This window comes from Prionailurus viverrinus, chromosome E1, assembly GCF_022837055.1.
Source record: "Prionailurus viverrinus isolate Anna chromosome E1, UM_Priviv_1.0, whole genome shotgun sequence".
Taxonomy (NCBI): domain Eukaryota; kingdom Metazoa; phylum Chordata; class Mammalia; order Carnivora; family Felidae; genus Prionailurus; species Prionailurus viverrinus.
The window spans coordinates 16,515,794-16,570,740 of NC_062574.1; the positions used below are offsets into that span (position 1 = coordinate 16,515,794).

General features: G+C 45.2%; 1 protein-coding gene and 1 long non-coding RNA gene across 2 annotated transcripts; one reads left to right on the forward strand and one right to left on the reverse strand.

The window, feature by feature from the left end:
• Window positions 1-383: 383 nt before the first annotated feature.
• Window positions 384-46,727, forward strand: SLC6A4 (solute carrier family 6 member 4). Its single transcript, XM_047831965.1, has 15 exons — window positions 384-2,149; window positions 4,124-4,247; window positions 22,359-22,813; window positions 25,182-25,316; window positions 26,727-26,946; window positions 28,227-28,365; window positions 28,921-29,055; window positions 29,378-29,481; window positions 30,999-31,126; window positions 32,360-32,472; window positions 33,204-33,335; window positions 34,604-34,703; window positions 36,360-36,460; window positions 40,569-40,736; window positions 44,471-46,727. Exons 3-15 carry the CDS (start codon window positions 22,471-22,473, stop codon window positions 44,543-44,545), a joined length of 1,893 nt encoding a protein of 630 aa, XP_047687921.1. The 5' UTR covers window positions 384-2,149; window positions 4,124-4,247; window positions 22,359-22,470; the 3' UTR covers window positions 44,546-46,727.
• Window positions 37,188-42,715, reverse strand: LOC125151275 (uncharacterized). The gene is made up of 3 exons (XR_007146713.1): window positions 41,443-42,715; window positions 39,383-39,598; window positions 37,188-37,716 (listed from the first exon to the last, which is right to left on the reverse strand). It is a non-coding gene; the product is annotated as an uncharacterized LOC125151275 (long non-coding RNA).
• Window positions 46,728-54,947: the final 8,220 nt, after the last annotated feature.

The window sequence follows — 54,947 nt, forward strand, 5'->3', positions numbered from 1 at the left end:
AAAATGACAGATACAGCTAAAACAGTACTTAAATTTTATAGTATTAAAATTTTATTAGAATGGAAGAAAGACTGAGAATTGAGCTAAGCATCTATGTCAAGAAATTAGAACTGCAAAATAAATCTAAAAATAGAAGGAAATAAAATGTATGTGCAGAAATTGGGGAACCTGGGTTGCTCAGTCACTTGAGCGTCCGACTTCAGCTCAGGTCATCTCACGGTTTGTGGGTTTGAGCCCCACTTCGGGCTTGCTGCTGTCATTACAGAGCCCACTTCAGATCCTCTGTCCCGCCTCTCTCTATCCCTCCCCAACTTGTGCTGTCTCAAAAAGTAAACATTAAAAAAATGTGCAGAAATTAAAGATAGGATCAACAAAGCTGTAAGTTAAGTCTTAACAACAACAACAAAAAAATTAACAGATCTTGGCAAGACTAATTAAAACACATACACAAGAAATCAAAAGGAAGATACCATGATAGATACTGCAGATATTTAAAAATTAGAAGATACACTTAACTTTGTTAAATGTGACAGTAGAGGGATTTGTTTAGAAGACCTAAATCCACAACTTGGGAGCAACAGAAGAGGAGAAACAATAAGCTGGAAAGCCCACAGAGGCACTGAACAATTTAGCAGAGCTGAAAAAGTTGAATCCTGAGCCAATGGTGGAGACAGCCAGTGCTAAGCAAACCAATTTACATTGTGTAATTCCCCAATATGGTAGTTCCAGATGACCATTAAGGGAATTGGGAGTGAAAGAAGGGTTACTGAAGGTTGGGTGTGTCTGTTAGATCCCCTCCCTACTTTGGGCAGCTGGTGACTGTCCCTCCCTTGCTCTCTCAGCCCATTCAAGATTTATTCTCAAGAGAGAAAAACGGTTTATGCTCTGGAAGTCAGAAACATAACTGAGGATGAAAGTACCATAAGGGGATTAACTGAGTAGTTACATTCTGAATGTTCCCTGCCATCTTGGGCTCCTAGAACTCTAGCACCCAGGAGATTGGAAATCTTCTCTGGGGAATCTTGATTAGCCCAAAAGGAAAGACATAAAGAAGTATTTTATGACATAAAGCATCATTTTATGAGACTGGCATAACTCTGTCAAGGATAGTAAGAGAAAAAATTACATGTGAATCACACCCATAAGCATAGATGTGAAAGTCCTAAACAAATTATAAACCAAATCTGCAATATATGAAAGAATAATCTTCATAACAACATATTTAATAAAAGCGATTTCCCAAATAAAATCAGGATCAAGTGGGGTGAAACAAACAGCATTGCATATGTCTTCTCTGCTGAAGATAAAGGGAAATGAGCCAAAGGTTTAACCAGAGACCTGAATTGGAGGAACTTGCTAATGTTTGGGTGACCACTGAGCACAGAAATAGGAAGGTGTGACTGGGAACTCTTTAACTGATACTCTGACCTCTGGAAAGTCTTTGCCAGCCAGGATGACTCTGGAGACATGTAGAGTCATGCTGACCCTACACTTCCAAGAAGCCAAGACCTGATAATGAGACATGCCTTCAGGATGTGGTTGTGAACCCATCTGCTTGATCCAGCTTGTCCTTAAAGAGCAGCTTAATTTTAATTTGCTGCTGGCAGAGCCAGGGCCCTTGTGCTCTAATTCCTTCAGTCACATGGTGTGTGTGAGCATTGCTGCTGACTCCAGCCGTAGGCCTCGGTCAAGTGGGACTTCTTTAAGTAATTCCAGATGAGCATTCCCATGTTTAAGACAACTTGTCTGAACCATTGTTGCTGCTCTTGACGCTGACTCTTCCTCCCTGTGGCCTGTGATACAATTTGATTGAAACCTAGGAATAAACCAGCCAGAGTTGTTTTTGTTTCCCTTTTCAAACTCCTAGCCTTCTCCGCATTACCACAAAGGGAAAAGAAGAAAGGGAGGGAGCAAATGTTCAATTCCTACCAGCTGCAGTTATTTGGGAACAGGACTGTGGAGGTGGTGAGCCCATCTGTGCTCCTCTCTCTCAGTGCAGTTTGAATACTAATTGCTCTTTTTCACTTTGCTTACTCCTCTAGAACAACTCTAGTTCCAAGAAAAAAGAAAAAGAAAACCTCTAGTTCCATAACTCCTCTTGATGTGACGGAGCACTCTCTGGAACCACTTCTGAGGCTGCCCCATGACGGTATTTTTGTTTTTTCAAAGTTATTTTTTTGTTTGTTTGTTTGTTTTGAGAGACAGAGAAACAATGTGAGCAGGGGCGGGGCAGAGAGAGAGAATCTCAAACACGTTCTGCACTGTCAACGCAGAGCCCAACACGGGGCTCAGTCTCACAAAGTGCAAGATCATGACCTGAACCGAAATCAAGAGTCAGATGCTTAACCAATTGAGCCACCCATGTGCCCCATTTTTATTTTATTTTTTAAAATCAGCTGCAGTTCAGCAGAACAGGGAGCTGAGGCAGGGTAGGCATATGGTGGGAACTACCAGCATGTGTTTGACTTACAGCTTAGCCTCCCTGCATCTCACCCGGCCGGGGACCATAGACGTTAACTCATCCAAACTTGTCCAAAACAGTTAAGAAATCTTTGGAGTTTTACTTGGAACATTCAGTGACAGGAGTCTTGTGGCCTATGCCTACCTCCGCAGTCTCAACTTCCTCCCTTTCCTTCTTGTTTGCTCTGCTCCTGCTAACTGCTCTCTTCTTCCTTTGTCCCTCCAACACACCAAGTTCACTCCTGCCTCTTTGCTGTTCCCTCTTCCTAAAGCTCTTCCCGCAGGTCTTTGCATGGCTGGCTTCTCATGACTCAGGTCATGGCTGAGCACCTCACCTAGGTAGCCAGCTTCCCCCCACCCCACCCCCTGACTGCCTCTACCTTTTCCACACCCATCCCTCTCTACTGTGACCGGGGTCTATTTTCTTCACCGCACTTATCACTTTCTGAAATTATCCTATTTATTTACATGTATTTGTCTGTTTTCCCCAAAGTCAATACTCACTGTCAGCTCCCCAAGGGCAGGGGCTTTGTCTTGCTCACCGCAGTGTTCACAAGCCTGGGTCACAGTAAATACTGATTGGCTGGCTGATTGAAAGTGCCCTACATTCCGACAGCAATGCTCAATTAAAAGTTTATACATAGATCTGAAGTCTCCTTTCCTGTAACTTGCTCAATAGGGACGAGTAGCAGGAGAACAAAGCCTCTGTGACCCTCATTTTAGTGCTTAACAGAAAGGTCCAGACTTCATGAAGGTGACTTACTTAAGGGGAGTCGAAAAAAGAAGGAAAACCCACACAGTTTAGTTTGCTTTTCTCACTGCTTGTACCTTCCTCATTTCAAACCAGCCCAGCACAGCGGGATGTGCAGGGCTTTTGGACTCAGACAGGCAGGCTGGTTTTGCTGCTTGGAGTCTGCATAACCATGGACAAGTTACTGAGCCTCTTTGAGCCTCAGTATCCATAGCACTTTTATTGAAAAATCATTTTTAAGTGTATTAAATATGAAGGGCACCTGGGCAGCTCAGTCAGTTAAGTGTCCGACTCTTGGTTTCAGCTCAGGTCATGATCTCACAGTTCGTGGGTTTGAGCCCTGCATAGGGCTCTGTGCTGACAGTGCAGAGGCTGCTTGGGATTCTCTCTCACCCTCTCTCTCTACCCTTCCCCCTCCTCTGTCACTCTCTCAAAAAAATACACTTTAAAAATTTTAATTAAAAAGTTTTAAAAATGTATTAAATATGCAGACTCACAACTTGAAAAGGAGGGAGTCTGTCATTTATTTTTAAAACCATTTACAGCAAAATACAGCCAAAGAGTTTTGCTGTGTATTACCTACAGTAGGAGAAGGATGAAAGACAATGTGTAGAATGACTCTGGCAGATGATAGATGTTCCATAAATGGTAGCTTTTATTAATAACTACTTCTGACAGAGCCTCTCCATGTCCAGTATTGTGCCTGGCCGTCTGGGGTCCAAACAGTTCCCTCCCCTCTAGGAGTGTATCATTTTGCTGGGACAGTAAGATGGATATACATGAGCCAGTGGAAAAAGAAGGTGACTTTCTATGAAGGAGGTCTTTCTTTTGGTAAGTGCCAGAACAGTTATAAAAGGGCTTGAAGTTGGAGAAAGAAAAGAAATACTGACTGGTTTTAAATTAAAACCACAGTGACCACAGACCTCAAGGATGAGGGTGATGAGCACAGCAAGAGGAGACTGAGGGGAAACCTCCCACTACAAAGAGGCACACGTTATCTTGAAGCTCCTGGAAGGGAAGAAAAGCCAAAGGAAGGGTGAGTGTTTCATAATCTTGATCTGGCAAAGGGGCACTGACAGTAGGACTCCAGACGAGAGGACTGACCTCATGGGCTTGATGCACAGGACAGGAGTTCTAAAAACAATTCTGTCCCTCTTCATCTGATCCTGAGAGAAGCCCTAAACTTCACTTCTCGGCTCACCGCATCCTTGCTAGTAAATTAGTGCAAATAGATGCCCCCTTCCTGAGGGAACAGACTAAAGTACAATGGCGCTGAGTAACTTGGCCTGGAAGTTACCATCTATACCCGGTGAGGTGCAGCCGGGCCCCTGAGAAAGCCTTCTGGTTCTGCCCTGCTCTGTGATAAGGCTTGGGGCTTCTAGAATGTCTTCCTGTGTTCCTTCTGTCTTTTTTCTTCCTTCCTTCTCTCTTTTCTCCCCCTCCTCTTGTTCTTCTTTTTCACTGGTATATACTTAGATTTCAATGTACCTCATCAGCCTCCCCCTGCTCGGCAAACTAACACCTGTTCGGTGGTTTGCTTTTTTTCTCATTGAACAATAAATCTTGTGAACCTCCCCAAACAGCCCAGACGAATCTGCCTCACCCTTTCCACCAGCTGGGGGGCACTCTGTTGTTGGGTGTGTCAGGATTTCCTTGCCAGCTGCCAGGGCCCTGGTTTTAATGGAACTTCCGAGTCTGTCAAGAGTAAAAAGCATTTCCTTGTCATTCACTGGCAGTACCTGTGCTCGCGGGGCCTCCTGTGTGCTGAGACATGGAGAGAGGTAGAAAGGCCCTTCCCTTGGGAACTCAGAGCCTCGCGGAGGAGGTGGGCATGTCGGAGAGGTCAAAGGGCTATATCCCAGGTGCACACAGAGCCCTCCCTTGGGACTCTGCCCTTCTCCCGGCTGACACTTCTCTGCCAGGGTAGAAGGCGAAAAAACAGCTGTCCTCCAGAATGTGGCCCCGGCTAAGGGTGTCCCCAGTCAGAGGAGGAAATTCTGTAGGAAGGAAGTAAACATCAAAACCCTGCTTCAAAGATATTACAGATAGAGCATGGGGTAGTCACCATCACTGTAAACTGTGGGGGAAGAGGGTTGTTTAGCAAAGGCAGGAGGCTCAAAAGGAATGAAAGAGAATGGGGCCAGGAGAGGTGACCAAAGCATCTTTATCAGGACTGAACCTGACACAGCCTTCCATTCCTGCCCGAGCCCTGGCGAGGTCACCCTCCTGGCACTCCGGATGGGGCTGCCCCTCCCATCCTCTTTCCTTGTTTCATCTGGATCCAGGAGGCCCTGGCGCAGGGGAATGCCTGCCCAGCCCTCTGGGGGTTCACAGTAGCAGCAAATCCTGCCCTGCAGGTGCTGTCTTCTGCACATGCTTGAACATGAACAGAGTCTCCAAAACTGTGTCACCTCCCTGGAAAATCAAGGGGTGGGGTGCTTTGGAAGGGATGGAGCAGATAGACACCATAAGGGCTAGAAAGGCTGGGGAAAGGCCCACAAGAAGGGGCGGGCCTCATCTTCCGTTACTGTGTTAACCAGAACAGAGCAGGGCACACAGAGGGCACTTGGCGTTCTGGAGGGAGAGGATTGGACTTACAGGATTTCTTCTGGTCTGGCTCCACAGGGGAACGGTTTGCTGAGCCTTGAGACACCCAGAAAGTGGGTCTTCTTGGTAGCAGTGTTTATGTGTGGGGAGGGAGAGAGGGCTGTGTTTATTCTGTGGAGGCCCCGCTATCTCTAGGCTAGTGCTAGCGGAAGTAAGAGAAATTCTTGCTGAACCACAATTGTCTGGCAGGGCTCCTCACCCAGTCACCCAAGTTCACCCAGGTTCACAGAGTCTCTGACAGCCCCATCGCTTTCGCAACAGGGCAACCAGTGGCTGGGCTTCACAGGTTCTCCTGATTTCTCACTTCCACCTCCTCCCGACAGGTACTAGTGCCTCCCGGCCTCACTCCTTACTTGCTAAGGAACCTGTCTGCCTCCAGCACCCCCATTGCCCCGCTGGTCCTCTAGCCCAGGTTGGAGGAGCCATGGGATCCTTCCCTGAAACACCGCTTTCCTCATGCCTCTCCCATTCCAGGCTCCCTGCTGCCTACTGTGTTCAGCACAGACCTCCTGCCTGACTCCGAAGGGCACAGCTCCTGTCTTCCTCTGCCTGGCACGGAGCAGGTGCCCAGGTCAGGAAGGTGCTGTGTGATGGAGATGGACGATGGGGAAGGGTACAGGCTGCCCTGGCTTGGCAATAGACCATGACATCTGTCCACTCACCCTGATATGGATGGAGGATGGGCAGTGGAGTGGAGCTCCACAGGCAGAGGGAATAGGGTGCCAGAACTGGGAGATCTTCACAGGAGAGAGTCAGCTTCTGGGGATGACTGGGCAGTTGTGGCAGTGAGGGTGAGAAGCAGGACAGGGAAGAGTTCGCTTTAGGGAAGAGAGAGGGGCTGGATTCAGATTCGTTGAGGTGAAGGTGGGGCAGCTGAGGCTAAGTGATGTTTCATTGGTGGCACCCACAGAGACAAGAGGAAGAGAAAGCACGTGTTTAGAGAGAAGATGGACCATCTGGGACATTTTGTATAGACTCTGCCAGGGAGGCAGTGAAGGAACGAGGAAAGGGTGCAGTCTGTGTAAGTCTAATAGCTTTTTCTGGTAGCACCCTCAGGCAGGGAGCAAGAGGAGAGACGTCATGCCTGGGTGGTCCAAGGTGGTCCAAGGCCAGAGAGGAGATGGGGGAAGTCTCTCTGGGGAGGAGAAGTGCACAGTGGGAGGGATCCTTCCCCCCTTTACACCCCCCTGTGGGCGGTGCCCACCACTCACAGAATCCCTATTTTACAGACCAGGGACTCAAAGGCCAGAAGGTTGAGGTAAAGGAACTTACCCTGCATGGGAACAAACCCACACAGGCAGTAGAGGGTCAGAGCCGAGATTTAACCCAGATCCATGGGATTCCCACTCTCTAGGCCAGCATAGCACCAAAGAAGGCAGTACCAAGAGGGGCCTGGAGTGGCTGAGCAGAAATGGGTATTAGGATCTAGAAAAAAGGCCAGGAGCGGTGGGGTCAACAGGATCGCGAGACTATCAAGTGGTCTTAAAAAGCCACGTTGGAACCAAGGTGGAGGACAGATCGGGTAGAGCCTTAGCCAAGGGCTGAAGTCACCCCCACTGCTTCCTACAGCCTGTGGTCCCACTCTTGGTCTCCTCCTTCCTTAGCTCTGCCCCTCCCCTTCCTCAGACGGGCGCCCTACTTTTGTGTAGCCCCTTGTTCATACTGCGCTTACACATGAGTTTAAGAAGGCCAAGCAGAGCCCTGGGTGCATCAACTTGTTCATCTGAAAGGGGCAGGTGCCCACATGGGCCCCTGCCTCCTGGGGATTTGGCCTGAGGTGAAATTCCCAATCTTGCTCAGGAATCACCAGCCTGGCTCTGCCGCCCTGAATGCCAGCTGGCTCACCAGAGCAGCCCCGGCCCCTTGCAATCGCCACCCTGACGTCTAGGTGGCACCAAAGCCTCACACTGATTCCTCCCAGGTTGGGGACCCCGCCTGCTCCCGCTGACACTGGCTCCACTCAGCTCAGTGCGCACTCTGCTTTGTGGGTTCAGTCCCTCCATGCACATAGGGGCTGCAAGCTTGTAATTCCTTTCTTCCTTCTACTCTGCCTCATCCCTGGCCCCCTTTGGGAGGAGGGAGGTGGTTTCCCCTCCCCTCTCATCTCTTCCTCAGGGACATCCCAAAGCAAGTACTCTATCTATTCTTTTCAAATGTAAAATATAATTTTGCTGAAAAGACAATACAGTCAATAACATGAAATTCATTTTAAAATATTTTTTTTGTTTTATTTATTTTTGAGAGGGGGATGAGGAGCAGAGAGAGAGGGAGACACAGAAACTGAAGCAGGCTCTAGTCTCTGTCTGAGCTGTTAGCACAGAGCCTGATGTAGGGCTCAAACCCACAAAGTGAGATCATGACCAGAGCTGAAGTTGGAGGCTTAACCAACTGAGCCACCCATCACCCCTGAAATTCATTTTTAAACTTAAAAAAAAAAAGTTATCAAAGTAGTATATTCATATGATTCAAAACAATAAGCTCCTGTTGAACCTCTTGAGATAATTAAGATACTGTAGTAATTTATCCACCCCAGCAACACCACAGGCATATCCACTTCTGCAGATCACCACCCATACTATCTGTTCTGAGACAGCTCTGATGTGTGGCGGGTTAGCAAAACGAGAAAGAATTCATTCATTCTGTCTGCCAGGATTTAGTGTGAGCCACCAGGCTGGGCACTGCTGGGGTTCTTGGAGATAGCCAGAAATTAGACAAGGGCCTTTCTGGCCAAGCGCACATCCCACAGTGGAGCCAGATAAACTCGGGAATGCCAGGTGCCAAGTCCTAGGAAAGAAAAACAGAGCAGGATTCGGGACGTGGGTGATGGGGAGGTGTCCGTGGTCTAGAAAGATTGCTCTGAATAAGTGACTTTAAGCAGAAACCTAAACCCAGTTCGGGGAGAAGTTGGTGGGGAAGGAAATACACCTGTCGGTTGTGGAGCAGCCCCCTCCCCCGAAATGTTAGAGCCAGCAAGTTGGGAATCTCTGCTCTGCTCCGCCTTCTGCCAGCCCCCCACCACCCCAGGGTTTCCCCGCCTCCTAGAGCACCGTCCCCCTAGGAAGCGTGTCCCCCTCACGTCCCCCGGGGCCCCGCCCCCTGCTGCCCCCCCCCCCCCCCCGTACGGCGCAGCCCCCCACCCTCGGCGAGCCCCCGGGCGGCCACCCCTACCCCAGGTGGGAGGCCGAGGCACGACAGGGGACACCCGTAAAGTTTCTGCGGCTCAAAGTGACGCAAAAATTCTTAAAGAGCTCTTTGGCGGCGGATATCTAGAGATCAGACCATGTGAGGGAACGAGAGTACAAATACGGCCGCTTGGGCGCCAGCTCCGGTACAGGCAGCGGCGCCCCTGGTGCCTCGAGGGCGCGAGGGTTGCCCCGCCTTGGAGAGCCCCGGACCAGCCTCCCCACGGTCTCCCGGCAGGTGGGTTCGCCTTTCCTCTCTGCGAACTCGCACGCCAGCCCGCGGTGCCTCCCGGGGCGAGGGTGAGGGCGTGCGCCGCGGGGTGGGCTCCTTGCCCTGCGGCTGCCCTTGCGGGGAGGACGGGTGGGAATAGCCGGCGCACCCGGGACTAGCGAGCGCCGAGCGGACGAGGGGACCTGGAGGGCTCCTTTGTCTACGGACGCAGGCGGCTTTTTTGATGTCCTGAGCACCAGAGCAAGATCCTGTAAAGACCGTATTAAGCTAAGTGCTGTCCTGCGCGTTGGGAAAAGTTGCTTTAGTTTGAACCCACGGCTTCTGTTTGATCCTTACTTACCGCTGTGGTGTGCAGGTGGCTTTGTGCAAAGGCATTTCGACAGGGTGAGTTCTGGTTGACATAAATGCCCAAACATCTAGAGAAATCTCTGAATGACTCTTAAGTGGGATGAGTCTCCCTGCGCTTGGGTTGTTTAACTGGCAGAGCTGATGCACGCTCAGACAGCTCACAGGCCATTCAGAATTTATGGGAAACTCAACCGCCAACGAGCTGTTTTACATGGTTGAAAGGTGTAACCATCAATTGCTTTAAAAAAAAATAACTGTACATTTAACTAAGTGAAAACACTCTCTGGAGCTAAAGAACCCCGAGGAGCAGTTTCCTTTTTGGGTCTTTTGCATAAAGAATTCCTTTTTCCGCTGGGGTTCTGAAGAACTTGAGAGGGGTAGAATTTCTAAGAGTCAGACTTGACAAACGCTTGTGTGTATGTATTTTTTGTGATCAGTTTTGCTCAGAAAAATGAACCAGGTCAATGGATTATTTATGAGCCTGCTAGCTCTCATCATGGTAAGACTAGATCAAATATTTAATGTGTTTTGCCTTCAGTTACATAGGAAAAATGTCTCAGAAAGCAACGTTGGGATTTGTGTTTAATTAAACGGAGGGGCACTATGGCAGCATTCATGTTAGGGTTTTTAGGAGTGGAGGGAAACACACAGCTTTGACTCTGTCGCATTCCTTGCTTTTGTGTGGCCACTGATGCCCAAAGGTGGTTTTCCTACCTGGGGTGGGGGTGGCTGCTTCCGGGTGCCTATGAGAGTCTGGTTCTTAAGGGGCTTTTGCAAATTAAGCAAGCCTTTTCGTGCATGGTTTTTTGTTTTGTTTGGTTTGGTTTTTTCACAAAAGCTGAATAAGAGCGGATTGAGACTGCTTCGCAATTAATCAGAAGTCCCCTCAGCACTTTGGTGATCCATGTGGGACATTTCAGGAATGTAACAGCAGCACAGATACTCAAACCTGTTTCTTTCAGCCTCTTGCTTAAGAAACATACACTGAGGGTGGGCGGAGGGGTGAGGATGAAGACAGAATAATGTTGCAGTTTTAACGGACTTAGCAAAACCTCAGAAATTCCTCTTTGGGGGCTTTTTAGAGTCGTCTGAGCATTTTGATGAAACCCAGAGAGGCATGTCAAAGAGTTCACTAATGGGCAATGTGGCCTCGGAAGAGGGGTGCTTGGCTGGAGGCGGTTGCCTCCAATGGCAGGCTTGCAGAAACATCCCTGATGTCCCCTTCCAAAGAGAAACACAGGTAATTCCAGAAATTCAGCCACTAAGTGGCCGGTCCTTCTCCTTCATAGTCATCAAATGGTTTTATTTGAGAGAACAAAGGCAGGGCTGCCTGAAGACGTTTAATTTTCGTTTGGCTTTAATGAATCAGTGGGATATGGTCATGATTTGACTTTTTAAAGAAAGATGTCTGTGTAGCCAAAGGGAAAATTATGCGGTAATTTTTCTGTCCAAGGAGGTACCTCAGACTTCGTGCTTCCTGACGAAGATCAGCCCTTCTGGGTGTCACAGTCCTCAGCTCTAAGTGAGGGGCTGGAGGGGGCGCCCTGCCTAACATGAGGTCCGAGTCCCCTCCAACTCATTCTGTGACTGTGACCCTAATGTCTCTGCTTTAAGCAAACATGACTTGAAACGATAGTGGGAAATGCCCGGAGTGCTGGGACTCTACCCAGATGTTGCAGTCAAATCGGGGGCCACTGGGGACACCTCAGGTTTCACTCTAAGGCACATGCTGCCATGCACGAGCCAAGTCCCAGACCTCAATGACAAACAAGCCACAGTTTCCCAGCTCCCCACCTCCCTTTTGCAGTACGCCCAGGGCGCGGTGTGGTGGAGACAGCTTCTCGGCAGTACAGATTTGGGCTGTGCCGATTTTCTTTCCAGTCACGGAGCTGTGGACAGTCGGCTGTACGCCTCTGAGGTTTGCGGTATCCCATGTAACAGTAACAGGCTTGGGTGTGGAGTCAAAGATACAATAAGTCACCCCATGTCTCCATTCCTGGGGCAAGTGAAACTGACTCACCCCACTCCTGTGGTGAATCCGTTTCTGGGCTTAACCTTAACGGGCACGCTGAGGAAAGAAAACTCATCCTAGGAGGGACCCAGTTGGAAAATAGATGAAACCAGCCTTGAGAAGAAACCTAGGCAGAGGGTGAACTGCTTTTCTGGGGTGGGCACAAGACCCACCACAGGCTGACACGGCCCCCTTATTTCTAGGCAGAGCTCATGGTACTGACTTGGGCCCGCTTGCAGAAACCATCTCTGAGGAATGTCTCTGTGCAGGGACATTCCCTCAAGCTTGACCTCCGTTGGCTGTTGGTGAATGGGAGGATGAATGCTCATTTACTGATGTCAATAGCATGTTTTTAAGGCAAGCGAGTGATTCCTCAGCCCTGTATCTATGTGGTGACAGAATGAGTAGAGAGACGGCCAGTGTGGGGCAGTCTGCCTCATTTTCTCCTTCCTTTTGGCGCCCCTGGCACCTGGCAGCAGCTTCCTTGCTGCCACCCCAACCTTGGGCCTAGGGTACTTGTTAGTGGGTATTTAATCATAGGGCTTTTTTAAAAATTAATTTATTTGATTTTTATCTTTAAGATTTTATTTATTTTTTAAATGTTTATTTTTGAGAGAGTGCAAGCGGGGGAGGGGCAGAGAGAGGGGGACAGAGGATCTGAGGCTGGCTGTGGGCTGACAGGATGACCATAGCAGCAAGCCTGATGTGGGGCTCGAACTCACAAACCGAGAAATCATGACCTGAGCTAAAGTCGGATGCTCAACCAACTGAGCCACCCAGGCGCCCCTAAGAGCGAATGTTTAAATAATCCCTACGCCCATTGCGGGGCTCGAACTCACAACCCCAAGATCAAGAGTCACACACCCCACCGACTGAGCCAGCCACGTGCCCCTAAGCCATAGGCATTTTAAAAGCTAGGAGTGGATATCCTTTCATTAACCCTGGAGCCCCCTAGCCTGCAGAACAGAGATGAACCCCAGCAATGTGGAGACAAGGAGGCTATGTCCCAGGGCCAGCCCAGTGGCCTGGGCCCCAGGCACTGCCAGGTGGTTGATGGCATGGGGAAGGTCTCCTGGGACCTGAGGTCCAGTTCTTTATGTCCTTTTTTGAGATATGGAGGGAAGAGGTGAGGTGGGTGCCTGGGGGGGGGGGGGGGTTGTGACAAGGCCAAGTGGCAAATCTGGAAAAGTCAGTTGTGTGCTGTGCCAGAGGGGGGTGGGGTGGGGGGTGGCTGGTAGGTGGGCTGGATAGGAGGGAGCAAGTCAGCAGACCTTTGCCTTCTTGCAGTTTTGTGTGATTTTTCTGGGCCTATTCAAAGAAAAAGAACATTTTATTTCCGTTACTACTAAGCTGCTGAATAAAATAAACTAAACAGACTTTTTCCCTCTAACTAAGGGACTCCCTCAAATTTAGGGAGGGGCAGAGCTGGAGGTGCTCCAGGTCCCCCGTGGCTTATTCAAGCCCATCCAGGAACTTGAGTCTCCTGTACTTCTGTTCTCTCCTTTCCCCCTGGGTGTGTTGTTTTTAAACACTAATCAAATTAGCTGGCTCTTTTCCTCCCTTCAGAGGAAAGGAGCTGGGCCGGAGGAAAGGGGCGGGTAGGCACTGCCGGGAGAGTGGAGATAAGCTATTCTGGGTGCTCCAGCCCGGCCCGCAGGGAGGTTTGACTGACCAGAGGTTCCCCAGCCCTCCCAGGGCTAGAACTTCTTTCCTCCCCCCAGTTGAAAAATTTCAACTGAAAAGTCAGGGAAATGGTCCAGTGAAACTTCACCCAGAGTCACCGGCTATTAACATATTGTCACATTTGTGCATGCACGCTCTCTAATTTTTGCGTGTGTAATATAGTTCAGTACACTTTCTGTAATATGTGATATAATTCATGTAATAATTATACAATCTGTATATTATATAATTTTTTGGTTGAATCTCTGAGAATTTGCAGACATCTAAATATGTCCTCTCTTGTCTGCTAAGGACAAGGACATTCTCCTACATAAGCAGAGCCCCATTATTATCACATTTGGGAAACAACGTTGATAAAATATTTTTATCAAATATATAGCCTTTCTTTATTTATTTTAATTTCAGTTTATTTTTTTCCTCTTTTTTTTCAAGTTTTTACTTAAATTCTAGGTAGTTAACATATAGAGTAATATTGGTTTCAGGTGTAGGATTTAGTGATTCATCACTTACATACAACACCCAGTGCTCCTCACAAGTGCCCTCCTTAATGCCCATCCCCCATTTAGTCCATCCCCTACCCAACACCCCTCCAGCAACGCTCAGTTTGTTCTCTGTATTTGGGTCTCTTCTGTTTTGCTTCCCTCTCTTTTCTTTCTCCGCCTTTGCATATGTTCATCTGTTGTGTTTCTTCAGTTCCACAGAGGAGTGAAATCATATTGCTTATCAAATACACTCTAGCTCCATAGATGTCGTTGCAAATTATACAGCCCATATTTAAGTTTCCCTTACTATCTCAATAGTAAGGGAAGTGCAGAGGGTTACGTCTTGAAACCACAAACTCCTAGGGTTTGGAACCTCTTGCCCTCATCTCAGTGCATCTGAGGACTGGATCAGTGCTGTGTAATGCTGAACGGATTTTCATGAATGCAAACTGTGTGTGACACATTGTAAAGCGCATTTCAGAACTTCTTGACCTAAGAGTAAAGGCCCCTTCAAGCAGTGTTACCTGAGTCACAAACATCTTGTGGCCTCTACGGCCCCCTCCACTCTGCTGCTTGACCCCATCTCTCTCCCCTGTGTGTCCCCCCCACTGCCGCTCCCTGCCCCACCCAAAGAAATGGGCCCAGCTCTTCCTTCCCTCTTGCCTCCATCACTCACACTGTACTTAATTCCACTTCAGATCCCTTTCTCCTGCCTTCTCTCTCTACTTCGTTCAGCTGCCACAGGTAAATCCACCCTCCTTTCATAATACCCCCTCCCTGGGGCTGGTTTTCTCTCTCTCCCGCCAGTCTCTCTCTTGGCTCTCTTTGTGGGTCTAATCATGTCTGTTTTACATGAAAGTAGTTTTAACGCAAGACTTCATATCAAGGAAGAGAAAACCTGCGTTTGGAAATGTGTTTTTAATCTTGATTTCTACTTATTGCATAAATTGCATTATGACAACAATAAAGGTGTCAGCAACACTCCTAATCCCTCCTAATCACATCACCTGTTTGAGTTTCCCAACTCCTTTCCCAGCCTAGGTCACACTGCAACACAGTGGCAGCAATTTTGTTTTTCCACAAGAAGTTGTAAATTGTGAAGTTAAATGTAATAACAAATTTGTGTCATCACCTTCCACAGCTCTAATAATGGAGCCTGAAAGACACCTCCACAGAATCTGCATGGGAGTCTCTGTACTTCCTTGTCCTGTCCTTACATTTAGAGTTTCTTAAGAATCAGAAACAATGTTAAGAAAGATGATCGGGGCGCCTGGGTGGTTCAGTCGACTGAGCATCTGACTTGATTTCGGCTCAGGTAGTGATCCCAGAGTTGTGGGATCAAGCCCCGCATCAGGCTCTGCAGTGAGTGTGGATTCTCTCTCCCTGTCCCCTGTCCCTTTCCATGGCTCTCTCTCTCTCTCTCTCAAAATTTAAAAAAAAAAAAAAAAAAAAAAAAAAAAGTTAAGCATCTGACTTCAGCTTAGGTCATGATCTTGAGGTTTGTGGGTTCAAGCCCCACATTGGGCTCTGTGCTGACAGCTCAGAGCCTGGAGCCTACTTCGGATTCTGTCTGCTGTCTGTCTGTCTGTCTCTCTCTCTCTCTGCCCCTTCCCCACTCATGCCCTGTCTCTCTCTCCCTCAAAAATAAACATTAAAAAATTGTTTTTATTAAATTTTAAAATAGATAGGTGATAGATGACCAGTAATTCATAATCACTTTCACTGTCCCCCCACCCCATTCTGTAAGACTTGACAGGGCTGTGTTCCATAGCTTACATTTTAGGTGTTTCAGTATTTGACAGTTAAACTAGGATTTTGTAAGCTAGTTCAGGAGGCTAACCACCACTTAACAAGATTTATTTCTGTAGGTAGAAAATACATTGCAAGTTCCAAACAAGCAAGGCACAAGTGAGTGTTTGGAACACAGACTGTTGACGGGCGTGCCTGCTGGTACTTGTTTCAAAGTCTAAAAGCACAACCCAGGCTCTTCTTTAATCCCAGACATGTCAGTCTTTTCTAGTCCATAGTCCATTAAAACGATTGTCGTGACAGTCTTCCTTCTGCCCCCAAGATGCACAGCATATCTTCCTGACGGGTGAGGAGGGGCAAGGCCCCTGAGAATGGGCCCCAGAGGGGCAAGAAAGAGGAGTGTCTCGCCTGAGGCTCAAAACTGCTGGCATGGCGGCTGTGGCTTCCTAGGGCCTGCGCCCAGGAAACCCGAAATAGCGCCTCCTCGCTGGGAGCTGCGCAATGCGCACACCAGTCAGCGAGTATTTGAGCACAGAGATGTGTAAGCCATGGCCCTGGTTCCAGGGCATGCAAAGCAAATAGACATAGAAGGATAACTAATGGTCCATAATAACCATTGATAAACGACACATTGGTAATTGTGCAGTAATTGGGCTGGGGTGGTGAGCAAAGCTTCATGGAGAGTGTAGATAGAAACTTAAGCCAGGCCTCAAGGGATGCAGCATAATTGGGGGGGGGGGGAGCAAGGGTGCAGGGTAGGGATGCACTGGGCATGCTCGGTGGCCCACCTGCCCCCGATAACCTGGGTGCTTGTAAAGCATGCAGCACCCACATGGATCTCTTGAATTATAATCTCTGGGACAGCAGCCTAAGAATCTGCTGTTTGCCAGTTTCCCAGAGACCCCAAGGAGAGTAACTGATGGAGAGGAGCAAGCACAAACCAGGGAGGCGTGGAAGGGGCCGGAAGCCTTTCCTTCCATTGTGCTGTGGGCTAGGAGTCACTTAGCCTTTGGGCCTCAGTTCCCTTGACTGGGGTGTGAAGCTGGAAAGTAAAATGGGTTGCATATATGTGGTGGCATTGTGACCATCAATTCACTCTCATTTATTAATGCTTTCCATGCACTGGACACTGAGTTAAACATTTGTCATACCTCATTTCCCACAACAGCCTTTAGGAAGTGAGAATTTTAATAGCCTGCTTTTACACATAAGGACATGAAAGCTCAGAGAGGTTAAGTGACCTGCCCCAAGTCACATTGCCAGTAAGTGGTGGATCTGGGATTCCACTGCAGATTCCACAGGAGAGCCATGAGGTGTGGACACAAGAAATGTTATGTGATGCCTCATGATGGTGGTTAGTCTAGGCTCAGCCACTCATGTTCACTAAAGGAGGGCTATTTATGCCTACCTATGCCAAATCCATTTCTTTTATTAAAGAGAAGTTCACAGCTACTCTGTCCCAGGCAGGGAAAGTTCTGGACAGAGGCCCTTGTCCTTTCTCATGGTAACTGGCCCAAACAGCCCTAAGGATTTTAGACTATTTATTAAATGTTTATTTATTTTTGAGAGAGAGAGAGAGAGAGAGAGCCAGCAGGGTAGGGGCAGAGAGAGAGACACACACACACAGAATCTGAAGCAGGTTCCAGGCTCTGCTCTGAGAGCAGACGGCCTGATGTGGGGCTTGAACTCATGAACTGCAAGATCATGACCTGAGCCAAAGTCGGAGGCTTAACCAACTGAGCCACCCAGGCACCCTGGTTTTAGACTATTTAATTCCTCTCCAGAAAATTAAACTGTCCGACTGTCTCACATAAGGAATTCTTTGGTTGGGATAGTGGAGTTCATGTCTACCCCCTTTGTCCAGAAACAAGCAGGTTTTCCCTGCTGTCTCCATTCACATCCTAAAGTCTGTTTTGTTTGTAAGGTGAGCCAGGAGTCCCTGCAGATACAAATACAAACCACCGTCTTACACTGTGGAGAGTGTGAGCCAGAACTGACTACAGTCTGGGGTTCTGGGACAGAAGCACAAAGGAACAAAAGAAGGGCTTTGAAAATCTGAGGGCACCTTGGAGCTGGCAGTGTGAGGCATCTCAACATGCTGCATCAGGTCGGCAGAAACCTCCGTTTACAGAAGGGTGCACAGCAGCACTGTGGAGCAGCGCCCGCCTCTCCCTCCTTAGACAGAAGTACCGTTTCTCCCACAGTCAGATTTTGGCCTTGTGCCGCGAGCTCCGTGAAGGCAGGACAGTGGCTGCCTTGCCTCCAAGAGCCTAGCATGTACTAGGCACACAGTGTGTCTTTGTAGAATTAGTGTTGCTGTGTGGCAGAGGGCCCGGCTCCATGCTCACTGTGTAAGTAGACACCAGAGCTTTCTTGTCACCCTCGGGAGGTGTCTTGGGAACTTCAGACTCTCTCTCTGAATAGTGAATGCAAATTGCCACTTGGCTATATGACCTATAATTAATCTTATCTCAGTGGTAAACCCATAATTCACGTTGGGTTTTGTTTTGTTTTGTTTTTGGAAATGAAAACTGAGCGTCCTGAGAAATGAACTCACTTTGATCTTCACAAGTGAAGTCAAAGTACAACATTTCTGTAGTGTTTCTGCTTAGAATGTGCTGATGTGTGTCAAACAGACAAGTAGGGTCATGGACATTTCCAAAGGTCTGGGTGGTTTCATGACTAATCACTATAATTACACACTTGTTCACATACTGGTTCCCCTGGCTACAGAGACAGAGTTTGTGAAAAGAGGAATAGAGATTTGATCAGAAGAAGTTTAAATGGAAACAATCCCTTTTACTGGGGTAGAGTTGGGGAGGTGGAGTGAATTAGCACCCCCTCTAGGCTGGGAGGAAGCAGGGTGTGAGCAGAAAGTTCACTGCCAGCCTGTCAATGACACTGCTGTGCTGCCCGTGTGCAGAGATGTGGGGGATGAGAGTCCTGCATGTGAGGTTGTCATCCCACTGAGGACCGGGGTTATGTGGCACCACCCACAGCCTGTCACCTGCTCAGCCTGGCACAAGGGCACACATTCGAGGTGCAGAGGAAGGGCTTCGGGGGCTTTTTCTGGCCACGGAGAAACTCAAAGGCTACTGAGTGGAGGTCACAGCTGTCATATTGACCTCGTTTGCAATCTCTACCCAGCAGGATAAAAATATCTTGTAAAAAGAAAGCTTTTAAGGGAACATTCTTAGAAACCAATATTCTTAACTCTTACTTCTGTGTTCCCGGGTGGCTTGCTCTCAACTGTTACCTGCTGATCTCAGTACAAAAGGGTGGCCAGTGCTCTGTCGAATCAGAAAAGTAGGAAGGGAGAGTGGGACCCACAAGTAGGAGCATCCTGTAGGCAGAAGGGGGTCCAGGCCAGGCCATCTTCTCCTGGCCAACTGGGTGAGTAACTGGGAGGAGCTTCTTCCAATTGGGAGAGGCAGAGGAATGAATTGAAGAAAAGGAGATGTGCATCTCCCACCTGTCTGGTGGCTTTGGGTGGCTGTAACTTATGTTTGCACATAAGTGATTGGGGGTGCAAGCACAATAGAAGAACCCTAGAAAGCAGAGCTGGGTGGACAGAGAGACCACCTGAAGTCATGGGTCGCTCTTAACAGGCTTTCTTACAACTTGAACCATTTCAGGCTGTTGATGCAATTAAAAAAAAGTGCTGGGGGATATTTCAGGAAACAAGATCTTTGTAATGCTCAGAACAAAAATAGAGAGCACGTTATTTGTCTAGAAGCTGCTCATGACAGATGCCAAGAAATCAAGATTGGTTGCCTTAGGGGAAGGTACTGAAGAACATACATTGTCCAATAAAGTTCACTAACACACACACATCTTCCAGCTTCCCTGCAGAATGCCCCAAGGGAGAGGTTACATGAAATCTAGAACAAATCACTTGACTCTCCCATCAGAAAGGCGACAGAGTTGCTAGGATGGCAAAGTGTGTATTCCCTCTGCCACTGTATTCTTCGGAGATGGGTGATGTTTCCGTCCCATAGACCGTGGTGGATGCGTCAGAGGAAGATCTTTGAGCTGCAGTTTTTTGTTTTGTTTTGTTTTGTTTTAAGTAATCTCTACACCCAACGGTAGGGCTCAAATTCATGACCCCAAGATCAAGAGTCACACTCCACCGACTGAGCCGGCCAGGTGCCATGAGTGGCAGTTTAAACTAGAGGAGCATTGAAACTAGAGGAGTATTAAAGATAGGAAGAAGTTCCTGCATAAAATTTGGGGTACGATTTTGAAGTTGGGGAAAAAGGAATCTCAATGATGGGCTGGCTTTGTTTGTTGAGTATCATCTGGGTGCACATGGTAAAGTTCTTTATCTCTGTCATCTGATCTTCAAGTTCTTCAGTGTTTAATGTGGAGAACACATCATTGATATAGGCCAAAGGGAAGTACAGAGACCTTCTTCAAACAACACAGCCAGGGACCACAAAGTTCAGGTTTAATTTATCTGTGTGTTTAAATACACTGACACCTCATCATCTTTCTCTTGAAAAAAAAAAAAAAAAAAGAACTTTATTTTTTTATTAAAAAAAATTTTTTTTAATGTTTATTTATTTTTGAGACAGAGATAGAGCATGAGTGGGGGAAGAGCAGAGAGAGAGGGAGACACAGAATCCAAAGCAGTCTCCATGCTCTAAGCTGTCAGCACAAAGCCCAACGCGGGGCTTGAACCCACAGACCATGAGATCATGACCTGAGCCAAAGTTAGACACTTAACCGACTGAGCCACCCAGGTGCCCCAAGAACTTAATTTTTTTAAATAAGTTTATTATTTATTTTTGAGAGAGAGAGGGGTGGGGGGACGGAAGTGGGGAAGGGCAGAAAGAGAGGTAGAGAGAAAATCTCAAGCAGGCTCCACATTGTCAGTGCAGAGCCTGATGTGGGGCTTGATCCGATGAACTCTAAGATCATGACCTGAGCCAAAACCAAGAGTTGGACACTTAAATAACTGAGCCAACCAGGCGACCTGGGGAAAAAAATGAACCTTAAAAAAATCCCTCAGCCTGGTACATGGTTACTTATGGTGGATGAGAGAATGTGTGGTTAATTTTAAAAGTCCAGAGAAGCGGACAGGGAGAGGCTGGAGAACAGCGTCAAGATGAGCCAAATGGGGTTTTACCTAGAACACTCTTGGTCAGAAATTCCTGTTCTTCGGTGAGTGGTGTTTGCATCCGTGAGCCCCGGATAGGGTCAGGGGGTGGGGACCAAGTAGCTGGATAGGGGAGAACTCAAGACACCCATCCCCATCCACACACACACACACACACACACACACACACACACACACCCTAGATCTATGGAGCTGGTTTCTCTCTTGTTGCTGTAATATTTTTGGCAACAATCAGTCCCTTTAAAATTTTCTACTTTACAGAAAAAAGAACCCAATGAACACAAAACGCTAATTACTTGCATCCTCTCGTGTTCATTTCTAATCCTTGCCAGTATTTAGGTATGTTGTCATCAGTGTGAATCTACTACTTTGTGTTCTAATTTTTCACTACATTTTCGTCTTCATGTTCCCACATGTGGATAGTTAAGTTCTAGTCCCTGAAAGCCCCAAGTAGGTAGGAGACATACTCAGCCATTTTTATTAGTTACCAATTTCTAGCCATCCTCCAACTGTTGGCTCTGAAGGGGTAATATCAGATCTTTTCAGTTGTGAATAGTGATACCAGGCATCTAGAAAGGTAGAAAGTGACCTGAGCTAAGCAGAAATGTGTTTCAAGTCCCAGACCATTTCAAGAGCTTGAAAAGTTCAGGCCCAGATGAAATGAAGTTAGATGGAAGGTCTTGGCTCCATACTACTTTATAACAGGTCATAGGTTTAAAGTCCAAAAGGGCTCAGATTTCTACCCCATGTTTGACGTGTGAGGCCTCGATCTGGATTGCCGAGCTGACTTCTCTGCATCTCAGCCCCCGGCAGGGATATGGCGGTGCCGAGTCCCCGGCCAGCCCTCTCCACCGAGGCGCTTACGGACAGAGACACCAGTCATGCTGGCATCTCTACCCTGCATGCTCTTCTCCCTGGCTCTTCCGGCCTAGGGGAGAAGTGATCCCACCTGCCCACTGCTGCGAAGTAACAGGTGGACTCACCTTAGGAGAGGCAGGCAGAATAAATAGTGAGCAGTGGCGCCGCTTCAAGCCTGTCGGACTTGTAGAGGCACAACGTGAACAGCGGAGCGCTGATGGACTGGACACAGCCAGAAGCAGCTGGCATCTCTAAGAGCTGGGTTGCAGGAAGAGTGAACAAGCCCAGAGCTAAGGAGCTAGTGGTGCCTCCCACAGGGTGGCCTTTTCACCTCGTGCCTTTGCTCTTTTCCTTTCAAAGTCATACTTACAATTTATATAAAACATGTGCCATGTTCAGCTTAAAAGACAGGATTGTCCTAACCTATTTGCAGGCAAAAACCGCTTCTTTCTTTTTTATTCTTTTCCCAGCGCAGCGTCCAGGACAAGGTAAGTGCTCTGCGAAGCTTTGTTGAAGCAAGCCCTCTTCTTACATTCTTCTGAGTTACTGGTAAACCCCAGGATGCAATTCCAGCCCCTCAGAGTGATGTCAGTACTTTGTCTTAAATAGAGCCTGTGCAAGACCTTGGTGACTTGCTGTCTATTTTGTTTGTTGTTTTGATTTTTCCTTCCCAAATTACTTGATTGTGCTTTGATACCTCATGTAGGTTGAAAACTGTAGTTGATTTTATTGAGTATCATACAGCAGACAGAACGTTTCATGCTTGACAGAGGCATTTGTAATCCCATTGATTAATGTGGTTTAAGATGTTTGTTGATGTTAATACCAAAGATGAGTGAAATGCATAATTCTGTGCTGTCTGTGCCTTTCCAACAGAGCTCTCAATCCCATTGGTATAAAGCTCTGAGGAGACCCACGCATCTGAGCACTGAGGATTCGGTTCGGGTCCTCGGCAGATGGGTGTCAGTATCATATCCTAGCCAGCAGGATGGATACCACGCCCTTAAATTCCCAGAAGGAGCTGTCAGCCTGTAAGGATAAAGACGATTGTCAGGAAAATGGAGTTCTACAGAAGGGTGTGCCTGTCCCCGAGGATAAGGTGGAGTCTGGCCAAATCTCCAATGGGTACTCAGCAGTTCCAAGCCCTGGTGCAGAAGATGACACTCAGCACTCCATTCCGGCTGCCACCACCTCCCTAGTGGCTGAGGCTCATCGAGGGGAACGGGAGACCTGGGGCAAGAAGATGGATTTCCTCCTCTCGGTCATTGGCTATGCCGTGGACCTGGGCAACGTCTGGCGCTTTCCTTACATATGTTACCAGAATGGAGGGGGTCAGTATCATGGGCTACGAGCAGAGGCTGTGTCCGAGGGATGGTCTGTAAATCCTCTTGGGAGGCCAGAACAGAAATCATGTCTTTTCTGTCTTAACTGAGGAATCTGGGAACATGATTGCTCAGACTTTCAAGCTAGTCCAAAAGACAAGTCCCCAGGAAGCCAAAATGCTAAGTCAGCATGTCTGGGGCTCTCTGGGTTATGAAGTTGGGTTATGAAGTTGAAGTTGAAGTTTGGCTCTTCCAAACCCAACCTCGCCAGACTTTCAGCCTCCTTAGTGCGTCGTTTGTGGCAGAGCTCCCTTCTCATCCCTGCATCATCCAAGCTGCACTCTTGCAGCGAGTCCAGAGAGGTTACGTCTGTGTAAGGAAACGTTGGGAAGTGGCTCCAGGGTCCCAGGCCCTCCCGGGTCAGAGAAGGGTGTCAGCCCAGGTCCAGAGTCTGGAGTTAGAATCTGAGCATGATCTAGAGCTGAACCCAGCCACAGCACGGCATTGCTGCTAACCTAAACCATACATGGATATGTCTACATTTTTGTGCTACATTTTTGAGGCTAGAGACTACTTCTTATTCCTCCTTCTACCTTCAGAGCAGTTAACTTGTAGATTATCAAAACCAGTAGCTGACTGGAGGCATGGATGTGGGAGCCCCAAAGAGGAGAGTGGAGAAGAGTGAGATGGTATGAGGCCTCTGTGTTGACAATGGACTTGCTATCAAAGTGGGAAAAGGACGAGAAATGGAGGTCAATCAGTCAATATTTATTTTGACAGAAGCTCTGGACACTGATTTGGTAGGGCAGCTAAAACGAGGTTTGGGGGAGAATTCATTAGTGTCCTTCCTCATTTCCTCGATGGCCTGACGCAGAGTGGCCAGGATTTGCCACATTTTTTAAGGACCTTGGTCCTTGCAGCTGCAAAGGCAGTTCAGGGGTGAGGGGTGGGGTGGGGGCTGGGGAAGCCCAGCACCCCCTGCCTGGGAGGAGCAGAAGTTGGAGTCACCTTATCTCCAGCCTGCAAGGGCTCACCTTTAGCCTGAGCTTTATATAAGGGGTTGGGTCACTGGTGACGTTTCTTCTACACCAATTCCCCACTATAAAGCTGGACGGATGCCATCCTGAGAACACAACGTGCTTCTTATTCTCAAGCCAGATTTACCCAGCATGATTCCAAGTCAGGTGGGACCTTTGTGAGTTGCACTGACTTCAGGTTTCTGAGTTCAGAGCACTTTACGGGAGAGAACATTATCAGGGAAAATCACCGCTGACCCACCCTGTGGGCTAAAACTCAGGCTGCAGGTGAGCAGTCGCCACCTAGGTTTTCCACATTCTGCCTCAGCCATGAGAACCAAGACACACCAGCACCTCCCGTGACACAACAACCCCACACTTCCTCATTCTGTGACGAACTACCCTTTTCAGCCACATCTGCAAAGGTGGCCTGGAGGGGAGCATTCCGGCGCAGCAGAATTATGGAAATACAACCAAATATCAATAGCAAGTATCTGGAGCCAGGGATAGTACGTATGGATGAACAAAAATACTAATTTGGTGATTGTTGCCACTGTTGTACGGGTTGTCATGGGGGATTTGTCCCAAGGGTCTCGAACTCCGCTCTGTGTACCAGCTGCATCAGAATCACTTGAGCAGCTTAAGAGTTTTTGTCTTACACCATATCTGGAATTTCTGCTTCAGGGGGATGGTGGGTGTGTGTTCTTAAGCTCACCAGTGATTATTACGTGTGGCTGGGTTGGGGAAGCTCAGCCCACCTGAACCCTGTCATTTAAAAAAAATTTTTTTTAATGTTTTTATTTATTTTTGAGAAAGAGAGACACACACACAGAGAGTGTGACTGGAGGTGGGGCAGAGAGAGGGAGACACAGAATCCGAAGCAGGCTCCAGGCTCTGAGCTGTCAGCACAGAGCCTGATGCTGGGCTCGAACTCACAAACTGTGAGATCATGACCTGAGCTGAAATCGGACACTCAACTGACTGAGCCACCCAGGCACCCCTCGACTCTGTCATTTTTATAGGGGAGGGAAAATAGAGGTTCAGAGGGGAGAGGTGGCTCAGGGTCCTCCCGGTGGTTAGAAGTGGGACCGATTCTGGGACCTGGTCTGTTGAGTCCCAAGTCCAGCTTCCTTTCCACGCACTCTCTGCCTCCTTCGTGCACTCCCTGAAACCCCTGTTCACTGTGGCGCTCTGGTAGAGCACTAAGAGCAGGGGGGCACAACGTGAGGTCCCTCGGCACACCGTGGCTTCATGACACTCAAGCCTCAGGTGGCCCCGTAAATCTTGGTGTGAGCCCAGTCAGTCGGGCTGTCCTGGGAGGGATGTGGGCAGGGAATAAAATTGTCTTTCATCTGTCGCAGGAGCGTTCCTCCTACCCTACACCATCATGGCTGTTTTTGGGGGGATCCCGCTCTTCTACATGGAGCTCGCACTAGGCCAATACCACCGAAATGGATGCATTTCGATATGGAGGAAAATCTGCCCAATTTTCAAAGGTAACTGGAAGGCTTAAGTGGGTGGGTGGATGAGTGGTCCTGCAGGGCAGAGGTGATTTCTGTCCACATATGGAAGCTAGGGACCCTCTTCTGGAATCAATTAGGCCTTCAGGTATCTGGGAGATAAGTTGAGTAATGAAGTTTTTGACTATTTAAGTGGTATGAGATTGTTAAAGGGAAGCAATAAATGGCAATTAAAAGTATACCTGGAGGGGTCACCTGGGTGACTCAGTCAGTTAAGTGACTCTTGGTTTCGGCTCAGGTTGTGATCTCATGGTTCGTGAGTTTGAGTCCCACATGGGGCTCTCTATGTGGAACCTGGTTGGGATTCTCTCTCTCACCCTCTCTCTCTGCCCCTCCCCTGCTCACGTGCACTCTCTCTCTCTCAAAATAAATAAATAAACTTTCAAAAATGTTATATAAAAAAAGTAAACCTGGGTGTCTGGTGGAGCATGTGACACTTGATCTCGGGGTCATGAGTTCCAGCCCCACATTGGTTGTAGAGATTACTAAAAAAAAATAAACTTAAAAAAATAATAAAAGTAAAGTAAACATTTTACTTATAAATAAATAAAAGTAAACTTATAAATAAACAAAAGTAAACCTAACAGACCTGTAAGTAAAGAGAATAAACTGATGGTTGCCAGAAGGAAAGGGGGTGGGGGGATGGGCCAAATGGGTGAAGGGGAGTGGGAGATACAGGCTTCCAGTTACGGAAAGAGTAAGTCACAGGGATAAAAGGCACAGCATAGGGAGTACAGGCAACGGTGCTGTAATCGCATTGTGTGGTGACAGGCAGCAGCTACACTTGTGCTGGGCACAGTATAACATACAGACTTGTCCAGTCATTCTGTTGTACATCTGAAACTAATGTAACATTGTGTGTCAACTACACTGAAATAAAAATATTTTTTCAGGCAAATGAAATAGAAAAAAAGTTTAAAGCATTAACAGCACACGCACCTAGTTTCTAAAATGTGCAGGGGCGCCTGGGTGGCGCAGTCGGTTAAGCGTCCGACTTCAGCCAGGTCACAATCTCGCGGTCCGTGAGTTCGAGCCCTGCATCGGGCTCTGGGCTGATGGCTCAGAGCCTGGAGCCTGTTTCTGATTCTGTGTCTCCCTCTCTCTCTGCCCCTCCCCCGTTCATGCTCTGTCTCTCTCTGTCCCAAAAATAAATAAACGTTGAAAAAATAAATAAATAAAATAAAATGTGTAATCTTGCAAAAAACATCTAAGGAATTTACCACATTGCCACCTTTCCTTTCCACTGCCTCCCAGTCTTGGGGAATGAAGTGAATGGCAGCCCCACCTTTCTCCCTCACCTGAGCTGCAGGGCCCTCTGGCGACCCGGGGCCATCTTTCACTATTGGGCTGTCCTTGAGACTTGGCCTCCCTTCCTGTCTCTCCCAGGGATCGGGTATGCCATCTGCATCATTGCCTTCTACATCGCTTCCTACTACAACACCATCATGGCCTGGGCACTCTACTACCTCATCTCCTCCTTCACGGACCAGCTGCCCTGGACCAGCTGCAAGAACTCTTGGAACACTGGCAACTGCACCAACTACTTCTCCGAGGACAATGTCACCTGGACGCTCCACTCAACATCCCCTGCAGAAGAATTTTACACGTAAGTGCATGTAAGTGAGGGGGTGGTCTGTTAGAAGCAGGCCACACCCCCGGGGGTTGGCCTCTTAGGAGGGAGGCAGGGGCCAGGGGCGCTTCACCTCTTTCCTGACAGATTTCTGAGGGATGAAGCTCTTAGGGCGGGGTGAGTAAATGTAAGTGAGAGAGTGGCAGGGTGGCCCTGGGCAGATTTGGAGCTGGGAGACTCTGCTTTGAGTGCTCCCTAATCTGGCCCTTTGTGATATCCCCCTCCTTTCTTTTTTTTTCTTTTTTTAAACGCTTTTTTAAATGTTTATTGATTTTTAAATGTTTATTTTGAAAGAGAGAGGGGGAGAGAGAGAGCAGGGGAGGGGCAGAGAGAGAGGGAGACAGAGAATCCCAAGCAGGCTCCACGCTATCAGCACAGAGTCTGACTCGGGGCTTGAACCAATGAGCCATGAGATCATGACCTGAGAGGAAACCAAGAGTTGGACACAAAACAGACTGAGCTACCCAGGCACCCCTATTTATTTATTTTGATAGAGAGAGAGAGAGAGAGAAAGAGAGAGAGAGAGAGAGAAAGTGAGCACAGGGGAGGGGCAGAGGGAGAGTGAGAGAGAGAGAGAATGCACACTCAGCACAGAGCCCGATGTGGGCTCCACTGTAAGATCATGACCTGAGCCGAAACCAAGAGTCAGACATATAACAGACTGAACCACCCAAGCAACCCTGCCCCCTCCTTCCTGATGTGCCAGGCCAGGCGGTCCCAATGTGCCCAGGGTGATTCCTTCATTCACATTACAAACTTACTCGCCTGTGTCAAAACCGCCCTTCCTCCTGGGCCCTGCTCTCATTCTGTTGTCATGGAATCAGAGCCTCCCATTGCTTCAGTAGTTTAAAACCATCCAGGGTTTCTGGTTTCATGTGTTCACTTCACAAGTGGAATCTATCCTTTGGAAGAAGATGCCTGGGGTGGGTAGTATTCTTTAATGCTGGAATTTCAGGCAGCTGCGGCCCAGGAGAGAGTAATTTTGGGGTGGAGAAGATGCTACCCACACATACAGATGCTGCCCCAGCCTGGAAGTCCGCCTTGGGAGCTGCGTGCTCTTCTAGGGTCTGCGGGCTGAATGTACTGCCCTGTCCGTCAGGACCCGCAGACCCAGCGCTTCCTGAAGCCTAGCGACTGCTTGGTCCTTGCAGCGCGGTGTCTGTTTCTTCTCTGGACTCCCCTGGAGGTGTCACAGATGGTATCCTCAGCTTACTGCTCAGGCCGTTTCATGGGCCTTTCTTTCTCGCTGTCTCCAGGCGCCACATCCTGCAGATCCATCGGTCTAAGGGACTTCAGGACCTGGGGGGCATCAGCTGGCAGCTCGCTCTCTGCATCATGCTGATCTTCACTGTGATCTACTTCAGCATCTGGAAAGGTGTCAAAACGTCTGGCAAGGTGAGGAGGACTCTGGCTGCTGACCCAGGCCTGCCCAGGGGCTCCAGAGGATTCAAACTCAGAACTCAGTAGCCTGGACAGCTATAGACAGAAGGACAATGTTTCCTTCAACACCAAACACAATTTATGAGGCTCAGTTTCTCTTTACCAGATATGTGTTAAAATTTCCATAAACGGGCCAATCCCAGGAACCATTATGTGATTTTTAAAAAATTCCTTTAACCCACTGGTAGTGTCACAATTATTAATAGTGACAATAATTTATTGAAAGCCCATGATGAGCCATGATCAGTGCTTTATGTACACTGGCTACTTTATCATCTTTTGCTAGGTGTTTTCCCATATGATGGCTGGGAAGTGGGTTTGTGGTAGTATTGGCAAGCTGTGAGTCAGATCCCTGACCGATTCTAAAGCCGCTGATATTTCTGCAATGCCACCCTGCCTTCTATAGTTACAGAAAAGAAGAGGTACATCTCCTTCCTTGGAGATTTTCGAGAATAAAAGATACAAACATCCACATGCTGACAACCTGTGTTTCTACCCCTTTCTTTACAGGTGGTGTGGGTGACAGCCACCTTCCCTTACATCATCCTTTCAGTTCTGCTGGTAAGAGGCGCCACCCTCCCCGGAGCCTGGAGGGGTATTCTCTTCTACTTGAAACCCAACTGGCAGAAACTCCTGGAGACAGGGGTAAGATCATGAGGAAAACGATGTGCCCCTGTCTGTCATTTTACTAACTGAAGCTAGTCCCCCCGAGTAGGGACAACTATTGAAATTTGGGTTCAGTGGCAAGTCTGCAGTCGTGCTTTAAGTCAGAAATAGAAGCATGAAAAGTAGAGTTGAGACCAGTAGATTGGTTTGTGCTTCAATGTTAGGAGGAGAAACCACATTTGTTGGCACTTGGTATGTGGTCATCCCTGGCATGAGCTTTGAGAGCTGGGTTTTCACTTTGCACGTAGCCACCTGGAAGGCCCGGGGCCCAGTCCTCACCCCCACCTCTGCTGCCTTCCAGGTGTGGGTGGATGCTGCCGCACAGATCTTCTTCTCTCTTGGTCCTGGCTTTGGGGTCTTACTGGCTTTCGCTAGCTACAACAAATTCAACAACAACTGTTACCAGTGAGTATCTGCCCCCCACCCCAAGTAAAGCCTGAAAGTGGGGTGAGCATAAGTCAGCTGGCCAGGAGGAAGGGGATCGAACTAATGGCCTCAAGCCTGGCTGGGCTCAGGTGTGTCACAGATCCCTGACCAGTTCCCTTGTGGCCAGAGCACCCCCTGGGGTCGAAGCCTCACCCAGACCATTCAGAGATTGAGAGGAGCCCCAGGCCGCTTCCGTTTTTTAAGTCTCTGTATATCAAAAAAAAAATAAAGAAATGCCAAAGCAGGTTTACAAAAATTGCAACATATATTAAATATTTAGATTTCACTTATTGATGTGTTGAACAACAGTTGTAATGTGATAATTTCCTTATGTACATATGCACAAAAGTATGATGATTGGACTATTTTGACCAATACAAAATGCCATAATTTTGGGGGCAAAATCAGAAATTTGGACGAAACAGTTAGTGTTGTACCAATTATGATTTCGGTATCACTCATCATCTTTATTTATTTTTTTTTTAATGTTTATTTACTTTGAGAGAGAGAGAGATGAGCAGGGGAGTAGAGTGAGAGGGAGAGAGAATCCCAAGCAGGCTCCATGCTGTCAGTGCAGAGCCCGACACAGGGCTCCATCTCCCACAAACTGTGAGATCATGACCTGAGCCAAAAACCAAGAGTCAGATGCTCAACTGACTGAGCCACCCAGGCGCCCCCACTCATCATCTTTAGAGTTAACTTTTTTTTTAATGTTCCACCACAGATGGCAGTGTCCAGCACTCACTCTAATTGTGCTTGTTCATAAGATAATTAATGAATTCTTTTATTCTTAAAAAGGAATTCACAAGTACCCTAAGCAGTGTGGCATTGCATCGGGACCCCTGCCTGAAGTTGTATGATGAGGTGTTCTTTTAAAAGTGTCAAGATATTGGGGCGCCTCAGTGGCATCTGACTTTGGCTCATGGTTTGTGAGTTTGAGCCCCAAGTCGGGCCCCAGCTCAGAGCCTGGAGCCTGCTCCGGATTCTGTCTCTGTCTCTCTCTGTCCCTCCCCCACTTGGGCTCTATGTCTCTCAAAAGCAAGTGTTAAAATTTTTTTTTTAATTTAAAAGTGTCAGGATATCTCTGTGACACTCTTGTAACCTCATTTGCACATAATTTCAAAAGTCTGAATCTGAGGGCTTCGCAAATGTGAGGCCAAGGCCCCCTCCTGGCCCCCACTCCAATCCAGGCCCTGTTTCCGAGCAATTCTTGTTTGAAATCAAAAGGTCTGTGTTATTCCCGTTCACAACAGCACCATCTCTTCAAACCAGTCCTGACCTGCTGCTCTACCACGCCGTGCATGGTGGTAATGGCAGCTTGTGCTTCGAGCCACCTTCCCGTCTGAGAGGCTGGGCCTGGGAGGAGCGGAGGGGACACCAGGATTGGCCTGAGGTCCCTGTGAACTCAGCCTGCTCGTCCTTGCCTTGGCTGGTGACAGATGCTCTTTAGACTCTCTGCTTGGTGAACTGAGGTTCATTTGGGTTTTCTGCTCCAGAGATGCCCTGGTGACCAGTGGGGTGAACTGCATGACGAGCTTCGTTTCCGGATTTGTCATCTTCACGGTGCTCGGGTATATGGCAGAGATGAGGAACGAAGAGGTGTCTGAGGTGGCTAAAGATGCAGGTGGGAATGTGGGTTCCATTTACGTCCCTTACTCTTCACTGAACTGCTTGGCTGCTCTGTGGATCTTTACAAATATCTAACTTTTAAATTATTTCTAAGTGTTCCTTTAAAATTTTTCCAAAGTTTTAGGGAAACTTATTGCCTTCCATGTGCTCCACCCTGGTGGGGATGGGGTAGCTCCCCTGGCACCCAGTTCTGGGGCCTTCAACACACATAGGCTTGAAATATGACCTAGATGAGGGCTTTTTAAACCAGTAGGTTTGGGTACAGTGATGGGTACAAGTCTAGTAAGCAAATGATCCTTAGAATTTCCCCTTGGAGAAAAATAAAATGTAGATGACAAGTCACTCTATTGTATTATGAGGCTTTCATGGAAAAGGAGTGACAGATATTGAAAAAGTGGCAATGGGATCTCGTGGATGGAATCCCAACATGCTCGCCAACATGCTTCTGTCTCTGGCCTGATGCATAGCTCTGATCATGCCTGTACCCCAAACTAAGGCACCCCTATCTAGCTTGTGAGAGGTTGAGGACAAGTCCCTCACACTATCAAAAGGGACTTTAAAATAGCAGGAGGCCTTTATTCCAAAGCTTCTATGACTCTTCTGAAATCAGTTTCACGTCTCCGACTGTTTTGGAGCTAAAGTGATCAGAGAGAGCTAAATGTTGTGAAATGTTAGAGATATCAGTCCTGGCCCTGAAAAAAGCTCTGAGTTGTTATATGGTGGAAACTTATTCTTGTGTGCAGTTTTGCTAGTCTTAGGGTCTTGGGTTTGTTTCCATTCCCCACATTAGTTGAGAGTTCACACTTTCCAAGATGGATACTATTCCCTGCCTGCCTCCCAGGATGTCAGCATGGGTTGGTGAGCTGGTGTGGCGTGTAAGGAAGTATTTGGTAGGTGTCCAAGCCTAATTCACATGTAAGGTCTTGTGACAAGAATTGTAATTGTTGGGGCGCCTGTGTGGCTCAGTCCGTTAAGTGTCCGCCTCTTGATCTTGGGTCATGATCTCGCAGTTTGTGAGTTCAAGCCCCACATCGGGCTCTGCACTGGTGGTTCAGAGCCTTCTTGAGATTCTGTCTCTCCTTCTCTCTGCTCCTTCCCCTCTCTCTCTTGAAATAAACAAAAAATAAAAAAAAAATTGTAATTGCTGGTATGGCTGAGTTTTCCCCTGAGACATCTTTGCAGAGCAGGTCCCAGGGACTACCTCCTCCTCTCTCCCTCTCTATCTCAGGCCCCAGCCTCCTCTTCATCACATATGCAGAAGCCATAGCCAACATGCCAGCGTCCACATTCTTTGCCATCATCTTCTTCCTGATGCTAATCACACTGGGCCTGGACAGCACTGTGAGTGGATGGAGAGGGAAACCTGGCTCTAAGGAGGAGGAAGAGGAACAGGAGGAGGGGAATGGGGAGTGGGAGGAAGGGGAGGGGGGAAGGGGAGCAGGAGGGAGGGGGAGCTGCACCTATCCCCCACCCCTCCCATCTTGGCCACCCCAGGCGGTCTTGGCTGCTCCCTCCCAGTGCTTTCTCAGCCCCTGTTCAGTCCTCACTGCTGGTGCTCACGGCCCTCTAAGTGTGTTAGAGGGTCATAATGGGCTAATGAGGGTAAGGTGTCTGCACAGGCCAGGGCTCAGCATATGTGACCTGTTATTACTGGGTACCGTCCCTTGACCAGATGGCAGTATTTAAGGTGAGAGCAAGGTCACTCTTTTGTCTCAGTGCCCTGCTGCCCCACATTCGGCTCAGCACCTTGTACTTATTAGGGTGGAATGAGTCTCAGCTTTGAGTTGGCCTTTCTGGTGCAACCAGCGTCTCGCCCAAGAGATGTCACATAAAGAAGTCCTGTCCAGGCCCTATATTTTCTTTCCTTGATGTCATTAGGGTTGGGTTCTAAATGAAATTGTGAAACAGGGTAATATATTTCCAGTGAGATCTGGTGTATGGTGGGGAACTGGTCATGACCAGCTTGACGGTCACTCCCTCCTGTTCACTGTCCTCGAAGGTGACAGACTTGTCCTCGAAGGTGACAGACTTGTCCTGAGCTTCCCCTGTGACTGCTTGTGTGTCCCTTTCAGTTTGCAGGCTTGGAGGGGGTGATCACAGCTGTGATAGACGAGTTTCCGCACATCTGGTCCGAGCGCCGAGAGTGGTTTGTGCTTGGTGTGGTCATTACCTGCTTCTTCGGATCTCTGGTCACCCTGACTTTTGTGAGTACCACAGCCCTCAGCTGTGAGCCAGCGTACCCTGGGGCAGTGGAACAGCACAAGAAACTATTCCTTTCCTTCCACCCCACATGGTGCCCTGGCTTTGGGGCTAAAGTAAGAGGGGTTGTCACTGCTGTTAAAATGTCACCAAGGATAAGAAGAAAAGTTGTTTCTGGCAGCATCTGTTTGTAGAATCTGTGCATGGTATCTGGAGGTCTTAGCATTTTACATTAGACCCAATTTAGATTTCAGGCTTGGCAGGGTATCTGGAGAAAAACTAAGATTTGTTCTTCCAGTCTTTAGGGCTGCTTTCATGGGATTATTGCCGTGATGTCCTCATATGCAGAATATCTGAAGGCTGGCATCTCATGTTTGTCATGTCACCCTGTCTCCTCCAGGGAATTTGCAGTGGTGAGGAAGTCAGACCCTCTCTCCTATGATTTTTTTTTCTTTTTTGTAGCTGAAGCACATACTGTAAAATGTAATCAGAGCCCACAGGCATCCTAGGCTTGTGTCCTCCCGACATAAGGCAGATTTTGAAGATCTGAATCTTCAAGCTATGACCCCAGTGGCTCTGGTAGCTTTGTCAGGGTGGTGGGGCCCTGAGGAGGATCCAAAGGATTTGTGAGTTAAGTTAGAAGGCAAAGCCATGGCCACTGTGTTCAGTGGGTCTGGTATTACAAACTCTCCCAGGTTCAGTCTTCAGGGACCAAGATTCTTTTTTTTTTAGATTTTTTAAAAATTTATTTTACTTAGAGAGAGAGAGTGAGTCCATGGGAGGGGCAGAGAGAGAGAGAGGAAGAGGGGGAGAATTCCATGTAGGCTCTGCACTGTCAGTGGCAGTGACCTCGGGCTCAAATTCATGAACCGTGAGATCATGACCTGAGCCAAAATCAAGAGTTGGTCACTTGCCACCCAGGCGCCCTGAGGGACGAGGATTCTTTAGGGTAGAGTACACAGTAGGTATTCAGTAAATTGAAGAAAGTTGAAAAAAAGATCCAGGGACTCTCTTGAGTTTGTCTCTTTAAACTTAGTGAGATAAAAAACAAGGAGAGAGTGCTCCATAGGACAGGAAGAGGCGTCTGATGGGATGAAATCTGGCCCATACAGTGAGGGTCAGTCCAAGAGGCAGGCTCTGGGATATTTATATTAGGTCCAAGGTGGGAATTTTCTAGAATTATCCTAAGTTAAGAAGCTGCTTTTGGCTTTAATCATAAAGAGAAGGTAGTGCCTCAGAGGGCCCGCACTCAGGATCATGATGTCGTTTCCAGGGAGGGGCGTACGTGGTAAAGCTGCTGGAGGAATATGCCACAGGCCCTGCAGTGCTCACCGTTGTACTTATAGAAGCAGTTGCTGTCTATTGGTTTTATGGTAAGATGCTTCCTTCCACACTCATGATCTACACCAGCCTGCAGCCACCAGAGTAGAGAAGGGCTGATTTCATTGAAGAAAATCAGGGCAGGGTACATCACCTCCCAGTGGGTCTGTAAAATAACCTCAGTGGAGTGCCTTCTTCAGAAACAGGTCACCATTTCCTCCACACTGATTCCCCTTACTCTTGAGAGGATGTTTTGGGTTTTTTTTTTTTCCTTCTGAGTTTAAATGTTCACCCAGTGGAGACAGGCTGAAGCAGTTCCATATAGCTCATCCATAGTGGACGCTTCAAATACTGATTGTGTCTAAGAATTGAACAATGGACTAGTGCATAGTGAGTGCATTTGTAGAGTATACAGTATCCGACTGTTTTGTAGAGTAGCCCCAAGTTTAAATTTTGCAAGCAAGAGCTCCCTGCAAAGCCCTGAGATAGAGTTCAGGAGATTATTTTCCAGAGAAGAGGCAAGAATGTTCCTGTTTGTATTATCTGCCTTGGTGAAATCCCCACTTCACCCCCTCTGATCCTGGGATGGATTCTGATAAGGGTGAAACTAGCAGGAGCACAGAGAGTGGGCTAACATGGGTTCTAAGAATCCATGGGTGGGGGTGGGGATAACCTAGGAGTTGACATGAAGGAAACCAGGTTCAGAAATACCACTCTTCATCTTTATAAAATTAAGAAATGATTATTTTATTCTGGAAATGTATTCTTTTCCCTCTAATTTCTATGGTAACAAAACAGCTTTGGCATGTTTGTTGTTACACATAATATGAAGAAGGGGAGGCCCCAAATTTCCAGCCCAGTTTTTAAACATGAGCCCAGTTTTTAAAACAGAAGCCCTCTCTACCTCCTCAGTGATTCAGAGTATGTGAATTGCAGTAGACCTGCCCCAGGTATTGCTGGTCTCTCAGGGAAGCAACTGCCTTGCCCCTCTTGATGTCTTACCAATACTCACTTTCACATACTTTTTATGGAAGAACCTTGATCTTGATCTGGCATAGGAGATGGGCAATACGTGGTTAAAATTTTCTCTTGGAAGTTTCCAACAAAGGGTTGAAGTCAGCCTCTGTCAAATGGGTTCACAATTCCTAGAAAATTTTTTTTTTTTTTTTTTTTTTTACCATTTATTCATTTTTTGAGAGACAGAGACAGAGCATGAGTGGGGGAGGGGCAGAGAGAAAGGGAGACACAAAAACTGAAGCAGGCCCCAGGCTCTGAACTGAGAGCACAGAGCCCGATGAGGGGCGGCTCAAACTCACAAACTGTGAGATCACGACCTGAGCCAAGGTCGGACATTTAACCAACTGAGCCACCCAGGCGCCCCTCCTAGAAAATTCTTTTCTACAGTAAAATCAAATATATGCTGAGACCTTAGAAAAGCAGTGTGGGTACCAAGCGGGGAGGCACCAGTGGGGGGGTTTTAGGTCCCCCCCAAATGTCCACCTATCCTCCCACTCCCACTCTGTGTAGAAAGTTGATTGCTATCAAATGCAGTTTTGTGACAAGTCCTCTGTCCCACTTTCAGACTAGATGGGTGCCCCTGAGCTCCTGGTGTGGAGAAATTCCAGAGTTGCTACTGTCTCTGAGAATCAAGGGACAGAACAGCCCATGTCCTCCCTCAGTCAATCTCTTTTTCTTTTGGGTGATTTTAGGCATCACTCAGTTCTGCAGTGATGTGAAAGAAATGCTTGGCTTCAGCCCTGGATGGTTTTGGAAGATCTGCTGGGTAGCCATCAGCCCTCTGTTTCTCCTGGTGAGTTGTCATTTCCCTCTCCTTCTGGCCCTGAAGAATGGCCCACTCAAACACTTATAAAAAGTAAATTTTATTGAAGTGTAACAGATACATGGAAAAGTGTGCCAATCTTAAATGTACATCTCATTGAAATTTTATAATGGAGCATACTTTTGTAGCCAAAACTGTGCTAACAAAAACACAACCAGCACTCTAGAAGCCCCTCTGATGCCCCCTCCCAGTCACTGTGCTCCCCACACTTCCCCGCCCCCTCTTCTGACTTCTAACACTGTAGAGGAGTCTGGGCTTCGGTCCCTGCTGCATGTATTATATCATTCCCCAACTCAGTGATAATGATAAATAACATTTATTGAACATTAAGTGCCAGGCCAGACTTTGTGCTAAACTTACACCCATTGCTCTATTAATCCTTACAAGCTATTCTACGAAGTAGTAGTAGTTCTAATGCTCCATTTTACATTTAAGGAAATTGAAGCCTTAAAGGGTCCCAAGTCACATGACAAGTAAGACCTGTTCAAGACCTGGGAAAGATTTACTGAGCTGCTCTTGAAGGTCCTGGGAGGGGTCCTTGTAATTTTGTATTCATTTTTTTTTCAATGTTTATGTATTTTTGAGAGAGAGAGAGAGAGAGAGACTGAATGCGAGTGGGGGAGGGACACAGAGAGAGGGAGACACAGAACCTGAAGCAGGCTCCAGGCCCTGAGCCATCAGCACAGAGCCTGATGTGGGGCTCAAACACACGAACCTGTGAGATCAGGACCTGAGCCGAAGTCAGACGCTTAACCCATTGAGCCACCCAGGTGGCTCATTTTCTTAAAAATACCCCTGCAAGTCCTCAAGCATGGACCTGAGTCAGAAGTAGAATACATTTATTGCTAAAGGACCTGGGTGAGAACATTCAGTTCCAAGGGTTACCTACTTGCCAGGATGCATTCAGCACTCACTCCTTCCTTATAGCACGTGCCTCTGCTTTTCCTCCTGGCATCCCTCTGAAGGAGGTAACTTGCTCAAAGGAGGATAAGCGCCCTGCTGACATCCCCAGTGTGCTCTGAGGTAGTGTGTGGTAAAGTGACTCTGTGCACATCAGCACAAATTACTCTCCAGTTCTTTCATTTATCCGTAACTTTATTTTGGAGGAAAATTTTAAAATCTTTTAGAGCCAAGAAAGTTTGTTGGACTGGTCCTTCCATCCAGCTCCAGCTTGTTAGGAGTGTCTGGGACATCTCTGCCTTTGGCATATAGCTGTTACTTCCTGTCTTTAAAAACAAAAACAAAACAAAAAACCATTTTGTATTCTCTTTTGACTTTCTCTGGGCAGTCCTTTGTTTGGTATTTTATACCCATACATCTGGACAGTAACTTATAAGATGAATGTTCATTCTTGCCTCTGCGATGCTGCCTGTGTGTCTCTCTACCCCAGAATCCCTTCCTGACTTCCATTCCCCTGGACGCTGAAATTTTCTAAAACCAAAGCCAACTATTGTCCCAGGCAGCAGATAATTCTCAGGGCCCAGCGGCTCTGGTATATTCCCCTAGATCTTGGCCTGGTAGTTCCTTATTACCTTATCAGCTCACTGGTGCTTTTTGGTAGATTAAAAACATATATATATATATATATATATATATATATATATATATATATTTTTTTTTTTTTTTTTTTAAAGTCAGAAGTTTCAGTTGTTTTCAGTGAGGGTGTTGGCATGAACCACCTAGCCTGCCATTACTAGAAGCATAAACTCTGACATAAGTGGATTATTAATTTATATTATTACCAATGCTTTTAGATAATCTACTTAAATCCTTTCATTTGTTTTTCAAAGCAATTGGAGACATTGCATTATTTCCTTGAGGGAAGAAGCCATGTCTGTTTGTTTGTTTACTTTAATATTTCCTACACAGTGAGGAGATGATGTCCAGAGCTGAGATTTGGGAGAGGAAAGTGAGGCACTCACCACAGGCATAAAATTCAGCAGGGGAGGTGCTGAAAAACTCAGTAATCAAGATAAAGACCATTTTAATGTAATATTTTCTAAAAAACCAAAATTAATGCAAAAAAAGTCTCCATTTGGGGTACCTGGATGATTCAGTCGGTTAAGCATCTGACTTCAGCTCAGGTCATGATCTCACGGTTTGTGAGTTTGAGCCCCGCGTTGGGCTCTGTGTTGACAGCTCAGAGTCTAGAACCTGCTTCAGATTCTGTGTCTCCCTCTCTCCCCGGCTCATGCTCTGTCTCTCTCCCTCTCATGAATAAACATTAAAAAAAAAAAAGTCCCTAATCAACAGATTCCATTTTAAATAAACACAAGATCTGACCCCGTGCTTGCATGTCTCACCTCACCCACCTTACCCTAATCTGGCCCTGTCAGATCTTGTCTAAACTATTGCACCATAGTATTATTTCTTGATTGCTAAAATTTACTTGCATGTTGTACCCAAGGTGAGTGCCTCACATGTTCCACCCTAGTCCTGGCTCTGGGTTCTTAGTACTTTTAATTTCTCTGAACCTCTGGTCGTCTAACAGACTGGGTGAATACTTGGTGTACAGTCAGTGAGTTTCTGTGCCCAGCAAAACCCCTGCACAGATCTGTGTTCAGGCACATCACTCATAATTCCTGTGATGTTTGCTTTACTCACTTCCTCTAAAGGCAAGTGCTCCAGTGCCCAATTAAGAGGAGGCAAATCTGTCTTCCACTTCTGGGTTTACTTAACAGAGCCCTTGCCCTGGGCTTTTTAAGGCTGCTTTCAGTAAACAATGAGTAGCTTACTAAAAATATTCTTTTTCACTGAGGCCAAGTTACAAAAAGAGAAAATATTATATATGAGCAAGGAGAGAGGGCCCTGCAAAGTCGTGTCTGGAGCAACACTTACTGGCTCTGCCCCAAGAGCTTGAGGCCCCTCTGAACTGTGCTGGATTTCACACACCTGACATCAAGATGAGATCAGGGCTCCTAACTGCATCCAATCTATCGTTCCATGTTCCAAAACTGGCTTCCTTAGTAGCTGGGTCTGGGGTGAGGAGAGTAAGTCCAGAGAAAGGTTTGCAATTGGCCAGCCTCCTGTTTTGAAAGCTTCCTCCTGGACTTAGGACAACACTGTTGGAAAGATGGATATGTGTTTAACAGCTTCCCATTTTATTACCTGCAGACAAAGAAAAAAAGATACAAATAGATGTTTAACCACACAAATAATTTACATTGCTGTCTTCTTTATGACTATGAAGTAATAAAATAAAATTAAATCAAGAGCAGTAATGATTTCGGGCCAGTGGTTACTGGGCAAAAACTGGTATTTACGCTCTCTCTGGAAACCAAACTGAAATAAGAAAACTTATAAACGGAGTGTTGGGAACACACTGTAGAATTTTTCTTGGGAGAAATTTTCACTGAGTTTTCAAGTAAAAAGTATATTAAGCTACTTTTTCCTTCCATTATTCCTTTTGTGATGAGGGCCTGGGGCAGGTGGGCACCCACTGTTCAGATGCCTCAAGCCATCCTTGTTGAAACCCCAGGCTGAGGTGCTGAATGCAGAAAGCAGAGAGCTCAAGAAAAGGGAAAAGTAGGAACATGTACCCCGGAGCCCAAGTCCTCTACAGGACTTGAGAACCTTAGTATCTCTCCTGGACAAAGCTAACTTCCATCTGATCAAAAATAATCACAGCTGAGAAATGAAGGAGGAAAAGAGAATAAAGCAGAGAAGTATGAAGCCTTAGGACTGGCAGGAGCCGTGGAGAGGTCATCCAGTTTAGTCTTCACTATCTGGGAGGACAGGCCCCAAACCGCTCTTAGTAGATGCTGGTCTCTTCCCCTTTGCCCTGAAGGGGTTGCTGTAATTCCCCCAGAAACAACTTTCTGAGGCTTGGTGTCCCTGCTCTAAGGGTTAAGGTGAGGGGTGGAAAGGAAAATCAATAGAAGCACCTGTTTTATTGTTGCTGCTTGGGCACAGAAATTTGTGGATCCCATGTGTCAGAGCTCAGTCCAGGATAGATCACATCTGGGGAATTTCCCAAGAGGATCTCAGCCTTAGCGTTTGGTGTTCATGGTATCAGAACTGTCCCTGTCTGCACGGATATTGTTAAGATTTTGAATGTTTTTTGGTATTTCTGTTTTAGTTCATCATTTGCAGTTTTTTGATGAGCCCACCACAGCTACGACTTTTCCAATATAATTATCCTCAGTGGAGTATCATCCTGGGTTACTGCATAGGAACCTCGTCTTTTATCTGCATCCCCACATATATAACGTATCGGCTGATCATCACTCCAGGGACATTTAAAGAGGTAGGTGCTGGGGCGCCTGGGTGGCGCAGTCAGTTAAGCGTCCGACTTCAGCCAGGTCACGATCTTGCGGTCCGAGAGTTCGAGCCCCGTGTCAGGCTCTGGGCTGGTGGCTCAGAGCCTGGAGCCTGTTTCCGATGCTGTGTCTCCCTCTCTCTCTGCCCCTCCCCCGTTCATGTTCTGTCACTCTCTGTCACAAAAATAAATAAACGTTGAAAAAAAAAAATTAAAAAAAAAAAAAAAGAGGTAGGTGCTAGTGTGTGTGTTCAGAGTAGTTAAATCGTTTTGGGAGAAAAGGGTCTTCTTGTTATGCTCTGTTCGAAAGAGATGAGTCCACCACATGAAGCTCACCTACACCATGGTGTAGACCTGTGACGGCTGCCTCTGTCACCTTAAAAGGCATCCCCATAAGCCTCAGATACAGTGGCAAAAGAGTGAGCTGGTTATTTGCATGTGCCACAGCACACAGCTTGAGGTGTGTATAGCACTCTATACTCATCAGATAACTCCTCTGCCTTCTGCTTGCCATTGGGCATGGACATCAGATCTGTCATGTCTGAAGCAGTATGTGAATTTTAAGTCGAGATGATGGTGGAAAATGTCCATGGCCATTTTTCTAACAGCAGTATGACGAGTGCTATTTTGAAAATCATCACTAAATAAGGATGTAGTAGTTTTAGCTTAAGGCATTAGAGTAAAAACAACTTACCATTATAGTAATATTAATACAGTAATGAATAATGTGCTCTAAAATTTTAGGGACACCTGGGAGGCTCAGTTGGTAGAGCATCTGACTCTTGATCTCAGGGATGTGACTTGATCTCAGGGTTGTGAGTTCAAGCCCCACGTAGGGGTGGAGCCTACTTAAAAAAAAAGATAAAATTAATTTTAATCATAGAACCTTACAGTTTGTATAAGATTGTATATTTTTCAAAGCGTCTTCATGTATATTATCTCATTATGCTACCAAAATACCTTGGTCCATAACATTCTACCTATAAGGGAGGGAGGCCTCATTTGCAATTTTGGTATAGTTAAGAAAAAAAAAAGACTAAGAGAAAGGTAAATTTCTTAACTCTTTAGGGCCCTAGGCAGATCAAAAGTTGGACTTTTATGTGGAAAGTCTACCACCTGTTCACCTGGAATTTGGAGGATAGCATATGCACCTGCATCCTGGAAGTCTCAAGTTTGGAGTCATTCAACTAGATTAGGTCATTGTTGTAAAAACCTCCAGTAAACTACACAAAGATCCTGGGAAGATGTCCCCTAATAAGTAAGCATTCATGAAGACGTCAATAGTGATCCGTTTTCTTAGATTATCATCTTGTAAAAGGCCAGGGCCTGGCAAGTTTTGAGAGCAATGGTAGTCCAGCAACTAGAATGCTGCCAAAATATGGCAAAAAGCGGACCTGGCATTTTGGGATATCAGCAACCAGAAGGGCAGCAGAATGGGTGGCTAGGGACTAGAATACAAAAGCCAAAATTCTACTTTACAATGCTGTTCATTCCACCATTCTACCAAACACCTTAGTATACACCATACACCTTCTCTCCCTGCACAACATAGCTCCACTTAAGGGTAGTTAGAATTATTGGGGCACCTGGATGGCTCAGTTCGTTAAACAACAGACTTCAATCTCAGCTCAGGTCATGATCTCACTGTTTGTGAGTTCGAGCCCCGTGTTGGGTTCTGTGCTGACAGTGCAGAGCCTGCTTGGGATTCTTTCCCTCCCTCTCTCTCTACCCGACTTGCACTCTCTCTCTCACAATAATTAAAAAAATTTTTTAAAGAGTAGTTAGAATTATCTGTGTCCAGTTCCAAATTACCAAGACATAATTCTGTTTAATCAGTTATGATTTACATACTCGTTTATGGGGAAGGATGGTTTGTGAAACTTCACTTTCTATGGCTTGACACGTCCTGGTAGCTGATGAGGACTGGAGCAACTCCTTTTTAAGGGGATTTCTAGTGCGAGATTTCAGTGCTTGAATGGTAAGGTCATTAGAAACACAAAGTACATAATTTTATTAATTTCATTAATGGTGCGGCTAGAACTGTTTGGATTCTATAGGCCCTGCTCCTTAAAGAACTCCCAGAACCAGGAAATAAAAAGATTGAATGGGGGCGGGGGGTGCCTGGTTGGCTCAGTCATTTAGGTGCCCCACTCTTGATTTGGGCTCAGGTCATGATCCCATGGTCCTGAGATGGAGCCCCTTGCTCCCCACCCCTATCGGGCTCCATGTGGAGCCTTCTTGAGATTCTTTCTCTCTCCTGCTGCCCCTCACCTGCTTGTGTGCATTCTCTCTCTCTCTCTCTCTCTCTCTCAATAAATAAATAAGAATAAAAAAGATTGAAGGACTGAAACTAATGTAACATTGTGTATCAACTATACTCAAAAAAGAAAAAAAGATCAGAGGGGACTACATTCTTTTTCAACCCAAAATCTAAAGGACGAGAAGCAGAGCTTCACCTAAAATCCATAAATCAAAAACTACTTTCAGATCCAATTTTGCCCACTTCCTATACATACAGACTTTTGGCCATCAAAAATTTTACTAAGCCACTCAGTAAAGATTTTTCTAAGCCTCTGAAGTGGTGCTGTTTTTCCTTCTTCACAACCCTGAGCTGCTTCATGTCACCTTGATGCTAAGTTTTAAAAGGTGGGCTGTATATTTCATACCCAAGCCCAAACATATTTTAGATCTGTCTTAAAGCTTCTGTGTACTTCAGCTGTTTCTAAGCTAAAGACTCTCAACCTTTTCCCCATAGTGAGTTCTATGTCAACATGAGTTTGCTTTAGGAGTAATGACTTAAATGGTCACATCTTTTTCAACTTAGTTATGATAATTTTTACCCTTGTATGAATTAACCAGTACTCCTTCACAGGTAGATTCATTAAATCAGTAACAGCCCAGCCATTACAGTGACTGCTGGCACTGTGCACCATGCCTGGGGTGTATATGCCGGGCACAAGGAGCCTGGCTGAGGGGTGGGGGAGCTGGGGGACAGAGGCCAGCACTCACTCTGCTCCCCAGGCCCTGTGTGGCCACAGCAGGCCTCCTTTGTCCAGAGAAAAAGATGCCCTTACCCAGGCTATCAAAAGCATGTTATAGGCCAGTGGAGGGTTCTATTGAAAGCTCATTATTTTCTCCCATTAGTGTTACAGTGATATTCTTAGTTTACAGACGGTTATAGTTCCTGAATATGTCATTTTTTAAAGTTTTATGTATGTATGTATGTAATCTCTATACCCAACATGGGTCTCAAACTTAAGATTCCAAGACCAAGAGTTGCATGCTTTCCGACTAAGTCAGCCAGTTGCTCCCTGAATGTATCATTTTTATCTATATTTGAGAGCAAATTGGGAATACCTTTGTTTAAAAAAAAATTTAATGTTTATTTATTTTGAAGAGAGAGAAAGTGGGAGAGGGGCAGAAAGGGTGAGACAGAATCTCAAGTAGGCTCCACACTGTCAGGTGCAGAGCCCAACATGGGACTCAACTCATGAACCATGAGATCATGACCTGAGCTGATATCAAGAGTTAGACACTTAACCAACTGAGCCACCCAGGCGCCCTGGGAATTTCTTTCTTAAGGAAAGTCAATTAGACTATTCCAACTTACTATTAAATGCCATTAACATGCTATTTAAATGTTTCAATACTAAGGTTGAAATATTTTTGCAATACTGTTAAATTATAAGAATGTTTATAACATCATATTTTCTTCTCAACAGCGTATCATTAAAGGTATCACTCCTGAAACACCAACAGAAATTCCCTATGGGGACGTCCACTTGAACGCCATATAAAACACTTCAATGAGAGGAAAATGGCTTCCCAACAACCTCTCCTCTGGTTCTGACTAGTCATGCCTCGCCTTCTCCCCTCTGAGTCAGAGTTTCCAGCTAAGCCTGACAATGGAAGGGCCTTCTTCATGGAGAGACAGTCCCAAAGACTATGGTGCCCAGACTGTAATGGCCTCCAGCTACTTCTTTCTGTGAAATCTCCCCGACATATTACATTAGCTCTGTGACACAGCTGAACTGGACTATTTTGGATGTGCGAGGGTGTGTATGGAGGTGATGAAAACCACCATCTAGTCAGTTAGGATTAGGTTTAGAATCAAGTTTGTAAAAGTCTCATGTATCATTTCTTGTTATTATCATTGGTATCTGACATCCATTTGCTTCTAAAGGTTTCACTGTCATGAATGCATAAACCACGTAGGAGAAAACAGGGATGCTGTTTTGCTAGCCATATATTTTTTGAATAGCATAGAATTCTGTAGCTGGAATCTACTAGAACCCTTTAACCTGTGTGCTGCTGTGGAGTCAGGAGAGGAAGATGTAGAAACTAAACTGAAAAATAATGTATACATGTGAGCATGTGTGTCTGTGTATACTGTTGTTTCAGTGTATCCTTATCTCTATTCCAATACTTTGGGCCCATTCCAAACTATATGAATTTCCTTTAATTTTTCTTACATTAACAAATTCCACCTACTCAAATGTGTATGTATGTTATTATAAGGGTATAACTGCTACACATGTTCTGTCACCTTCTCCTTTTCCTATGACACTACTGTAGCCACACACCTTCCTTTATGGGTCAGTGTTCAGCGTTTGCTGCACTTCATTGCCATCTTCCTGTCTCTGCCAGCTAAACATTCAGGATAACATTCCACAGGCAAATCTGGCCTATTTCATCAGTGACTGTGGCTTGGCCGTGAACTGCTTTGAAGATGGATGCTGACAAATGCATCTTCAGTGCTCAGTTAACTATCTGGTTTAAGCTCTGTTTCAAATGACTGGGTTACTTTGCTCTGTGAAGAGGATAAGTCCAATTCTTGCTTATAGGATATATAGGTCTGGCACCCTGACTATAACCAAGGTCATCCTTAGTCCAGAAGTAATTGGAGACTTTGGGTTAGCCTTAAATGGAACTCCCCCAACCCTTCCTGGTGACAATCAGGACTGTGAGTCCTCCAGATAATTTCCCAAGATTGAGTCTAAACTAAGGCTGATTGGAAAAGGGTCAGTTAAATGAGTAGCTTTTCATTTCACATAAAGCCTTTAATACATATCAAGTGAACTTGACCTTTTGTGGCTTGTGACTCTCAGATGTGTAAGTAAAGAAGCAAATTCACCTTGTATAAGATTTCCTCATCAAAACCTTAAAGGGAATAAAGCCTAGTCAACGATAAAAGGACTCACTCATCTAGCCCCATATCACTTCACTCCTCTATATAAATCAAATTTGATTCTAACCTTATAGAAAGAAGACCCATATAGCAGAGGCCTGGTTTTATCCAATTATAGATCTTCCTCTCTTGGCTTCCTTTCCCCAACAATCTCTGCCCCAGCCATCTTCCTGTGTTCCCCCTACATCCTTCTATTTCTGATTCTTTGCCTTTCTCAGCGGGATATTTTCCTTATAGATGTGAGCTGCTGAGAAGTTTCCCGAAATATTAGAGGAAAAGAGAAGAGGGATTAAAAAATGTCCCTCACTGACCTACCTTCATTATCTTCACTCTTTCCTTCCTTCATGCTACCGTATTTCCATTTTCTTTGCTTTCTTTCAAGCTGAAAGGAGAGGGATTGTATAAGTGGCAGCGTATTCAGTGGTAAATGGCTTTGCAAATTTTAAGAACTACTTTATAAAGATATGCAGATATGGATTCTTTCCATCCCACACACACTTATACATGCTTCAAAAATATTATTTTTTAAAAAGCACTTTTTCAAACAGAATTAGAGTTGGCCAAGCTAAGTATTGAGGGAATTATATAGGCATTTTGAAATGTTGTCAGACTTCACTGGACTTAAAAAAAAACAAACAAACAAAACTCTGTTCTGCATAGTTTGCATTTCCTGATCCCTATTTATCAGCACTACTATGGATTTTTTTTAAAGGAAAACGTAGAAGTAGGGAGATGGACTTTAAAACAATCTTTTAAAGATCTTTTACATTTAATGTAGTATTTACATAAAAGTAAAAATAAAAATGGAATTGAATTGTAAAGTTAAGTACTGATGTTAATTTTTTTTTTTTTTTGCTGTGATTTTATTAAGAAATACCCAAGAAATAGGCAAGACACAAGACAAAGGCATGGAGGCAATTCAACTGATTAAAGTTGTTTCCTATATTGATAAGTAATGAAGCCAAAGAATTCATCACTCTTCCAGAAAACTTAACAACCCATTTAAAATTTGTTCCATTTGTTGTGCAGACTGCATATGACTTTTAACCTAAATTTATTGCCCTGGCTGCCCCATCTGGAGATGGATGCAAGAACCTGACAAGCACAAAGTCTATATAATAGCTCCAAAATCGTGAAAATCGAATCAAATAATGAAATCTCAAAATAAGGCAAAAGAAGTTCTTTGGTGAGATGAATCACTCCTCGCCATCCTTTTTACTAGGCTTGTTAATTTGATGACACTAATCTCAAAATTTAAGCTTAAATATGAATTTCCATTTAACTTATCCACCCCACCCCCCAAGCCTTAAAAGGGAGATTATTCTCCTAGAATTAGGATCATATTCTCCCTGTTAAGTAGGAAAGAGTGACCTGATATGTTCTACTTGTTGTATAATTGATTTGGGGTTCACTGTCAAAGCAAAGCTTAAAACTATGGAATGCAATGGCTTCACTGTGGTGTTCTTACACATATCTTAGTGCTTAGCTACAAAATCATACAATTGAAGCCTGGTTCCTTAGCAAGTCTCTTTACTCATAAATCAACAACTGATGCTTAAGACACCAGAATTGTTCAGAATGGTTGTCTTCATTAAACAACAGTAACCAGAGGACATTTTCCACCATCCCTTTTTTCCTTTTTCTTTTTTTTTTTTTTTTTTTGGTTAGGGAAGGGTGGGGAAGAGAAGCAGTAGTTTCCTCAGAGAGACTATGTTGCAACCTGTTATCCCATAAGTAATGCAATAAAAGCAAAATAGTCTTATGCTAAGTGGGAAGAGATATATAGTTTAAAGTCATCATGGAACTCACACGAGGTGAGGGGCACCTGAGTGGCTCAGGCAGCTAAACATCTGACTTCAGCTCAGGTCATGATCTCATGGTTCGTGAGTTCGAGCCCTGCATGGGGCTCTCTGCTGTCAGCGCAAAACTCCCTTCAGATCCTTGGTCTCCCTCTCTCTCTGCCTCTCTCCTGTGCATGTGCACAATCTCTTCAATAATAAACATTAAAAAAAATAAAACACAAGGTGAGTTACACAAAAGGCTCTTAACTAAAAAGTTGAGCTTATAAAGTGCTTATTTGAGAAGGATGCTAGCAAATGAAATTTATAAATCCAAGTGTGGGAAAAAGAAACATTACAACAGAGAATATCCCTAAACTGTAGAAAGCTGTTCTGGTTCATATGAAATATTTTAGTTTTTGACTTTTTTTTCCCAGTATCAGAGATAAGTAAATGATCTTTATTAAAATTTGTCATGATTAGTTCCATGGATGGAGTATTTCAAATCTCTTAACTTTTTCTTTTCTTACTTTCCCTTCATTGCTTACCTTTCTCTAAATTTTAATGACAACAATATTTTAAGGTTTAGGTAACCACAGTACAGGCAGAGCAAACCTGGTGATCTACCTAATTTCTCTGCTATTTTTGGGCTCTGGAAATTTCTTTTTTTATTAAATTTTTAAAAATGTTTTATTTATTCTTGAGAGACAGAGTATGAGCAGGGGAGAGGCAGAGAGAGAGGGAGACAGAATCCAAAGCAGCCTCCAGGCTCCGAGCCATCAGCACAGAGCCCCGATGCAGGGGTCAGCCTCACAAACTGTGAGATCATGACCTGAGCCAAAGTTGGACACTTAACCGATTGAGCCACCCAGGTGCCCCGGGTCTGGAAGTTTCTAAATGAAGGTGAGGTTATTTCCTCTGCTAGAATGAAACAATACTCCTCTCAGTTGTTTTAGTGGGCATTTACCACAATGGAAAAGATAAACGTTTTAGGATGGAATCTTAAATATTGTCTCTCCTTTGGATTCATATAACTGGGATCTACTTAGTATTTCTAAATTAGGTGTTTCAAAACAACTCACCTTTTCAAGAGAAGACTTTAAAAAACAATAATTCACAATATATTTCAGTTGGAATTTCAGATGGTGTTTCTCTTACCTACACATCACAATATCCATGCCAAATTACTCTAACACCAGTGCAAGTTCGTCTTTAGTGTTTTGTTTTGTTTTGTTTTGTTTTGTTTCACGCCATCACAATAGATTGTCTTCACTGGCCAACTCCAATTTGGAAACTCTGTATTTGTTTGAATACCTCATCAGAAAAAAGTTTTAATGTCTGCTAAATCTTATCATTTATGGGAAAGAATAGATTATAGCAGTCCTTCAATTCTAAAATTGAAGACTCCAATTATAGTAATTTATTTCTAAGAGTTAGTAACCAGTGACAGCCCAAACAACAAATATTTGGGGAGGAAAAGTTATCTCACCTTTATGCTAAAATACCTAAAATACTATAAGCAAATAACAGCATTTCTGGGTTTTTTTTTTTCTTTTGTAAAAAAATGTCATTTTGGGAGTGCCTATCTGGGTCAGTCAGTAGAGCATGAGACTCTTGATCTCAGGGTTGTGAGTTTGAGTCCCACGGTATGTGTAGAGATTACTTAAAAATAAAATCATTTTTTAAATGTTTTTTTTTTTTTTTTTTTTTTTTCTGAGAGAGAGAGAGACTGCACATTGGGGAGGGGCAGAAAGGAGGACAGAGAATCCAAAGCGGGCCCTGTGCTGCTGACAGCAGAGAGCCCGATGCGGTGGCTCAAACTCACGAACCATGAGATCATGACCTGAGCCAAAGCTGGACATCTGACTGAGCCACCCAGATACCCCAAGAATAAAATCTTTAAAAGAAAAAAAGTATTTGAAAAAGAAACATTATTCTTATTCAAACTCTAATCTACAGGTACACCTTATTTTAAGAAAAGCTGATATATGGAAAATGCATATTTTAAAAGATAAAATTAGGGACTTAAGAATTTAGTTATTTCTCCAATGTTATTTAAAATATGATTTGATTATTGCTTCTCGGCCTTTGGCTAAGATCAAGTGTAAATATGATTTAATTCACAAACAAAATTTCAGGATACTTTGTGTGTTGGACATATCAGCGAGGTGTTTCAAATTCTAGATTATGGTTGAGTTATATACAAATGGTATTTCTTCCCCCTCATCTTTACTTCACCTCCCACATTACCTACAGCAAAAATTAAGCAAATTTTGGAGCACCTGGGTGGCTCAGTCAGTTAAGTATGTGATTCTTGATTTCAGCTCAGGTCATGATCTCAGTTTGTGAGATCGAGCCCCACATTGGACTCTGCACTGACAGCACAGAGGTTGCTTGGGATCCTCTCTCTCTGCCCCTTCCCTGCTCACTCACTGCCTTTCTCTCTCTCAAAGATAAATAAATAAATATTACAATTAAGTAAATTTCTTCCTCACTTCTGTCAACAGTGGTAATATGAAATTTCTCACTGTTCTTTTTTACATGAAACATAATTATTTTAAAACTTTAGTGGCAGAACTATTTTTTTTAAGTTTTATTTAAGTAATCTCTATACCCAATGTAGGGCTCAAACTCACAACCCCGAGATCAAGTCACATGCTCTTCCAATTGAGCCAGCCAGGAACCCCAGAACTAAACTACATTTTATTTGTATAAAAGTAGTCTCCTCTTAAAGATTCATAGCATGCCCCTGTATTCATTTATGCAGTTTAGTTGTAAATGGTCCAAGTTAAATGTGAGAGGTCAGCAAATGCATTATGTTGTGAACTGTCAACTGTAATAACTTTTCACATTACGATATATAGATTTGTTTTGTCTCACAATAGAAACAAAACTTACAAACTTTTAAGGTTAAGATAAAAATCTTAATCTTAGGGTGCCTGCATGACTCAGTTAAGCATCTGACTTTGGTTCAGGTCATGGTCTTGAGGCTTGTGAGTTTGAGCCCCCATGTTGGGCTCTCTGCTATCAGCACAGAGTCTGATTTTGGATCTTCTGTCTCCCTCTCTCTCTGCCCCTCCCCGTGCTTTTGCTCTGTCTCTCAAAAATACACATAAAAAAAAAAAAATCTTAATCTTGGGCATCTGGGTGGCTCAGCTGGTTGAGCATCTGACTTCAGCTCAGGTCTTGATCTTGTGGTTTGTAAGTTCGAGCCCACATTGGGCTCTGTGCTGACAGCTCAGAGCCTGGAGTCTGCTTCAGATTCTGTGTCTCCCTCTCTCTCTCTGCCCCTCCCTTGCTCTCTCTCACACACACACACACACACACACACACACTCTCTCTCTCTCTCTCCCAAAAATAAACATTAAAAAAATTTTTTTTTAATCTCAGTCTTAACTGTACAAAACATTTATACAATTCCCAAACACTACTGCATGTCATTTGCAAATATTTAGTATCGAAACTACCTACAATTAGAAATACTAAATTTCGGTAAAGCTAAATTATGACAATTCTTTGTGTTTTGTGCAGAACTTTAGTTTATAATGTATTTTCACATCTATCATTTCACATGATCATCAGAGCTCTGGGTGGCAGCTGTTATTTCCCTAGTGTTGCAGATGAGGAGCCTGAGGCTCAAAGAATTAATTTGCCCAAGTTCACAGCTGACAAGTTCCAGGACAGAACGTGCACCTAGGCTTTCTGATTCCAGGCCAAAGGTTATTCACATGCTATTTTTAAAATCATCCATAGAAGCCTACATACATAGATCTAAATTCAAAAATGAAAATCATGAGGGATGTATTTTCAATAAATAAGGACATTCTCCTACATAACCACATTACAACCATCAAAATCAGGGAAGTGACATTGATACATTAGTGCCATTTAGTCTCAGGCCTCATTTAATGACATCCTTTTAGCAAAAGGATCCAGTCCAGAATCACAGTTTTCATTTAGTTTCATGCCTCTTTTGTTTCCTTCAGGCTGGAAGTTTCCCAGTCTTCCCTTGACTTTCATGACCTCAATACTTCTGAAGATTATAAGTCAGATATTTGGCAGAATGTCCCTCAGTTTGATGTTTGATGATGATTGATTTCTCATGATTAGGTTCAGGCTAAGTATTTTTGGCAAATATCACAGGAATGGTGCTCATGCTTCTCTATCTTCACCTGATGCTCCTCTATCAGGTGAAACACAATTTGATCTGTCTCATATTAGTGATGTTAACATCAGTTACCCAAATAAGGTGGGGTCTACCAGATTTTCCACTGTAAAGTTTCTTTTCTTTTGTAATTAATATTTTGTAGCGAGTAACTCTGAGACTGTGCAAATATCCTCTTCCTCTTCTAACATTTATTCATTTATTTTTCATGGATTCTTATTTTGTTCAGTGGACTATAATCATTAATTTTGATGCTCAAATTATCCCACATTTAGCCAGTGAGAGTCCTGGAAAGCTGGCTCCTATCCTTATGACATGTGCCTATCATTTAGAACACTTCCTTACTTTCTGGAGTAAGATGTTCCAGGATCGTCTTGTACTTTCCCTGCCACAGCTTTTTCTCCAAGAAGCCCCTGGTTCCTTTTAGTGAAGAATGTATTTAGAAACCAAGATTTAGGGGGTAGGCATGATCACTACTAATGGCTTGTCACTGATCCCAAGTCCTCTCATTGGACAGAATGAAAGTATGTGTGTAAATGTGTGTATATCTGTGCACACACACATTTGCATCCATAATTATTTCTTGATCTGTACTGTGAAAACTATGAGTTCACACCCAGTATTTCCAACTCTAACCCAACACTGCAAAGTTCTCTCTAGTTTTCTCTGTATTTATAACCCCTTCTAGGACAATGAGAAGCAATGGCTCCCATTATCCTGAATATATTTACTTATTTGATCAGTATCCCTGAACATGAGCAATATTCTACTGCTGCTGCTCTCCTTATCCCATTCAAGTTCTGACACCTCATGATGGGATGTCCTCTGGACTAATGTCCTTCTCACCTTGCTCAGGCTGACAACGCTTATTGGGCAGTCACCACTGCCACCCACTCAGTGGATACCTTCCCTACCATAACTGGGCTCAACCTCTTGCAGGGGTCTCCTCTCTGCACAATTACCCCTCACCCTCATTTGGTCTGACACAAAGTGTAGGCCACTCCTACATAGTTCTTTTCTTCGCTGTGTTGGAGTGACCCCCAGCTCTGGGCCATGAGAGCTTTTACCTTTCAGAGTACCACTTAATGGATTGACTAGTTAGGGAAGGGATGATCAAAAGGCGAGAGTATCAATTTGCATTAATAGTTAAAATTATAGCCTAAGAAAGCCATCATATTTTCTTAAGTGACAAAGTGAGGAAAGGGATTAGCAGTATAATGGGATGGTCAGGGCTTGGAAAAAGAAAGCATCTTCCACGGGAGACACTTCAGTGATAAAGTATATTTCTAAACTTTTTCCCAACCCACAACCTTTCCTGTTAATTATTCCTTATTTCTTCTTTTAGACTTTATCTTAACACAATGAACAAGAATCTAGTACATCTGGCAAAAGGCCTCAATTTGCTAGATGCATGAAAACATATCATATTTCATGTCATTCATCTGGCCTATTTTCCCTTCATCGTAAGTATGACAGGTGTCATATATTTTGCCAAAAGCAAAAAACTTTCCTGCACTGGTGGAAAGAACCAGATAGGATTGAGGAGACAGGGCTCAAGTTCTTCTCAGCAACCACCAAACTAAGTAACCTTATATAAGTCACTCAACTTCACTGGCCCCAACTCCTCATGGGTTGTCATAACATAACTGATTATGAATATTTACTGTGTGCTTACTAATATCAGGCACAGCATTATATGCACTGTTTCAAATAATCTTTATATCAGTCTTAAGAAAGACACACTTTTATTATCCCCATTTTACAAATGAAGAGACTGAAGCTTAGAGAACTTAAACTTGTCCAAGGTTATGCAGCTAATAAATAGTAGACCCTAGACCTCCAAGTCTCAGCTCTTAAACATGATGCCTTAAAGACATTAAAAAAAAAAAAAAAGTTTTCTTAAGTTTATTTATTTTGAGAGAGAGAGTACACAGGAAGGGCAGTGGTGGCGGTGGGGGGGGGGGGGGGTGGGGGGAGAGTGCACACATGCTCCAGAAGGGCAGAGGGAGAGAGGGAGAGGGAATCCCAAGCAGTGCCCTAAGTAGGGCTCGAACTCACAGACTGTGAGATCATGACCTAAGCTGAAATCAAGAGTCAGATGCTCAAATGACTGAGCCACTCAGGTGCCCTGTGCCTTACAGACATTTTAAATTGCAGGGGTTATGTTAGATGTTAGGTCATTCCAGTTTTAAAATTCTGATTTTAAGAAATGCTTAAGGTATATGAAACAAAAACTTTGCATTATAGTAGGCACTAGGCATATAAAGTTGAGTTTAGATCTTTGTCCTCAGACAACTAACATCCTATCATCAGCACGTGAAGGAAACAGAGGTGTTGTTGAAGTGATGAGGGGTATTAAGAGAGGCTTTCTGGAGGCAATGCCACCTCAGGTTAGTTTTAAAAAGAAGTTATGGGGGCGCCTGGGTGGCTCGGTCGGTTAAGCGTTCGACTTCGGCTCAGGTCATGATCTCACGGTCCCTGAGTTCGAGCTTCGCGTCGGGCTCTGTGCTGACTGCTCAGAGCCTGGAGCCTGTTTCAGATTCTGTGTCTCCCTCTCTCTGCCCCTCCCCTGTTCATGGTGTCTCAAAAATAAATAAACGTTAAAAAAAAATTTTTTTTTTTAATTAAAAAAAAAAAAGTTATGTAGTGGGGCTCCTGGGTGGCTCAGTCGGTTAAGCATCAGACTTCAGCTCAGGTCATGATCTCACAGTTCATGGTTTCGAGCCCTGCATCAGGCTGTGGTCGGAACCTGTAGCCTGCTTTGGATTCTGTATCTCCCTCTCTCTCTGCCCCTCCACTGCTTGTGCTCTGTCTCTCTCAAACATAAATGTTAAAAAAATTTTTTTTAATAAATAAAAATATGTAGAAATATAAGTAGCATTCTAGGCAAAGCAACAAGTCTGTGAGAAGGCATAGTTACCATGAAACAGTACTATGTATTTGGTATGATTGGAGTAAGAGTAAACAGGAGGAGGGAGAAGGAAAATGAAAACATCTTGAGTTATTTATGTATTGTTAAAAATTGAGAGGCGCCTGGGTGGCTCAGTCGGTTGAGCATCCGACTTTAG

Bases quoted from the DNA above. Each gene is read 5' to 3' on its own strand.
- SLC6A4 (XM_047831965.1), top strand. From the start codon at position 22,471: ATGGATACCACGCCCTTAAATTCCCAGAAGGAGCTGTCAGCCTGTAAG. The intron at 25,317-26,726 runs GTAACTGGAAGG...TGTCTCTCCCAG, and splicing joins AATCTGCCCAATTTTCAAAG to GGATCGGGTATGCCATCTGC. The intron at 26,947-28,226 runs GTAAGTGCATGT...CGCTGTCTCCAG, and splicing joins CCTGCAGAAGAATTTTACAC to GCGCCACATCCTGCAGATCC.